The sequence below is a fragment of the Camarhynchus parvulus genome, chromosome 1, assembly GCF_901933205.1.
Source record: "Camarhynchus parvulus chromosome 1, STF_HiC, whole genome shotgun sequence".
Classification (NCBI taxonomy): Eukaryota; Metazoa; Chordata; class Aves; order Passeriformes; family Thraupidae; genus Camarhynchus; species Camarhynchus parvulus.
Window position 1 is genome coordinate 37,848,657 of NC_044571.1, and position 60,948 is coordinate 37,909,604.

The 60,948-nt window shown below is 39.9% G+C and overlaps 5 protein-coding genes across 12 annotated transcripts in view; 1 reads left to right on the forward strand and 4 right to left on the reverse strand.

Moving 5' to 3' along the window:
- LOC115906815 (protein-lysine methyltransferase METTL21E-like) overlaps positions 1 to 4,065 on the reverse strand; it is a 10,324-nt gene extending 6,259 nt beyond the window's left edge. The window contains exon 1 of the mRNA XM_030954312.1: positions 3,972 to 4,065. Within this exon, the coding sequence (XP_030810172.1) occupies positions 3,972 to 4,041 (70 nt within the window). The 5' untranslated portion in view covers positions 4,042 to 4,065. The remainder of the gene's footprint in view (positions 1 to 3,971) is intronic.
- A 4,308-nt stretch (positions 4,066 to 8,373) lies between these two features.
- On the reverse strand, positions 8,374 to 23,373 carry ERCC5 (ERCC excision repair 5, endonuclease). 3 transcript variants are annotated; one of them, XM_030945828.1, is made up of 16 exons: positions 23,240 to 23,373; positions 22,952 to 23,052; positions 22,139 to 22,314; positions 21,530 to 21,645; positions 21,340 to 21,432; positions 20,596 to 20,656; positions 19,534 to 19,677; positions 18,493 to 18,700; positions 17,088 to 18,230; positions 16,508 to 16,740; positions 16,015 to 16,134; positions 14,297 to 14,510; positions 12,327 to 12,471; positions 11,305 to 11,505; positions 10,342 to 10,426; positions 8,374 to 9,031 (listed from the first exon to the last, which is right to left on the reverse strand). In XM_030945828.1, the coding sequence occupies exons 2-16, from the start codon at positions 23,037 to 23,039 to the stop codon at positions 8,477 to 8,479; spliced, it is 3,582 nt and encodes a 1,193-aa protein (XP_030801688.1). In that variant the 5' UTR covers positions 23,040 to 23,052; positions 23,240 to 23,373; the 3' UTR covers positions 8,374 to 8,476. The 3 variants fall into 3 exon arrangements, with proteins under 3 accessions (XP_030801688.1, XP_030801706.1, XP_030801698.1); XM_030945846.1 differs by having other exon boundaries at positions 22,952 to 23,069; positions 23,240 to 23,359; XM_030945838.1 differs by having other exon boundaries at positions 22,952 to 23,366.
- Positions 23,374 to 24,683: 1,310 nt separating this feature from the next.
- BIVM (basic, immunoglobulin-like variable motif containing) lies at positions 24,684 to 39,248 on the reverse strand. Of its 2 annotated transcripts, XM_030945858.1 has the most exons (11): positions 39,142 to 39,248; positions 37,484 to 38,084; positions 36,455 to 36,581; positions 35,443 to 35,538; positions 35,251 to 35,355; positions 33,356 to 33,450; positions 32,054 to 32,186; positions 29,761 to 29,832; positions 28,820 to 28,903; positions 27,139 to 27,235; positions 24,684 to 26,179 (listed from the first exon to the last, which is right to left on the reverse strand). In XM_030945858.1, exons 2-11 carry the CDS (start codon positions 37,971 to 37,973, stop codon positions 25,889 to 25,891), a joined length of 1,590 nt encoding a protein of 529 aa, XP_030801718.1. In that variant the 5' UTR covers positions 37,974 to 38,084; positions 39,142 to 39,248; the 3' UTR covers positions 24,684 to 25,888. The 2 variants fall into 2 exon arrangements, with proteins under 2 accessions (XP_030801718.1, XP_030801727.1); XM_030945867.1 differs by lacking the exon at positions 29,761 to 29,832.
- Positions 39,249 to 42,416: 3,168 nt separating this feature from the next.
- Positions 42,417 to 51,487, forward strand: POGLUT2 (protein O-glucosyltransferase 2). 2 transcript variants are annotated; one of them, XM_030960283.1, is made up of 10 exons: positions 42,417 to 42,661; positions 44,098 to 44,303; positions 44,716 to 44,921; positions 45,664 to 45,741; positions 47,807 to 47,979; positions 48,921 to 49,158; positions 49,733 to 49,942; positions 50,297 to 50,386; positions 50,906 to 51,010; positions 51,238 to 51,487. In XM_030960283.1, exons 2-10 carry the CDS (start codon positions 44,222 to 44,224, stop codon positions 51,253 to 51,255), a joined length of 1,200 nt encoding a protein of 399 aa, XP_030816143.1. In that variant the 5' UTR covers positions 42,417 to 42,661; positions 44,098 to 44,221; the 3' UTR covers positions 51,256 to 51,487. The 2 variants fall into 2 exon arrangements, with proteins under 2 accessions (XP_030816143.1, XP_030816152.1); XM_030960292.1 differs by having other exon boundaries at positions 42,588 to 42,661; positions 44,132 to 44,303.
- Positions 51,488 to 52,494: 1,007 nt separating this feature from the next.
- Positions 52,495 to 57,639, reverse strand: TEX30 (testis expressed 30). Of its 4 annotated transcripts, none has more exons than XM_030952903.1 (5): positions 57,601 to 57,639; positions 56,290 to 56,520; positions 55,217 to 55,268; positions 53,924 to 54,135; positions 52,530 to 52,846 (listed from the first exon to the last, which is right to left on the reverse strand). In XM_030952903.1, exons 1-5 carry the CDS (start codon positions 57,616 to 57,618, stop codon positions 52,682 to 52,684), a joined length of 678 nt encoding a protein of 225 aa, XP_030808763.1. In that variant the 5' UTR covers positions 57,619 to 57,639; the 3' UTR covers positions 52,530 to 52,681. The 4 variants fall into 4 exon arrangements, with proteins under 4 accessions (XP_030808779.1, XP_030808772.1, XP_030808763.1 ...); XM_030952927.1 differs by having other exon boundaries at positions 57,489 to 57,612; XM_030952919.1 differs by lacking the exon at positions 55,217 to 55,268 and having other exon boundaries at positions 52,495 to 52,846; positions 56,340 to 56,520.
- Positions 57,640 to 60,948: the final 3,309 nt, after the last annotated feature.

A 60,948-nucleotide genomic window follows, 5' to 3' on the forward strand; every position in this document is an offset into this window, starting at 1 on the left:
TAGACTTGTCCTTACAAATATTTTAGTACCATGCATCAACAGCTATGAAGATGATTCCTCTATGACTTCTCAGTAATTGAGAAGTCAGTCCTCTGGAAGGGAGGACTACTTGTGCTGATATTGCTGATTGAGTAACGCTAGAGAGTTTCCAAGAGATTCCAAGAATTCATAACATCCAGGACTCTTCAGATCACCCCCCGCTCTGGACACACAGGAGTGGAGTCATCCAAACTAAATATTTAAAGATGTATTTTATTTATATAATGTGGAAATAATATAATAATACATATTGTTTATATTAAAAAAAATTATTGTCACTATCTATATACCCCAAAGTCAAGAGGATACCTGCAAAAAGATCAGTAAGGGAACAAACCTGCAACTAGTTCTATCACTGTAAGACATGACTGGAGAAGAGTGAGATTACTGCACTGATAGAAATTATCCAAATGTATCCCAATAAATCCATATGGGGATTTACAATGACTCACACCAAATTTTTCCTAAAACTACATAAAGGGCACAATAGTAAGGGACTTTGGAGTCTCAGAATTTTTACTGAGCTACTGACATGTCAGGATCAGAGCCCTAGTCCTACAAGCACTACAGATGACTCCATGGAAACATACACAATGCTGAATCACAATGTAGTCCCTAAATTTCAGGTAGCATCACTTTAGTATCTTTATTTCATTCCACTTATTTCTATTTTATTCCATTTCAGCCTAAGGGCTCTCACAGGAAGGTGCTAGGAGGGAAAGCTAATCGTGCTCTTGACTTCACAGAAGTCAGATGTAACCTACACCTTTCTAAGAATATAAAGCAAAGTACCTTTCCAGCATGTCTAAACTGCACAGTTAATTTTTCCTTACTTCATCCTTACCTACAAAAAGGAATATCATCACATAAGTGTAGGCATTCCACTACATTCATTACAAGCCCTGTCTGCTGAAGCGATGGCAGTGAAGGAGTGTATTATATAGATTAATCTGAGATACCATGACAGGGTAACAAAATGCTTGAAACTTTATACTTTGAAATGCAGAAATACAAAACTGCAACCCACAGGCAGATTCTTCTCAGCCAAGAGATGCACTTAGCCCAGAGCATGAGGACACAAGAAAAGAGAAGGGTTTGCTCACAGCATCCAGTCAATGTATTTACCCAGGTTTGAGAGCTGTGTTCTCAGTTTCAAATTTACAACACTGATATCCCAGCCCTATCCTAGTCAGAGATCATCTAAAAATCATTAAAAGGCTGAAAATAGAAGTACTGTAGTCATTTTATCTCATGAACACATAATGAATTCAAGTTTGCCAAGTACTTCCATTTTTACTTCATCATGTTTGTCTGTCATTGAAAACATCTCCATGTCTAGGCTCAGAAGCTATTTACTTTCTAAAAATAACTAAGTTAGGTTCCTTTGACTGCAAAGCAGACTCTGTTCTTAAATTAGATGGTCTAATATATATTATAAAAGGCAGATAACTTCCTGACAGATAGGAAGAGACCTTCAAAAACCCTGTCAGTATTCAGCTACCAATAATTCTTATTTCTAAAATATTCCTTTGCATAAAGGACCTGAACACCAACCCATGCAGTCATACCACTTTTTCTTATGTGGAAGTTGAGATTTATTATTTATTGTCAAAATGCAGCTACTGCAAAGACTGAAGAAATGAAAATAGGAAAGATGGGCACATGGCTGAGAGGGAAGAATAAGTTACTGACTTCCCTACAAAGGTCATATATGCTTTGATTATTTGAGTGTTGCCTCCAACTTCTGTTCTGTCCATACACAAGAAGTTTTCACTTGAGTTTAGCAATGTCTTAAGCCGAAATAGTGTGTCTACTTATTGAGGGGAAAGACAACAGGGAAGTGTTAAATTAATAAGATGAGCCAGCAGGAAACCAGGATTACAAGAATCATGCTAGAAGGATAAAAGCAAGGAAAAGTCCAACTATAAATCAGGCACTCAGTTGTGAAGAGGCAGACTTGGGGTCCATACTCAGGCCCCAGGATGTTTTTCACATTTTATAACAGTCTTTGAAGTCAGTGAAAAAGCATCAGTGCAGAAGAGAATGAGAAAGTATTTCTAGACGTAATCCAGGAAATATTAATGAGGTGCTACATCACTACTTCCTCCCAGCTGAATTATCTTAAATTGTAAGTTACAGGGTTAGGATGCTTTTCACTTGGCTCCATTCCAAGAATGTCCCATTTAAGGCACCACTCTGGACTCCACCAAGATGCTTGAAATGATGGCAAGAATTGTCATCAGTTAGGACATCTGTCAGGCAGGGCAAGCAGAAGGAGTGTATCCCTTCTAAAATGTCAGGATTTACGAGAAGGTTACTAGGTCAGCATTTTCTCAGATATTTATGGATTAAAAACTGAGCCATGGCCCAGTGAAGTGAGACGATGGACTGTCAAGGACAAGTACACCTGGCAAACTCATTCTTTTGTCTAGGAGATAAAATTATTCTGGGGTGAATTTACATAATGCAACTAGGGTAAAGTAATTTAGTTTCCCAAGAAATTAAGAGAGGAGTGGTAGCATCTGGTCACAGAAACATTTAGCCAAGGAGAGTTAAAACTAGAATGAGAAATTATGGGAGGAAAGAGAGACAACAATGCAGGTGTGGAGAGCTGATTGTTTAAAGCCACAAAAGGAATGATCAGGTGAGGACTGATCTGTAAACTGAGAGCTAGTAGCAATGGGAATCATGAACAAAAATAAGGAGTTTTAAACTGGAGAATGTATGACAAGTAAATTAATAAGCAAATGGGAAGACACCAAATATAAAGACCTGAGACTGTGAGGGTGGTGCAACACTAGAAGAGGTTTCCCAGAGAAATTATGGATGCTCCATCCATGGGAATATTCAAGGCCAGGATGGATGGGCTTTGAGCAATCTGGTCAAGTGTAAAGTGTCCCTGCCCATGACAGGGTGTTTAGAACTAGATGGTCTTTAAGGCCCTTTCCAACCCAAACCATTTTATGAGTCTATGATCCTATGACTGAAACTTGCAAAGAAACCGAACTGGAATAAGGATCCTGAGAAACAGATTTTGAGACTGGGAGCTGAAACAATGAAATAGGAACAGGGAAAGCAGTAAAGAAGAAGGATGAGAACAAGGAAGGCACAGGCTCAAAGTAATAGAGCAGGCAAATCTCCATGCATCAGGTTCAGCACCTTTCCACCTCCAGAATCTGGCACAGAATTTAGGCAAAGTCTGCAAAGATATCCAATTCCTGTCTCCTCATTCTCTTAGATTAATGTTTATAGACATGGAAGAGAACAACCTGGCTCTACACAGACCACAACTCAACCGAGATTTTACACAAAAATATTATGAAAAATAAAATATTTATTCAAATGTCCTCCTTTTGCACTCAGCTGTAGAACATAACTAGGCCCTATCGCAAAACATATGCATTTGTCCTAATACCTTGTCTACTCCTGATAACCACTAAAAAGGGGACTATTTATGAAGGTTTAGAATCCTCAAAGATGTGCAGCCATGAAAGTATTTAAGAGAAAACACTGCCAAGAGTCCCTGAAGGTATTTGAAGGCAGGGTCTGAGGCTGTCTAGACAGAAATCAGGCTTGTAATAACCAATTCTCCTAACTGACAGCCTGTAAACAAACCTGCCTGAAAAGCTTGATCATAGTCATAGCTTCATTCCTTGGAACGAGGCAAGTAACTAGAGGACAGATGCCAGGCACCAGCAGGAAGCTGCCAGGACAAGAGCATGCAGGTATAACACACTTGAAATACCTCGTGCATTGCTAGCATACTACAGCAGTGCTATTTGTTGCATTTTCTGTATCAATGCCATAAACACAGTTCTTTAGAAAATTATTAATTAGAAGATAGCTCATTGTCAGCAAGACACTTTGTTCCTTATACTTAATAATATTCTTAAGTGCAACAAGGAAACATAGTGAAATAAGAAACATTTTACCGTCTTGTCTTTTGAATTTTCTGACCCCTTGATTTTGTAGATGATTATTCTGTGATGACGTGAAATCCATACTATGCCACAAACCCTAGGACAGAGAAACATGAGTCTCTCAATAAAATTACTTTATTTCTTCTTTCACACATAAGCTTCATTTAAAAAAAAATTACATGTATTATGCTGAAGTTTACTTCTATTGATAGTAAAGACATGAAGACACATAAGTATCTTCAAAAGTACAAGACACAGCAAACTAGTTCAACTGTTATATTCTCACAGAGGAAAAAGAACATATTAAAAAAAAACAAACCAAAGTTTTTATTAATGTTTAGATCTATGTTATGAAATTTTCAAGTTAGAATCAAAATTAGGTTCAGTAGGCTTACAAAGGATGGAAAGTAAAGGTAGAAAAAAATTCCTGAAAGAGAAGAAAAATTGCACCAATATGATCTAATCTTGTTTGAATTAATTGGCTTGGCAGGGAAGGAAACAATCTAACAGTAAAAGCTGGAGATGAGAATAAGGGACCAGGATCTGCAAATAACGTGCTGAACAGAAAGAATATGTACCTATATGAGCAGGAGCATACTGGAGAAAAAACTAGTAGGAAAAGTGGGACAAAAGACAATATAATATTCAGCTGTCTGCAGACAACCAGTAGTCTCCAATTCTTGATATTTTACAATCAGAAAGAACACTGAGTTCACAGGGGAAAAAAACAAACCAAACCAAACCAAAACAACAACCAAAAAAACCCACCCCAAAACAAAAAACCCCACACAGTGCTTTGATTATTTTTGATACTTTGATATGATTTTTAAATGTCCACTTTTATGTGGAAATTTGATTTTTGCCAGGATGGTTACAGGTATCATATAGTTAATAATCTACACATGTCTAAACACCCAACAGGGATGCAATTAAATAAGGCAATGACTAAAAGAATATCTCTCCATAGTGGGACCAAACAATAAAAAGAAAGAAAAAAAAAAAGGACAATCAAAATAAAAATATATTCTGAATATCAAATCGTCCTCACAGTGCAAAGTCTTAGGTAGGTTTTTCTTTCAAAACTTCAGGATCAAGAGGACAGCATGGAACAGCCCTCTCTTGTTTGAGATGATGCACCTTACTTGTTATGAACTGAATTTTGTTAAATTTTATATCAGTAGAAAAAAACTGAGTTACAGCATCTATAAACCAGAGCTGCTGAGGCAGAGCTGCTGGGCAGGGTTACTTGTTATGTTAACTATAAGTCGTTAGAGTTAATAGTTCTCTTTGTATCACTTAAGGACCCTAGCCAGGGCAGGTAGATAGCCCTTCTTTTGTGTTGGTAAAACCCTGCCTAAGGCAAAACTGCATTTCTCCTTACCAGGCAGGGAGAATCTGGGGAGGAGGGAGGCATTACAATATGTAGATTTTGAGAACCAGTGTACCATGGGACGTATTGAACTTATAAAAACCCCAAAACCAACGAGCCAAATATAAAATTAAAGAATTAGAATGATTCGTGGACGTGAGGAATAGAGTGCTGGACCTGCAGAGATGTTGGGAGACCTTGGTGCCCCTCGCCCTGACTACAGAAGCTGCCTGGGACCGGGACCTGGAGCTGGGAAGCAGGGAAAAGCGAGAAACACCGGGGTCTCGTCCAGGCGTTCGTATGAGGATCGGACCCCTAGCTCTGCCCTTCGTGGACAAAGCTGCACATCCTCCTCCTCCTCTGAGCCACGCTGGGAAGAAGACGGAGACGGCCGCCTCGTCGAGCTTCCTAATCCTGAGCTGATCACTTTAATAAAGGCGTTAAAAGGAGAAAAGTCTCCTGCCCTGTTTTTATTTCATTACTCTCTTGACTTCACACCACAAAAGGCACACGGGTTTAATGTTTACTACTACAATACCAGCAGCCATTATCCTGTTCGAAGGTGAAAATAACTTAGGGGCTTTCTACATGTCACCATAGCACACAGAACAAAAATATTGCCATTATATTTATGTCTATACATGAACTTAGCAATAGCAACATCATTAGATAGGAAAGAGAAAAGAGACTCAGTGGGATTCAAAGTCTTTGTATGCATCCTCAGAATAGCAAGTGGCATAAGAAACTACAGGGATATTAAACAGAAAATGTTACACACATTCATCACCTCATTGTCTATATCAGAAGTATTAAAAATGACAGATTTCCTTCCCATTAGAAGGCAAAATAAAAGGTAAATTCACCCTACAGGACAAAGCTTTTGTATTTTGTGGTCCTCTACATTTTTTATGTCATTCTAAAAATATCCTGAGGTGCACTGAACAACACAGCAACCTAAAATAGTCCAACATGGGCATTCAGAAGTGCTACAAGCAACTAAACAGTGCTGAACAGCTCAGTTACACTTTTAAAAGCAAATTATATAAATTAATTTAGCATAAAAGGCAGAGACAAGCGAAACACCACTGGCATCTACCGCATTTCGGTCAACATTACCTGAATCTCTTGCAGATTTCCAAAGATGGTGCTCCAACAGCGAAGTCCTTATCTTGCCGGTGGCTTCCCCCCGTGACAGCCGCAGGCAAAGGCGTGTTCGGAAGCCTGTGTCACACATTGCCAACATCCCCACACCGGCAGCAATCACAAACCCCGACAGCTGCAGCCCGAGCACAAAGAGGGCCCCACGCAGCCCTTACGTAAGGGAGCAATTTTGTAACAGCAAGAGACACCCCCCTCTAGGGAGCTCCGACCACAAAGTAACCAACTCGGGAGCACTGTTTACAAAATAAATAGTGGCAGCGTGTTAGCAACTCCTCACTGCTACTAAAAAGCAACTGAAGAACACAAAGTCATTCTTCAGAGCCAAAAGGGTCTTCCAGGAGAAAAATTTACCAAGGGGAAGGGATGCTTTTGCAGCTGTGATATAGGAATGCATGCTCCCGTTGGAAGGCAGAACTGTAACAAGGTACACAACCCCCAAAATCCTAACCCCACGACACTGCTGTCACTCTGCATAAATACAAACATACTGCTCCATATCCAAGATGTCCATTCACTCAACAGATAACAAACACTGTCATGGAACCAAATACAGGTATCTAAGACTTCTCTTTTTTAGACTGCAATCAATTCAGGACAGGAGCCGTCTCTCACTTTACACATTTTTTAGAAAAAATTAGACTTCAGCCTCAACTGGGTTTTCTACGTGTCGCCAAAAAATAATAAATTATTGTACCAAAACACTAAACAAGCCCTACAGAGAAGTGAGAATCTCTGTACCATGGTTAGCAGAAGAAATTAAAGGGAGCTCTTCTATTTTTGTAAAAAACTCACCAGGACTTGATACACACTTTTAAAGTAAAATTCAGTAATGCTAATGAGTGATTTATAAAATACTGCTGCAAACTGGCTGGACAGACTGAGAATTTGCTTAAAATGTTGTAATATTTCCTAAAAGTAGTATCAAAAGGGATGATTTTCACCCAGTATAAACTGTACATGAAGTTACACTCTCTGCAACTGTAAGGGCCAAATCCCACCCAGTTCACCTCAGCCCCTCGCCCATTTAGGGGAGTATAATGTCTCATACAAAACTTTAACAGATGGTCTTGGATTTCAAATAATGAAACAATGAGAAATGCAGTAGAAACATCAAATGAAAACACACACACACACAAAAAGCAAAGACTAAAATGTAACATAAGAACAGAAGTAAGATGGGTAGAATTCTGTGCTTTCCCTCCTTAACACCCAGGAGCTGGAAATAAATTTTATATTCAGAGAAAAGAGGCATGTGAGAAGTCTGAGCTTCACATCACCCCATACAAATTAATCCAGTGTGAGTGCTGCAACCAGTAGACAACCTCTGAACATCACCTTTGCAAACAAATACTGTCTTTGGACACAGCCAAACTCCAAATGGAGTTTGTAACATGTAACTCCAAAACTAGAAACATGTCTTTTACATTCAGAATATGAACAATTACTGCACCATCAGATTACAGAGGGAGTTACTGTACTGTATGTTTTTCCTTGAGGTTTTTTGAGGGCTTGCATCACCTCTCTTCAATAAAAACTATTACTTTGGACATAAAACTTTCAAGACAGGCTTAGGGAAAAAGAAGAGCAAAACATTGAACCTATTTTACATCTTCCAACACCTAGAAAGAACCCAAGAAATTTTCAAAATTTCATTTAAATTTGAAGTTAAGGAAGCAACTGATTGCAGGTGGTTTTAACAGCTCTATCAATTCAATTAGAATGCAAATAAATTGACAACATGTTTTGGCTCAATTTTAAAATCTGAAGCCTGGAAACTTCGATCAAGTGAAATCTAGGTCTTTTCGACTAAGCGTGCTAAAATTAAGTGTGTTTTGTTTGGAATCACTTCTATTTAAGTTCTGGACAGAAAATGAATGACAAGAGGCAGTACAAATAAGGATAATTTATTATATTTTTAAAAAGAATTCATTAGAATATTTACAAAGCTCAAGTCAGAAAAATCAGTCCTTTTAAATAATTCTTTTATTTAAGACATTTTCTTTCTTATTCCTCTCTTGCTCCGCAATTTCTTTTTTCTGCCTTCAAACACAGGTTTGGCAGTCACCATGACTACATTTCCCAGATCTTCATCCTCACCACTTGAGCTACTGCACCCTTTTTTCTCTTTATGGTCTGCTGTCTCTGTTGCAGACATGTTTTTCCTCCTTTTGCTCTTGCCTAAATCTCTGCCTTTGGATTCCTCCACTGAGGAGTCACTAGAAGTTTCTGAAAGATGCAGATTTCCAACAAAACCACCTCCATATAAAAATTCTTTTCTGGAATCTGACTGTTTTCTTCTCTTTCCACTCTGTACTTTTGTTGCTGCAGCTTGATTTGCACAGCCTGTGGTACCTTCCCCTTTCCTTTTCCCAGGCTGTTTAAGTTCCATCTCCATGACAGCAGTGGCCTCCTGAATTTCATCATCTGCTTCCTCCTTTCCCTTTCTCTTCAGACAAGTCACAGCTCTGCGCAGTCTCTGGCTTTTAATAGCTTGTTTTTCATGCTGTTCTAATCTGAAGAATGAATCGATTCGAAGCTGAGTCTATCAAAAATAAAACAGAAACACAGTTGAATGTTTTTGTGGGAATTCAGTTGTTAGCTATATTATAAAGCATCTGAAACTAAAGCAGGACAAAGGAGTAATGAAATTAATACGCATGCACACAGATGTGAACAATAAGACACATCATTATAGTAATACCCATATTTTATAATAAATTAGGCAACAAGAACCTTTATAGAAATTAATAATTAGCAGACTCTAGTAAGATTTCATAAATATTGCACTGCTGGTGATTAGACATATGTTCCTATTGTCAAGCCTAACACAGAGAATCTCTGTAGTGCTCTTAAGTATGTCCTTACAAACACACCCTTAGCTTCCAGCTGTGAAAGCAGAATGTTTACTAAGTAAACGCTGTAAGTGCACTTTGCATTTCTGCCTCCAAGCGCAAGAACATGCAGGTGTTTGACTCAGGTTCATTGCACCACATGCTGCTACAATATAAAGACTGAAGAGTAGAACTAACAGTACTCACACAGTGTGGATTTGTGCTATTCAACCACAGCTAGGTTTTGGTATAGGCTAAGCCAGTCCTCTACTTTTTCCCTAACATTGCCTAAGAGAGACAGACTCTTCCAAAGGATATTCCAGTCAACCTGAAAGTATATGTATGTAACTATAGGGCTTTCGCTCCACTTAGTGACACAGAAACCTAGAACACTGGTTTAGACAACATATCTATCTTGTGTATGGCAAAAGGAAAAAAGAATCTGGCATTGGAGATCAATTGTACAGCCTACTTTGACAGCTACCACAGTGGGCATCACCATTCACTTTCAAGTGTCAATAAAGTTGAGAGAACATTTACTTGGAAATTAGAGTACTATTACTAATGGGCACTTGCTCAACACTTCAGTCTGCACTCTTCCTCAAAGGATGTGTACAGCATCAAATGGGCAGTATCACTCCACCAAATTCTCAGGGGCACTTTTATATATACTTTGTAAACTGCTTATGGAATACTGTCTTCTAGAAGTACTGAAGTTGCTTGAGGTACCTGTAGCTTGACTGTGTCCAGAAAAAACAGCAGCCTGGACTTGAGATAGGTGCTTGATAGGTAAGGAAACTTGAAACCAATGTCTGAAATTATGCACAATCCCCCACAACACACTCAAGTCATACAGAAATGAAGTCTAGAGAAGCAAGCTTAGTGACTTTAAAAAAATAAATACATAAAAAGATTAAAAATCAAAGCCCAGCTTCTGAGAAAGATATTTTACTTCAAAGCCTTTTTCAAATGCTTCTCTCACAATTTTCCAGATGCCCTTAAACTATAGGTAGATTTTCACCTGCTGCAAGTTCAGTTGTTTCATCACAGGCAAAAGGATTCCATCTATCTTTGTCCTAGTCCAGCCAAAGTGATCCTTGCAGAATGTGCAGAAAGTTAAGGAACTTTTCAAAATGGCTACTACTGGTATTTTGTAAACACATAAAATGAAAATTCCTGAAGTAAACAATGTCTGCAGGAAAGTTGCTCCACTTCAAAGCTTTTTCTACTACAAAATTAGACAAAAGACTTTTAGTTAAAACAACATATCACAGTCATGCTGCTGTATCTCCATTAGTTGCAGAACTTTCTCTCTAATATCAACATTTTCAAAAGCATGTCTCAGTGAAGACAGAACTTATTTTGGGTAAATGGTATTGCCATAGCACAAAATGCCTATAAATAAACCTTATTTTTACACTTGTACCTACTGGAAGTTTCATTTACTGTTTAAAACACTATTAGCTCTGCATTTATTGCCATCTACTTTTCAATAGTTTGTTGCAGCTCAGACTGTAACTGAAGCAAAAAGTAGACATTGGAAGAAATGCAGGGAATAACAAGGGATAAAGTGCAGACCAAAACACCATTTCTGTCGAGACTTCAAGACTTACTTGTGAAAAAAGGCAAACATACAGAGGGAGTGTGCAAACAATCCCAGTTAAAGAAGAGAAACAGGCACAGGACAGTTACAGAAAAATAACAGTTACAGAAATATAATACCACAACAAACTAGTCAGTTCAGCTACAAGATTCTCTTCGCATGCAAAGTGAGGCCGTCCACTCTCTCAGGAGGGCAGAGCAGCCCTGACTGCCACACATGCACGGCTGCATTCCCTTCTGTTGCAGAGCTGGTATCATTTTAGAGGAGTACATGCAGATAGGGCTTGGGGCCCCTCACAATAAAGAGATGTTAAAAACTTGACACTCCATTACTGACTCCTTACAAACTTTGAGTACTTTTACCCAACAAGTAAAAGGATATTCTCTGATCTGCTCTACATCAGGCTTTCCCCAGATGAATGAACCCCTTGACTCATCCACCACAGGCTTCAGGTATGCTTCTGCCACTGCTGGATTTGGGAAACCCGAATAAAGCTGTAGCTCCCGCAGTTTCTTCTTGACTTTGGTGTCATGTGGATTAGGCATCACTTTCTTATTCTTCTGAGCCTCATTCCACCACTCACTGAAAAACAGAGAAAATTATTCATCTGCCTCATAAAATAAAATTTGAAATATCAAGAGCCACCATGCTAATTTCAATAGCCTTAGTCTCCCTACTTCAATTACTACAAGAGATGATGTAGAAAATGTCCCAATGAAAGATGGCCAAAGGGACAAAAAATCTTAAAAGCAGAAAAGACAAAACATACACATTAAATGCAGCTATTGTAAGCCAAAGGAGCAAATATCACCTGGATTTCCCATAAGCTGCTAACCAGAAGGCTCCAACTTTAGCCTCACTTGCAAAGGATGTTCCACACACAATGATCATTTTTAGAGGTTTTTAGGTATGCAAGGAAAAGAAAGGAAAAAAAAAAGACTTCTAACCATCCTTGCTATTGCCAATACAGCTGCCTTAGCCCTCTTCGAATCTTGCTCTTGCCCACACCCTAACTGCCTGTCTCCTTCCAGGTCATTCATTCCTCAGTCAAGTCCCCTTTATGAGCAAGATACAGCAACCTCCCACCAAGCCAGGGAGAATGAATCTCTGCTCCACCATGGATCCAGCTCTCCAATAAACTCTGAGGCAGATGCACAATCCTACAGCTGTTCTGCTGTCTTTGTCTCACTGTGATTGCTATATCAACTTGTCACCTTATCTACCTGTGATTCCAAATAGTGATACAATGGAGTCATGTTTTACAGCCTACTTAGTCCCACTAATGATGGTCCCATTAATCAATGATGGTCATATATTTTGCTGCATACTTAAGCATCAGCAAAACATATTTACTAATAATCACAATATGGAGATCCAAAAAAGCAAATCATAATGAAGCATACGCAAATTTTAAGAGAGGTTCCAAGCCATGCCCAGGAAATTCATTTAAAATCTCCATCGCTGTTACAAAGCCAACATTTGGGATGCCCTCAGTGTAGTCACTTCCAAGCAAGTATGCCAAATTAATTAGCTTGTTTCTATCCAACCCTGAAAAAGAAAGTGTAAAGATTCAGTATTTATTATCTTACAAAATAAAAAATATTATCAGAAAGGCAAAAACTGAAAGGAACACAAAGGCATTAACTCCATAAAATTATATTTAATTCAACAGCAGAATTTGCTAAGTTATATTCTGGAGCAGTATCAATATACTCCTGTGCTAGCTCAACCACTAATAATTGTGTTAATTTGGCAAATATATCTTGCCAAAATGAAAATGTTACAATGGACATCAGGAGGAATTTTTTTCATGGAAATGACTGTTAAATGTTAGAATGGACTGTGCAGTGAGGTGGTGGAGTCACCATCCCTAGAAGTGTTCAAGAAACAACTGGATGTGGTACTCAGTGCCATGGTCTAGTTGACAAGGTGGTGATCAGATAAACATTGGACTTGATGATCTCAGAGATCCTTTTCTTTTTCTCAGAGATATTTTCCCAACCTAAATAATTCTGTGATTCTGTAATTTCAAAATTCGGGGTTGTTACAAGATTTTTGTTTTTACATTTATTATATCCAGTTACTCTTCTGTTCTCATCCAATGCTGACCTGAATTAAGTAATGCCAGAATCAAATATAAACATTCTGTTTGAATTCTAGTCCATAATACCAATGCCTCTGCTTCCTAGAAGAGTTCCTCAACTGTGAGTCTTTTGCTCTGTGCTGGTACAGTTACTAAGTAGATCAAAGAGCCCATGACACAGCCAGAAAGAAGGAAAAACTCAGCTGACCACTATTTGACAGGCTATAAGGTCTGAGGCAACCAGATTGATTTTCAGTGACCACCTTCAAGAGTTTGGATTTGAAAAAACATTTTTAAAAATTCCATGCAGAAAAGAAGGGATGTGAGTCTAAACACACAAAGCAAGACCATCATCATGCTAGTCACGATATCCGTCAGCTGTCCAGACAGAAGAATTTCTGCAATGCATGGGAAACAAGAAGCACAAGACTGCAGAGGAATGTGACATAAAGACTGATGATGACTATTTTTTCCAATGAATAAATAAATATTTGGCTTATATCACATTAAAACCATTTAAAAATAGCAGACATGCTTTTAAAGCAGTCCTTTCCAATTAAGCTACAGTAGCATACTTAAGTAGGGCAAAATTATTTAATTCAATTTGCTGGGAGAAAACAAAGCTACATTTTTCACCACATAAAAATGCTATGAAAATTTACAGGCTATTATTTCAAAGTCTGTAGCCTCTCAAATTGAAAATGTCAAAACTGATTTCAAAAGAGTTCTGCTCAAGACATAATAACAAGTTTAAATTGGCTCGTATTTTGCCTAATACTTTATGTGACACTAAAGCTTAGTAGTTCAACAAAATTGGCAACAATGTGATTAGACTAGCTCAAGAGCAATCAGACAGAAGAAAAAAATCTTAGTGTCAACTATAAGTTAAATGTTTTACACATATTCCAGATCTACTTTTAATATAGTACATCTCACTATGTCCAAAACGAACTTCTGTTTCCAAAAGACTAAAAATCTGATGACATCAGAATACCATTTTCCCACCACATCAGAAAAGTCATGCTAAAATTTACCCAGAAACTTGTATAATAGTTCATATCTCCAGCCTTGGTGATCATTACACTAACTCAGGATATCAAATGCAGGCGGCCTGCAAATTCAGGGGGGTCATCTGGCACTAAAATAGCAACCTAACTGAATGGCTTTAGAGACTCTCCAAACAACAGATATTGATTAACAGACACAAAATTCTGTAGAAAATACAAAGAGACGGATGACAGAGCTGTCTTATTAAAGACTCTGTTTAACAAATCAATACCTGAGGCTTACCTAGCTCATTCTGAAAATCAACATACTGATAATATTCTACGTATTTGTTCTGACTGAAGAAATTTTTATAAACATGGCGTGCACCAAACAACCAAACATCACTGTCATCAGTGATTGTCCCAGAGGTCTGATCAGTAAGGTCCAATACGGCACACTGTGCCTCGGCCTCCATCGGAGCTTCGATGTATGGAATGCCAAACAGACGGAGGAGCTCCTGGAGGATGGAAGGAAAACAGTTAATAATTCATCTAAAGAGTTCACTTCTAATTCACTTCTGCTTGACTCAGAACTGCTAGATTCACACTAGGGAGTTATTTAATATTTGACAACAAATCTCAAACTTCCGGTAAAAAGTGCCAAGCTCAGTTAAGTCAAGGGGGAATACCCACTCAACTCCTCTCAGGCAGACAGTGCCATGGAAGTCAAGCACTACTTGAGCACACTTTTACCACACAGTTTGAGAACCTGCCATCTTAATTACACAAGCATACTTAAGTATTGTTTTGCACAGCAAGGAGAAAACTCCATGCATTACAATTATGTGGGCTTCATGAAAGAAAGATGCAGGTTAAATATAAAAAGTAAAATAAAATTGAAATAAAAATTTTAAAAATATTTGGTCATCACTTCATCTAAGAAAGTAGTATGAAAGTATATGTGAAACATTCATATCAAGCAAGAAACAGTGGGAAGACTAATCATGCCTTGGATAGTATTTTGATATGCCTCTATTTTGATGCATTTTTGCTTTTATGGGATACATTACACAATGTCAGTTAAATATCCCACACACACTAGGTTTACAGGCTTGTGCTAGGTACACAGGTCTGGATTATGTTCTTCACTTAGATGGCTTTTGAGGCTTGACACAAGCCTCAAGACTTTACATTTTTACTGTAATTAAGAATAAAAGCACAAGATCAAAAGACTTACAACTATAAATGCGTGCATATGATTACATGGCACATAATACTACAAAAGCAATCTACTAGCCTTAAAAAAATCACCAGAAGAAACAAGTATGGCAAATATTTAACCCAGATGAAATATCATTTTAAAACTACTTAAACTGTTCCATTAAGAAAAAAAATGCAAGTATTTACATATTTCTCAGAATTAATTTGTGAGCATAAGTTTATTAGAGACACTATCACTAGTCTACTATATTTTGGGTTTGCTAACCAAAACACATTGTATAACCCAAACCTTGAAACACTGACACAGAAACATCAGGCTTATTCAGGTGTTACTGGTGAGATTCCTTCAAATTGCTTACTCAGAGCATAAACTATACAGACTTCTTGTAATTCTTTAACCTTTCAATCCATAGGCATAATCACAGTTTACCTAACACACAGCCTGCACCAATTCTTGCTGCTGAACGAACATAGCTTCCTAATATTTTTTGTTCATTTTGCACCTTTCACAAAAAGAGGCCAAGATCAAACTGGCTCAAGCTTTAAAAGTTGGTGCTTAAAAGATATACTGATTTATCTATAATTATACTATTATTTTATAATGTTATTACACTTACTTAAAATAGTAGGAATTCAAGACTACCTCAAAACTTTCAATATTTTAAAACAAGCAAACTGAAGAAAACGAGCTCCTAAGAGGGAAAAAAGATGACCTATAACTAAGCAAAATTACTAATAGCTTTTGAGTACATGACTGGGATGGAGGAAGGAAACATATCAAAATGACTCAACAAATACTACCTGGCTTTCCAAGAACATCTGTCCTGTTACAGAAGCAGCAACACGTTCCTGCTGCTGTTTTTGAGACTGAAGTGTAATTTGCTCAGCAGAAAGGTTCTTTTCTAATTCTTCTAGTTCTTCCTGAAAATATAAACCAATATTTTTATTATTTTAACAATTCAAGTATACCTAGGAAAGTAAAGCACAAAGTCTCCAACTACAATTATTCTAGTAGTATATGTTCCATCAATTCACTCTAGGAAGTTGTTACAGCTTCTCTAATGCAGCAAATTGTTAGACCAGAGATGATCTAGTCATCAATTTACCTTGAAGTCCTCCTTTGATTTTAGGGAGATTATAATTAACCACCTCTAAAGAAACATCAGTTCCATACAATTAGATAGCTATGTGAGAAAGCAATGAAACAATAAGAAGCTGTTCAATAGTTTTCCTTAACAACTATTTGGAGACAAAGCACTCCATTACAAGTTCAAAACAGGAAACAATGAGTTACCAAACTGATATCTTGCCACTCATCCACTGCAGCTTTACCATCAGCTTCTCCTTCAATATTCTGAGTGTTTCTCAACTGCACCTCATCAGATTCCTTCTGCAAGTCCACTGTGAAAGCATCAGGTCTGTCTGACTCCACTTCTGCAAGTGTTGGCTCATCACCCACCTTTTCATCATATTTAGTAGGAGACTCAGCCTCATTACTGACCTCAGCATCCACTTCAATAAAGCTTCCTATCAAAGGAAAACAGAGACTTGTACACATTTTTAACTTGGGCAGTGACTTTTTTTTTCTGTATGCAGCAAATAAATATAACAATTGTGAAATTACATAAACCAAGCAGCTGACTGGTTAACACACCAATTAAATTCAATGTACACAACATGCTTTCCTGACTCTCCATATTCTATACTCAAGTTTCAATGGTGAAATCTGACACCAGGTGGAAAAAACACAGCTCAGATTTTCTTCCTGCCTCCTATATATGTGGGAGGGGATGCATTTTTAAGCATTTCTTACTAAGAGAAAAGGTTACCTTCAACTATTTTCTTATCCTTTTACATAATCAAAAAACACATACCATCAGAATCACTGTCTTCAGACTGTGATATCCCTTCTCTTTCCACCTCAGGATCTCTTGCTTCTGGAAAAAGTCTAATATCCTCAGATACATTCTCCTCTGTTTGTGAAATTACTGCCTGTGTATTTTCAGAAACTTTCAAGTTTTTCTCATTTTTAGAAAGGTCTGTTGTTTCAGTGTGAATCAAAGCATCTATATTGGTTTGCTCAGGGGAACAGCTTGGCTTCTGCAAACATAAATTCATATCCTTCTCTCCCAGAGACTTTAAGTCCATTTTGGAACCATTTTTTTCTTTGTCCAAGTCTTCTTTATTTTTTCTAGTGTTGTTAATGTAAGAATAATTTTCAGCTCTGGATATACAGGTATCATTTGGTGAAATATGATTTTTGGAACCATTTTCTTCCCTGTCTACATCTTCTGTGTCCTTTATAGTATTGTCAATATAAGTTTCAGCTCTGGATATACTGGTGTCCTTGGGTGCAATATGCTTTTCCAAATCATTTTCTTCGTCTACATCTTCTTTGCCTTTTCTAGTATTTTCAATAGCAGAATAATTTTCATCTCTGAATATAACAGTGTCTTTGGGTGTAATACCACTTTTTTCCAACTCCTGACTCTTCTGTTTAAATTTAGCATCTTGCATAGTCACTTGGATTGATGAATGAATTGTAGCTATAGGAATGTTTTTTCCCTCAACTTTAGGAATCTGCTCTTCCTCATCTGAGCTACAAAGCAGAAAATCCTTCCCTTCTGGTCTTTCTGACAGCACTCCACCAGTTGTAGCAGTAACAACTTCCTCCCCTTTATCATCTTCACTAAGAGCTTGCTGAATTGCCCGCAGTGTTCTTGGAGACACGCTGCCTTCCTCTGACACAAACTGGTCCACACTCAATTGTCCTGTGTCCAGTTCTTCTTCTGAGCTGCTTTCCACCATGGCTGCCTGGATAGCAAGCAAAGTCCGAGGAGAGGGGGGTGCTGCCACCACACTGTCATCTTCCTCTGTCTGCTTCTTGTCAGATACAGACAGCTTTGCATTAGCAGGTGATTCATTGATTTTATTTAATTTAGGCAATTCATGCATTTTTGATGAGGGTCCTGCAGTAGTTTCCAAGTCTCTATTCATAGCCTCTTTTGCTTGAATACCTGAAAGAAAGTTTTGTGCGGAAAAATACTGCTTTATAAAAACATTCCACTTTACATAACAAACATCATTATATAAAGACTATTAAACCACTCTTCTACAGGTTTACAGATCACAGTTAATGATGTATAACAGTAATGCACATTTCATAGAAAGTACTGACTAGGTGCACCAATAAACAATATTCAGGTTTGTCTTAAACCTGCCAGTTTTAAGTGTGCACACTCCAAACAATAGGTTTTACAAAATTATGACCCAACATACCCTTTATCAGAATATAGTGAGAAGTCTCTTCAGAGACCACCCTCCTTGATTCCACTTCTTTCACAAAACCACCTTCATTTTCATATTGTGTTTGGATTTCACCCGAGTGCTGTTGATTCATTTCTTTTTGTACATTTTCTATGCACCGATTGAGGTTGCTTTTTTTAAGCAAACCCCTAAGCTGGTACTGGGAAAAGTCATTGGAGTCCTCAAAAAAACAAAACAACAAAACAAAACAAAACAAACAAATCAATTGAAATAAAACACCCCTTTTAAAGCAAATTCATTTCCCACATTTTGGAAGTGTGGGAATTCTTTCAAGAGTTCCTTTAAGCAGCTAACATTTGTCTTTCACTGGCTGCTGCACTCACAGGCAACAGCAATACTGTTCTGGCAACATACAACAACTCTGAAAGGTACCAGTAGTTCTGGGTGCTGGAGAACATGACATCTCAATTTTGGCTATCAGAGCTCATCCCCATCTTAAAAATAAAAGCAATTAAAAGAGAATCCACATGTGGATCATTTTTAAATGATGGTTCTTAGCTTACACTTGGACACAAGCCATCATTTGATCTCATGTATACTGCACTTTCAAAACCTCACTGTAGAAGTGGCACTACAGGACTCCCCATTCATGTCTGACCAACTTCAACACATCTGCCTAAGTTAAAAAAGCCTTTTCCCAGCTGCCAGCTCCTCTAACAACCTCAGGATTTGGAACCCAAGCTGTGCTCATCCTGCCTGGCTCATCCACACCGGCAGCATGTTATACAATCTTCGGCATAATGCTGATGAGGCACAAAACACAGCACAATTTCTAACATTTTTGCCAAACTGAATTAGCCCTGCTAATTTTAGTGGAAATCAAGAGATAAGGCTGTTAAGAGTAATTATCTTACTGGATTTTTTTCTCCTCATGTTAACATGTCTTATTAAACAGTCCAGGGAGTAAAGCTTTCCAGATGTAGTACTCTTTCTTCATTTGCATTAATGGCAACAGCTCCATTCCAATGTCTTGAAAGCTATTTTAAATATTACCTCTGGCATTGCTTCAAATAACGTTCTTCTTCGCTTTGTAAGTTCTTTAATATCAGTCAAGATCTCATGTTTTATTTCTGGAGGAAGCTTGTGGAAATCTTCTGATTCAATATCTATAGAATAAGGATTTTCACATAACTGTTCCTATAAAAATGGAAAACAAGAATACAAATTTTATATTACAGCACAACAAAAATAACAAAATATTTAGAGCATCATTCCAAGCAAGACAAAAAAAACCCAACCCCTCAAGAAGTTTGTTGCTACTTCCCCACATAGTGAAGAAAATATGAAAAAAAAGTAACTACTATGTAATAAAATAGCACTAAGTACTTCATTATTGATGTACAATATACCGAGAAACTTGGTTTTCTTGGTTTTATTATTTTTACAAAAAGATACTTAATATAAAACACAGAACCAGGTCATATAGCCTCAGCTACTCAGATTTTGTCCTTCTAAAGAGGTTCTCCTTCTGAATCAGAACAGCTTCAAAGAGAAACAATCTTTCCAAGAGTGTTTCTTTTTTTTTTCCTATAGGCAAAAGCAGACATAATTTTATCATTTATTATGCCTTCTTCTTAGGTTATGTATTTCTCTTCTCCTCTTCCAATCAAATCAGCACATCAGAAGCAAACACAGAATTGAAAACACAAGGACTTAAGTGCTTCAACTCCAGTTCACATTTAGAGAAGCATAGGAATTCTGTTAAATCTGCTGTTATTTATGTACATACATGTGTACAAATGCATTCACTTCTCCTGCATTGTTACAAAACCAATGTCTTCTCCATATGTTCAAAGGAAGTAGTAAAAAGTAAAAGAAAGGCTATCACAAGAATTTTCTGTTCTGCTGTATTCTAGTGGAGAAATCACATTTATATTTCCTCATTAATAGGAATACTTAGAGTACTGAAAATTAACTTGTTTTCTTATAAGTAATGCTATAATATGACCTATTTCTCCAAATAATTGGATTTTATAAGATTTTTGCTCATATTTTAAGCACAGCGCACGAATGAGAGGATTGTTCACACGAACAAGGTAACTATGTTGCACTTACTTGCAACATCTGTTTTTGGCTCATTCTCATTTGCCATTCCTTTTCTTCCTCCTCCTCTGAGCTAAAAATCACAAAGAGAAAACAAATATGTAGACACTTACCCAGGAAAACAGAGTTTCTATTTTAAGCAAAAAGACAGAAGTCATAAAGATCTGAGCAGAAAGTAAGAAGGCAAACTGATGTCAGTTAAAACTGGATGGAGACAACTGCTGCTGTTTAGATCATGACCATCATGACACAATTCTTACTGGGTCAGCATTTGAAGTATATAAAAGTACAGATGTGCAAAGAACAACCTACAGGGCAGCTTCACATTCTCACTTAGTGTTATTTAAGAAGATGCCACAGGTGTGACAAGTACAGACAAAGCCTGCCTCTGCTGAACATGTCAACACAAAACAGAATCAAGCTGCCACACACCCAAGCTTGAACAATCAGTCCCATTTAGTTGTATGGACAAGGCCATAGAGACTGAGGTAGAACTTTGATCCTCATACATGAATCCAGGGTAGAAATTTAATCTGTGGGCTGAAAGTTTCCTCTGTTACTTTCCCATAAATAGCTAGGAGGCTTCTATATCCAAAAAGAAACTGAAATAAAATATAAATTAAAGAAATATACTTTATATATTTATTACAGTGTCTCATAGGTTAAAGGTCTTTCATCAGCATCAAAAAATTGGGTTTATACTTTTACCCAAGTTTATTAAAATACATTTAAGCTATTTTTCTTAATTCTACCTACCTATGCTTCTCTTCATCCTCTAAAGTAGGCAATACATACATATCATCAATTCCTTGTCTTCGAACTTGTGTAATACTGGGCAAAGCTTCATTGCTTGGGAAAAAAAAAAGAAAAAATAGAACAGCAATTAACAGCTTCAGAAAGAGTTACTGTCACTTATAAACAAGGGAAAAATAATTTTTATTCTTGCCTTTTGCCTGTAATAGCAGTTTTGATAACATGTCTCTTCAAAAGTGTTTTCAAGAGTTTCTCTGTAGTTTTCCTGGAATCATTGATAGCAATTTCCTTTCTTTGTCTTCGCTTGGCCTATGAAAATAAGATTAACACCAACAAGAATTTGCTGGATGCTGAAGATGCACATCCAGTGAATCCCTGTTAAAATTCTGTGTGCTGAGCCTAAGAGCTACTTCTAACTCATTCTACACCAAGGGGGACAGAGCCATCACAGCCTCTAAATCTATGTCCATTTCCTCTGTGGGACTCAGGAGCAGCTTTCATCTTCTGGGTACAAATGCCTGCAGAGCTGCATTCAGGTCCATTCTGGAGCACATGCCCGGCTTGTGCCATCATCCACTTCTCTGCAACTGGCTCCCATGGAAATGAAACCTGCCTAGATTGAAGAGCTGCTGCATGCTCCAAGAGCTAACCCAGGCTGGGGCTGCAAAGGACACCCACAGAGCAGTGGACTTCAATCCTCCATCCCCACAGCTCAGAAACATAAACAGAACAACAGGAAGGAAATTGAAAATGACAGACATACAGCCTCTTTTACATTGCAGTAATTCACAAAGCTACTTACCAAGGTTTGTCTCTTCAGAAGAGGCGCTTCTCCATCAAAAACAAAGACGGGTCGAATCCGGAAAAACAGTAACTTGCAGAGCCGATGAAACAGAGTGAGCAGGTGAGCATTCCGTACAGAAATGCCACCACGATCTCTGGCTCCCTTTATTGCTTGGTTCAACCAAATACTGATATCTTAAAGACCCGTTGAGAGGAAAAAATGTTCTCTTTTACACATATACCACACTGGGAGTTCCTATAAAGTGCACAGATTTGACTGAATGGCATTTGCCCATGGCTCCAAGCTTGTCTTATCAAAACCAAGAATATCCAAATAGCTACAAACTTGGAAGAAAAAAAAATTATTGCCCATGTTGCCCTGCACAGAAAGCAGAGTGGAAGCAAAAGTGCAGCAAATACCTCCCCAGTTATTTTTACAGGTAAATGACAAGTAACTTCCTTCCACATCTTTCCAGCATTTAACCAAGGATGGGAAAGCTGATGCATAAGCATAAGACTTCTTCATCTTGTAGTCCTACTGAGAGCAGCACATTTATTTATAAAGTGCAAAATTCCATAGTCCAACACTTGTATAAGGAACCTATTCAAAAAGTCTATTTTTTAAAAGAGAAAAATAAAAGAGCTTAGTATTTCACATACTGTAAAGCAAAATTTCCACTTACCAAAATGTAGGCAATTCAAATGTAATAATAATAATGGTAATAATAGTAATAATAATAGTAATAATAATAAAATCTCATATAAATACGGGAAATAGTTAAAACAATCTCCCTTGCAACTTAGGTTCCCCAGCTTCACTTTTAAAGGATACCAACAGCAAGAATTTTCCCTTCCAGCGTTTCTGGGTTTATGGGTCTCCCGGTGCATTCAAGCAGCTTCCAAAGTCCTTGAACTCCCATTGTCCTTCCTTAGCTGCTTTGAGAGAAAATCTATGAGGCACAAAGGAATAACCCAAAGATTATGCGGCCCGCGACTGCTTTATTAAGTCAAACGGAAATAATGAGGCAGCCGCTTGGACCGGGATAGTCAGGGACAGCGGCAGGGGCAGGGACAGGAGCAGGGACATGGTCAGGGACAGCCGGGGGTCGCGATCCCTGACCTGCGGCGGGGAGCGGATCCCGGCGCAGGGACGAGGAAGGAAGGGACGCGGAAGGAAGGCACGCAGGCCCCACCATCCGCGGCCTCCGCCCGCCCCGAGCACAGGCCCCGCCCGGCGCAGCCCCGGGGCCGCCGGGAGCCGCCGTGCGCGGGGCGGAGCCGGCGCAGGCCCGGCCCGGCAGCGGCCGCCCACAGCCCGCCCCGCACACCGCAGCGGGCGGCTCCCAGCGCCCCTTGTCCAGCTGCGGCTCCTGAGGCCGGTGTCTGAAGGAGAGCCTAGTACCTAACAGCAGAGAATAACAGAATCAATTATGTTGGAAAAGATCTCTGAGATCATCGAGTCCAACCTGTGACCAAACGTCCCTTTCTCAACGGGACCATGATCTAAGTGGCACGTCCAGTCTAAACACTCAGGGACAGTAACTACACCAGCTCCCTTCTGATATCTGATCACCCTTTCTGTGAAGAAATTCCCTTATGTCCAGCCTAAACCTCACCTGGGCAGCTTGAGGCCATTTCCTCTCATCCTGTCACTTGTTACCTGGGAGAAGAGGCCGACCCCCACCTGGTTACACCTTCCTTTCAGGAGGTTGTAGAGTGGTAAGGTCACTCCTGAGTCTCCTCTTCTCCAGGCTAGACAACCCCAGCTCCCACAACTTGTGCTCCAGAGCCTTTACCAGCTCTATTGACCTTCTCTGGTTGGAGAATGGCAAAAGTCTCTTTTCCCAGAACAAAATCCCACAATGCAGACCAAAAGTAGTCCTATTTTTCCCGCTCCCAAACATTTCCCCTGCAGCTTTGTGCTCTCTCCACTCTGCCCCAACCACAGTCCCAGTGCACCCCACCCAGGGAATCCCTAGGGAAAGCTCCCTGCAGCACAACCCCAAGGACATGCACTTGGCTCCTGCCAATGCTAGAAGAATCTATATACTACATACTCTATGGATAAAGTGTGACAGTCTCCAGCCCAGGAGAAAAATAAATGTAAAACCAGAATTTCATCCCAACCTACTCAAGCAGAACAGCCAGCTACCATCAGAGGAGAGATCCTGTTTCTCAGTGCAACTGCCATTATCAAGCAAAAGTTAAGAGACACACATGGAACTCTGGCTCTAAGTCCTAAATCCCCTAAAGAACACAGCTCAAGTACTCCAAACAAACCTGAGGCCTCAGCCCAAACTCAGCCTGCAAAAAGAGGGGCTGAAAATAGCTCATCTGGAAAATAAAATTTCAAAACCTATGAATTTTGTTCAGTCATGAGGCTGCAGGCTTTAAGAAATTAAATAGCAGAAGTCACAGTGGCTGCACCAAGCACCACTTTTTATGACCCAAGGGACCTCACCTACTTTGCTAAGCAGTAGTTGATCTGTCGCTAACCTATGTTGCTGAAGACCTTCACTAAATGCAGGGCCGTCATTTCCAAGAAAAATGAAAAGCAAACAACAAGATAGAAAACAAATTTTATTGAATGAACAAAAGTCTAAAAGTCTCCCATTTTTGGTTAACAAAAGCAGCAACCTACAAAACCCCTGCATTCCATGACAAATCTTTTTATGTCAAAAAATTAATCCTTGAGCAGGTATGAACATTTGTACACAGAACAATACAACTGTTGAGATGTGTTTGGGCAAACAACTGGATTTATCAGGGAAAGAGAAAAAGAAAAAGAAAAAAAAAAGAATTCACCAGGGACACCTGAAAAAGCTTGAATTGTGTGCTGGCTGAGAGGTATATCATCGGGGCTGCCAGCAATTTTCAGCACTTGCATCCCCTTCACACAAAATGAAAAAAGCAGCAGACAAAGGACAGAGATTTAGACTGAACAAGGAAAAGAACTGCCAACAGAACCCAGTGTTCAGCTAGCTCATTTGGCTAATGCTAAATGCAGCTTTTAAGACTTAATTTCATAAGCTTGTGTTAAGTGAGTCCGTGCTCTCAGGAGGCTCCAGGGTAAGAATTCAGCCACTTTACCCACAGAGCAAAAATAATAGAGAAGTTCCATCCTCAAACAAGTGATTCCTCATGGTCAAAAACAGGCAACCAGATAAGGGAAAAGAAACTGAGACCTGCTTGACAAGATATGATTATCTGACTGACAGAAGTCAAATAGGAATTAAATGGAGAATGTACATTCTCTTTGTAAATCCAACAAGGTTTTCTAACCTATGTGATCATTTTTTTCATTTGCACTGGATATGGGCAGCCTTACTAAAATGAAGTGCTAAAAACAAAGGCAATGCTTACTTTTATCCATACACCATTTGCAGAATAATCCTTTTTTATAATACCATAATTTTTCATGCTTTGGAACAATAAATATATTCAATGAAGTCTGTTTATTACACTGACTGATTTCAACCTGCTCTTTTGTTTTCACAGATCAGGACATAGTACAATTATTTCAAAAGAAATGATTGATTTTGCTATCATATTCATGTTTGATTGCAAAATTACAACAATCTGTGCTTATCCATCACTTTATACATCAGATCTCATCTATTGCAACCATATCAACATATTTATTTAATAATTATGAAGCTGTATCTTATACCATAATTTCTATTCTTATGTGTTCTAGGACTAATAACTCCCTAATATGTTTTGATTAAAACTAACTTTAATATATCAACTCTATCGTCTAAAGTTAATTTTAATCATTTCCATCATAATCATTGTAACTCTGATACCCACTGTTCCTCCTCTCCCGAAGATTAGATTTTTTCCACATGGATTCTTGATGAAAGCTAGCACTGAAAGATCGACCCAGTCGCCCGTGTTGTTTCTTAGATATATTGTCTTCACTCTCAGATTTGGAAATTCCTTGCCCTTGTGTTTGGGACTGTTTATTCTGTCTAACATTCCCAAATGGAAAATTCCAAGGACCAAATCTTTGCCAGTTAAGTCTCTGAAAGGCAATGATGCAATGAAGATTTCCTCCAACCTAATCAAAGAAAAAAAGGTTCTTTGTTAAATGCACACCACAGGCACATTTCTAACATATACAGATACTTGACATCAACATTTTGGCAAGTAACACGATACTTTCAAAAAGAAAGCAAAGAAGAAGTGCCAAAACATACAACCAAGGAAAAAGAATAAAAAACAACAAAACACCACAAAATCATATACAGAAATACACAACTTGCATCAATCAGTTCTGATTACTTCCCAGATTCAATTGCTACTTTCTTATTCATCTTTTTAATCTTTTTAAGCTATCCATTATATCCTTCATGGGCCAGTATCACTCATCTTCTGCTAGTCTTTTTTACTTTCTAGCTATCTTCTCAGCAATTATCTGTTCTGGTCCATTCTGATCTTGCTGACAGTCTTCCATAGGGTCTTCACATCTGAAATAATCTCTACAGTCTATTATTTCTCACAGAGTTTCAACGTGCAAATCACAAACACAACCTCCACCCATGAGATACAAGCCCTATCTATAGGAAAGAAAGCCACATGCATTGACAGTAACTCCACTAAAGGGAGACACACACATTCACTTATGCCTGATCCTACTCAATTGTACTTTCTTTCCCACTTAAACGTCATTGGAGGGTCATACCCCAAAGGCTATGTAATTTGTCGGTTGAACATTTCTATACTTGCTGCAGCTACATTTTAAATCAACACAGTTAAATATTCTGACCAAATACATTCTGTATACATAGATATCCTGGTTCATCCTGGCATATACCAAGCTACTGATGCTTTATATCTCGTCCAGCAAGTAAATCTAAATGACTTTGGTATGCAAGAACCCACATTATACTTTTGTCTTCAGCAATACTTCGTAACAGAACAAATTCCTTTAGTGAAGTTATCTTATACTGCTGAAGTATGAGTAAGTTTGCAAAAACTTGCCATCAGTTTCCTCTCATCTTAGTGAGTTTACCTTACCTTCTTTGTTTTTCGATGTTGCAATCCTCTCTCTAGGTGTCGAATATCTAGATATTCTGGATTTTGAGTGTTTAGGTCAGTGACAATATCTGTCCACCTACAGAACACAATCATTACTACTCAGCTGATATTTATGAAACCTCAGCAGCACAAAGACTCATGTACACATGCACTCAAATACAGACCTGTAGTTTTACTCTTATCAGTGATTTAAAGACAAATGAATATGTAAAGTTACAAAAGCCTCAATATCAAAGACATCAAGCTGAATGTAAAAGTGTCACTTTTAATCAAAGCATTCACAGTGATTATTCCTGCTCTTGGGAAACACCTTCCAAAATGAATAAGAGCATCATGAGTCATAGTTACATTCCTTACACTTAGCAATTCATCAGTTTGGAAAAGAAAGAAGCAAAATGTGGTTTAGGCAAGGAGAAACATTAGCCTTTTTTAAATTTAAACATCTCCTACCCTTTTGTATTATTTTACTCAGTTCCTTGGTTTCTTTTGCACACTAAATGTGCTTTTACCAGACAGCTCTCATCATAACTCACTCCTACATTTTATTTAATTCTAAACGATCAATTCAATTACTCCCCATTCACTCAGCTTTTCAAAGATTCCTAATTCCTTCCAGCCCAACTGAAACAAATACTTTCACATTCCAGACCTCTTTAAACTTACATCACCTTTTCATTTCTATCAATGTCTAACTACCTTTTCTCTTTAACACCACCCTCCAAGTTGAGAAAATGCATTTCTACTCCAACCTTTGCCCCCTTTCCTTAAGCACAGAACATTCTGCCAGCTCTCACTGGGAGTGCAGGAGGAAGAATGTCTCCACAATCAAAATTAGTATTACAAAGGGTTTTATTATGTATTCAGAAACTTCTTCCTGTGCCACTTGTAGCTAATATACCACATGACAAAGTTCTATCCTTGGGACTTACAATATGCCATTTCTCAGTAATCATATGCATACTGTGATTTTAATTTTGTTGCACTTAATCTCATAGTCCAAAATACCCAGGTATTTGCAGTTATTGACAAAATTGTCACATCGCTGACAAAAAAAAATTATTAAATAGAACTAATCCATGATATTTCTACACAGCACCCTCTAGTTCTCCTAGTCTATACGTCCAGTTTAGACACCAACTTTGTTTGAGTCAAACCTCATCTTAAATGTACTGTTTGAATGCTCAGATAAGCAAAAACACAACAGAGTACAGGCTGCACCTGCACCTGAGTTAGGAGAATATTCTGTGCACAATCTCAGCAGCAGCAGAATATTCTGTGCACATCCCAGACACAGCCTGTGGATGTCCTCAGCTCCAGTGCAAACTCCTCCAAGGGCCATGCAGTCTGAAAGTCACAACTGGCACAACGACAGCTGAAACTGCCTTTTCTTCCTGACTAATATGAGCTGTGTCACACTCAAACAAGAGATGTGGGCTCTCAGCAGCCCACATATGTTCTGACAGGTGATATAAAACTGAAGAGCCAACCTTGAGGTCAAAACACAAAGCTTCTCACTAAAGCAGCATCTGTTTCTATTAGATACATATATATATGCATGTATATATTCATTCAAAAGAACTAAAAAGTCACTCAGTGACTCTGAGAATTACAAACTGTTTTGGGAGAAAACATTCTTTTCCATTCTTACCAAGTAACATACCTTTTACAATGTATTGTTGGATGCTTTCTGCTGGGCTCTCCAATTAAGATCCAATATTCTACTTCTTGCTGCAAGACACGACCTCTGTTCAATAGAAGATAGAATCCTAGTAAGATTTATTGTGCATACTAAAAAGAAAAAGATAGTGACAGTCTCTTGTTCTTTTTAGGAGTTTCTAACATTTAAAATTGTTTCCTCAGCCAAACTAAAAACCAGCTCCTGTGCTATAGAGCTCGCAATTGCATACGGGGAATGTTTTGTTTCACAAGGCCTGAAAGCAAACCTTGGGGATGCTACTGCACATTATTTGAAAGGAAGACAGATTTTCACTAAAAGCAGTTTTATTTGGATGAAAGACAGTCTGGTACATGATGAAAATATAAATATATAGAAAACAACAGAAATAAGAATTGTGGAAAGCCACATAAATGTGGTACAAACAGCTTCCTCCCTATCTGTGATGTCTTAACAGACATGAAAGAGTCCTGTCCACTATTTTTAAACTATACCTTGGCTGACAGTTGTTACTAAGAGCTATAGGGTAATCTGTAAGAACAAAACTTCAAACGCTTCCTTCTAAACATCCAACACCAGATACTAAAATCCAAACCCTTGAATTATTACTACTTTGCAATCAACTTCCAAGAAGCTCAAAGCTTGTAGTAACCTTGTCAAGGAAAATTTCTGACAGGTATTAGGGCAAAACTGACGAGATACACAGGACTGCTCTGTGACTTCCTGTGTATAATTATTTCATGAAAAACTACATCAGTTGCAACTGTGACAAAACCTGACATTTTTCTGCCTAGGGTATTAGACAGCATATGGCCTTATTGCTAGGAAAAATTGGTGTACTTACAAAAAATTCCCTGCAAAATAACATTGTATTCCATCAGTGCAAAGATGGGAAACCAAGACACAGGATAGATTGATTGACTTACCTAAAGTCACACTGGAAGTCTGTGGTTGAACTGGGAACTAAACCCAGGTCTCCCGAGTCCAAATCCAGCAACCTAAGATCATACAGGAAGTCTGTGGGTGACCTATGAACTGTCTCTAAGCTGAGCCTAGCAACCTATCCACCCACTTCTTTTGGGACATAAAATGTTTCTTAGCTGGATTTTTAAATAAAAACTTTACTTTGTAAGTAGAGTGCAAAAACAGGTAAACAAGAACTGCTCCAGCATCTATTGATAGTCCTTCTGAAAACAAAACTTTTTTTTTCCTTAGTAGGATCAGAAAATTCAAAGAAAAAAAGATGCTTATCTGGTCTGACCTCCAGCCTAGAGTAAGGCTATAAAAGCTTCTTGAACTTATTATTTCATGCTACATTGTTAGAAGAGAACTCTTGTTAAGAAAGAAAGCTAATATCAACTTAAAAATAACATCACTAGTGACTAAGAATCCATTTCAGCCATGGGTAAAGAATGAAAGTTGTTCTCACTCACTAAACAACATAAATTAGTTAAAAGGCATGTTATGTTTCCACACACTGGACCATATTATTTTTCAGACTGTATTTTTGATCTAGTAAACTTTTTTTTTTACTTTGGTTTTCTAGTGCAGATTCTTTCTAACTGATTAAGTAAGAGATTAACATTTTGATAAACTCAAGTAGACTGATGTGTTGGATTTCTATCTGGGCAATATTTTTTACACCCTTCTCACAAACCTGGCAAGCCAGTGAACTCAATCTCAATAAAAAACTGTGTTCTTTTGTTCATATACTAAAAGCTTTAATTAACCCTATCATAATCTTCACATTGGGAACCAATTAGATTTGAATGATTATGCTTTACCAACCAATCAATGACCATTTTGAACTCCAAAAGTAGAGCTAGTATTCTCTATTCCTTGATGTGACCCTACCACAAAGTGAGACTGCTCAGTAAGCAAATAGGCAGAAGTTCACGTTGTACTAGTGACCTACACTTTTCATTGTTTAACATTCCCTAATACTGGTATCTGCTAATTTTCTCAGGGATTGACTACTTATGCTGTATGATAATTCTAATAAATACTGACCAATGGCTGAACACAAAGAAAATCCAACAGAATCCTTTAATACATACCATGTTTGCAACCCCTCTGAGAGAGGAAAAACAGCTTAATATGACTTGGTGAATGAAGTAAAGCAAACTACTCTCCTCAAGAGAGTGCACAGAGTGCTCTACAACACATAGCACTCTACATCAAGCATCAAGGTAAATGCCTTACTAAAGCTAATACCTATCTCAACAATAGCATTTTCAAGGTTAAAATTTGTGGATTTAATGCAAGACTCTCCCCAGATTCTGTACGAATATCAATGCTATTGACTTTTTTTTTAAATCTGTATTTAATTGAAAACTATATCAACTACTGCATTATATTATCCTAGTAGAGTCATTCTGACAAATCTGAAATAACTGTACAGGGAACTGTATTTTTATTCTAAAATAACTGGCATATTAAGCTTCTAGAAGTACTCCAGCATTTCAAGCATTGTTAAAAAAGCCAAACCTAATGTCTTAGCCCAAAGATCTCTTCTAGCTTTTCTCCCCCCATTCCCTCCCAATTCCTGGTAACAAATTCTTCACATATCTTTAATTTTCTATGCTTTACATGCCAGTAGTTGGAGTTTACCATCACCATTATTAGTCAGTATTAATGCAACAAAAGTATGTAACCTGCGATATCTACACAACCCCTGCTATTGCCATACTCAAGCACTGGTTTCTAAATGTAAATTTCCTCACATCCACCTCATGAAGGATTAATATCACTGTAGACTTTTTGCTTCTAGTTTATAAATTGCAACATACACACACTTTCTTTGTTTTCCTTTCCAAGCTCTCTAGGAACAGACTCTCCCCATAATTACCTGGCTTTTTATTGTTTAGCCTTAAAAAACCCCACCTGGCCTTTTTTCAGCCCATATGTTTTTATTTTGCAGATTAGTTACCTTCACTTGTCCTTCAATAAAATAACTATCTTCTCTCTACATGGCTAGAAGGTCTTAAAAAATTTCTTAATACCATTTAGAGTTTTCTGTTTTAAGTTCTCTCAATGTAGTCTGTTTAGTTATGTTACATTTTAAGTCAGTCCCTTCAAATCACAATGTAGTGTTTTTGTAGCTCAGACAGATGCCTATATGACACAAACTGAATCATTATTTATGGAGAAAAATTGTCTCAATTTGCAGTAAGTTTTTGTGTTTCTTCCACTAAAATAAGCATAAACACAGTATCTTACCTATAGGCTTTACTAGCTTTTACTGGGGTTGCTTCAAATCCAATTGGGCAAAAATAATGGTTTTGGCAATGGTAGATGTAGGCCATTGATTCGTCTTTCAGTCCACGTGTTAGCTTCGCTAGGGCCCCTGCAGCTACACAGAAAGATCAGGTTACAGGCCAGGCTGCTTTGGATTCAGTGTAACACTGTCAGCAGAAAAAAAATACCTATTTGACAACAAAGTAGTTATACTGCTTTCTAAGTGGGAGGACATGACCTGACAGGCACGCACAAAATACACTTTTGATATTGAACTTATTACTTTTTTTACCAGGCAGGAAATTAAACACTATCTGCTGCATATTCTGTTCCAGGGAAATGCAATATAATGTATGTTTAGATCAACATCAAACTTGAAAAAAGAACCAGAAGTATCTCTTAACCCAGGAATTGCACACTGCAACAGAATGCAGTCCCAGCTGCTCTAGGTCAGATGTGGCACCCATTGATGATAATACTGAAACCACTGAAAACACTCAAACATTTTGGTATCATGAGCCTCTTGGAGCTTCCAAGTCTTAGGAACACACAGAGGCATGCAATGGCTTATAATGTGACCACAGTGCTCAGTTTCAGGAAAAGACTAGAAGAGGCACTGAAACATGACAATTTTCAAGTGGGATGTCAAGGAAAAAAATCCATTTTAATATATCTAAAACTTTTCAGTGTGATTTTGTGCTTTCAAAGAACCCTTCAGTTAGAAGGCAATTACCCAGGCTATACCAAAGGCTAGTAAACAGCACATGAAAGTAAAATTTTTTAAATAGCACACCTAAGAAGTATACAAAAATGCAGCTTCATAAGCTAATTGAGAATAATCACCTAACTTTAGTGGGGGGTGTTAGCTACAGCCAGGCAGAACAGGTAAGTTCATTACCTTTAAAACTGGGCTTTTTAAAAGCATAAAACATTAAGTAAGGACAAATTCTTTTTGTTCTCCCAGTGGATGACAGCAAAGAAATCTTCCCACACACCAACACAGAACTGGAAATGCAGTTGTTTTCCTGGATATCTTAAAACTCCAATTCTGTGACAGCAGAATCACAGCACAGAATGTATTTTATCATAATAAAAGTATAAATTAAATTTTTACCTAAATAAGAGAAAAAGTAAAACCAGAAAAATCAGCCAACTTGGAGCTGTTTGATACCTTACATTGGACTGAAAGCACTACTTACAGACTTTGTCCTGTCAAATGCTACACACTGCAGGATTTTTCTATTTATACACTGTAAGATGAATACTTTAGGATTAGCCACGTACCAGTTTCTCCAGCTGTCTTGTTCTTCCCATGAGGTTTATACAGAACATATGAGCATCCCTTGATATGGAAGTGATCATTTATTTGCCTAAACCATCTGAAACAATAAGCTTAAAGATTGTAGTAACTCAAGAGTTATTAAATGTAATTTCATTTCTCACACTTTTCCTGTGCTTTGACAGTTTAGGAAAAAAGTCTTGGTGTGCTACTAAATACCTACCTCACTGATATTTAAATTGTAGACGACCACAGCACCCAATACAAATCTTAACATATCCTAGACAGAGAAGTAAATACACAGAGCCTTTTCCTTCATTTTGCTTTTCCAGACTTGACATAGATACATAATAACCAAAGATCTGGATATGAAATGTTGGTCCTATTGCATTTAGCCCAGTCACCTCTAACGTTCAATTATTCAGCCTTTAGAAAGACACACAAATTGTGAGGTGCCAAACTTCAACCGTGATTTGTAGGGTACATAAATGAAATCTAAGACACCAGAAGGGACCCTTCAAGTGAGACTTTCTGCTTATCCTGTTGGGTTTCTCTCACCTAAACTCTACAAAAGCTGAGCATTACAGGAACCTTATACTGCAACTCCTCACGGCAGCAATAAGTGAGGGCAGGGCAGCAATTTTTCCACATTAGAAGATTCAAATTCACATGTTTGAAGATAATACCTCAATCAAAAGCTATGTTGGGTAATGGGGCTGGCTCCCAGCCTTCCTGTTTCCCAATCTGCTAAGCACTTTAAAATTATTGGACAAGGCAGGAAAAAAGAAAGAAAACAGAATTATGGGTAACTTCTCTGCTGCATAGAGAATACTCAAAGTGGAAAGCAAATAAGAATTATAAGTTTAACTTTTGCCTGTATAGACTGTTGACATGAAGAGAAAGAACATTATATCAGTTTGGTCTGTAAGAGTTGTTATACCATAGAGCTGCTATACCCTGACATACTCCTGAAGAGATACAAATCCTGGATCTGCATTTCCTAAAGCAGATAAGGAAATTTTCATGACGTTTTCCAATGATCTAGCCAGTATGCTAGATGGAGAATAGACTGCTGCCACATTTTCATATCCAGCACAACCCTGATCTGCCAAATACTATATATTACCCTAAAAAATTAACTAAATCAAATACAACTCATGAAGCAAGCAAGAATACTACAAAACTTTCTAATCTCACCAAAAAGTAACACACCAAAGCCCTGTCAAAATGCTCAGCACTCTAGTACAGGATGCTTCTTGGCTCTGTTTAATCCTAGAATGTCTTACTAATTTAATTCCAAAACAAACCAAACTACAAAGAATTTAGGTCCAACTTTTAAGTATCAGGAAACAGCAGAGCAGAAGTGATAAAAAATTTCAAAGTGTTCTGTGACTCCAGCCCCATGTTTTTGTTCCTGAACAGCTCCAATGCAGCAAGGATTCAGCACTACCTCATTTTCAGTTCTTAAATTACAATAAGCTAATAGTGTATCAATTGTCTTTTCAGGCCATTTCAGTGATATTAACAAGCATTTAACATGCATTTTCAAAAACAGGAAAATAAGTGTAAAGAGAAAGTTTTCTAACCAGGAGACTAGACTCATTAGAGTATTATATAACCATTACACAACTTGAACCAAAAACCAAATAGACTTTCACATTGATCTGACCTGTGTAACAACACCATTCAAAACAGACAGTGCAAACAACTCTTTGAGAAGTTTCTTTGTCAGAGCACTCAGGTATGCTTCATTATTCTAAAACTTAAGAGGATTAACATGTCAGCCCCTTTGTTTTTAAATAAATGAACTATTACCACTTTTAAATGAACTATTACCACAATTACTATTACTATTTTTAAAGGTTCTATCTCTTAGCTGCATCAAAAGAACCAAACATACCTCATTAGAGTTGTGTTTCCAGTGAAGGGACCAAACCTAATCTCCTCAAATGGGGGCTGAAAACCCAGTATATGCAAGGCTTCTTCTTGAGTGATGGGGGGTAAACTTAAAAAAAAAAAAAAAAGCATTGTAATTAGAAACATGGTTTCAACACTCTAGAGGCAAAGCAAAGCAGTCTGTGTGTGACTTTACCTTCCAGCTCCCAGTGTACTATATAAGAAATTCCAGCAAGACACTAAGGATGAAATTCCACAGGAAGTCTTGTATTGAGGTCGGCTAACACAATACCTTAAACAAAAAACCTCAAACATATTAGTAACACAATCTTGACTCACATATATGACAAACCTGAACTACTTTTTTGTGTGCTATGTCACTAAAGTGCCATGTTATATTGAATGTTTTTATGTCATCTGTATTAAAACAAAAAAGCAAAAAATCCAAACAATTGTACCTTAAAAACAAAAATTAAGAAATATGTTAATCCATTTCTTTGCCAGATGCCACTATCTTATTTCATATAAATCAGTCAAATTTCTAACAGCCCCATGGGAGTTTTGTACAAATGATTCTGTAGAAAAATATGATTCTGTACTAATATAATAAATGGTTTTATCCAGTCCCTTCTAACACGTGCACTTGTGGCAAACCACATCTCTACCAATTTACTAATGAATGTCATTCTGGGCCACAGATTCCCTAGCTTAACTCCAACTTTCTGGTGTCACAGACAAAGTTAGAACCAGACAGATGCATTAAACTAATTGAATTAGTGATCTATATTAATACAATAATGGTTGTATAGAAATTACAGATTCTGATCAAGTATATCCCAGTAAACAGTAAAATCAGAAGTAAAACGTATCAGCGTTATCAAGGTTACTTTTTGCCTGACCATGCTATGGAACTTGTATTTTGTTTTGCAATGAATCCCCATGTAAGTTTTTCCCTTTGCTGAAAGTAACAGGAATGTTTAGAAAGAAAAATGTTTTAACAATTTCAACAGATGGGAAGGAAGCTCTAATTTTTCTTCTAGAATGCATGAGACAGTGTGTATATGCTTAACATCTCTACTAAAAAAAAATTACAAAGACACTATTAAGAAGTTTGAAACCAGGTAACTACCAACAGTGTTTACTGAGAAACTACATGGTTAGTGTATTTCATAAAATCCTAACTTCATAAATGAATCCATAAATACTACCATCTCCGAAGGTCCAACACTTTTCTCTCCTTCACATCTTCAAGAGCTGACCGCTGAGGACATTCCCTGTATTGTTTGCTTTTTTTGTCCACAGATTTTTTCTTTGTCCCTTGTTTCTTCATGTTGCCTGCAAACCAAATTTCAGAATCAAATGAATGTCTAGTTTGCTATTGGCAGCTTTCTTCTTAAGTACTTTTAGTAATAGCATACAGTAGACACCAGTTGTGCTAGTAAGCGTAAACTGGGACTAAATATTAACTGAAAGGAGAAAGCTCAGATACTACATAATCTAAATTGTCAACAGGTTTGTAAAACTGCCATTAGCTCTGTAAACAACATGGTGTTTAGATCACGAACAGAATTAATGATGACCTGCCCAACTGTTTAGAGAGATAAGTCAATCTGATTATTCTAATGCATTAAATCACCCATCCCAGAAATAGACTCAGACCAACGTGGACCTCCCATCTCCTAACACTATGTAGGAACAGAACATAATGAAATGCTTGTTCTTCACTGCCACCATTGCAACCATCTACAGTTTCTGACAAAAACCTATATGCAAACCATTAATAATAATATACACCCAAGGTCTTTTCCTTTTTATAAGCCACTGTGACAGTAGAAAATGGAGAGTTGGACCACGTGCTAAAGCAGAAATCTCTTTGTCCTCTTTTGAAGCCATACATCCAGATGCATAATATACTAGGTCCTATTAAAACAAAAGAAAAAAACCCACTCCAACAACACAGTGGGAGGGCCAGGGGGCCCAGAAACCACCCCAGAAACCACCCCAAATACGACACAGTTAAGCAGAAGTCAGCCTCGCTTTGGATCCACTCCCCCTGGCAGTTACACTTGATTTTTACTCCTTTTCTCTCTCCTATCCTGATAAGCAGGTTCCTTGAAATGAAGTACAGGCTCTTTTATAGCACTTCCTCACAGGACATGTGTGCTGCCCAGCTCCCTTCACAAACAAGCTGGAAACACGAAGCCTTTTCCTTTCACATCAAAACATCACCACCTCACCTGCTTTGCTCTTCAGATTTGAGTTCCCACCATTGAACTCAGATTTGTCTATTTCCCATGCCAGTGGAAGCTTTCCAAGTTTGCCAGGCAGGCTTTCCAAGTTAGCATCCTCATTGTAGATAATCTCTGAAGCACCAGTTTGAACACTGAGTAAGTTAGGTGTGTTATTCCCAACATTTAAGGCAGCACTACTTGATAGGCAGGCACTAACTGAAGCACTTGGACTTTTACAAATAGATGTGACTCTGTTTAAAAAAGCATAGTCTGAGCAGATGGTATAAAACTTCTCTCTTGTATGAGTCACAGGACATCCCCATGGATAATGCCCATCTTCCCTAGACACCAAGGATGCAGTGGAGGCGTTTGACATGCAGTATGGCTTCACGGGATCGTGAAGAGAAGCTTCTGGGGATTCTTTCCCAGGTCTGTTTTCAGTGTTGCCATTATTTCCAGAACCATTTTCTTTTTCATCTTCTGAAATAGTAGGCATTGAATGATACTAAGAGTATTGCACAGTGAAGAATATTTTTTCTTTATGTTTTAATTACAACAGGGTTTTCATCATTGCCTCCATTGCCTCTGCAAGGTATCAATGAGGTGCCTGAAAAAAAAATGTTAAGTTAGTACAGGTATCTCATCCATCATAAAATATACACAAAAGCTTATCTTTGAACTCATAGCCAATAAAAGCTGAAATACCCTTTGAGACACCACAGCCCAACATGGTGTATTTCCCTAAGCCTCTCTAGAACTCTACAATCAGCACTTTTTATCATTTGTGAGGTGCCAACAGCATACACCGCAGTGATATCATGATGAGCACATAATAAGTAATTATACCTAGAAACCAGGACACGAATAAAAAAAATCAAAAGCTTTCTACATGTTCCCGCTTGTGGTTGCTCTCTTCTATCCCTTACAGTCACAATACACTGTGAAATACAGAATAATTTATACAAATTTACAAATCATCATAGAGCAATTTAAGGTCATAATTTAAGGTCTTAATTCTGCTGAATCCTGCAAACTTTTGCTGCAAGTGAAGTTCAAGAATACAATTACAGTAACTATAACCTTATCGATTGTAAATTGACAACATCACCCTCAATCTGTTCCAGTGCTTTCCTCCTATAGCTGTTAAAGGTTCCCTTTTATTTTTACGTGCCTCTTAGTTTTCAAGACGTGAGAAAGCAGGTTTTGTTTATGGCAGTTAAGAATTACCAAAAGCAAATTTAGACGGCTGGCTTGCTTGCTTTAAACGATCATTTTTAAAGGGCAAGCTGACAGCGTGTGTGTTATCTGTCATCTCAGCAGCTCGCAGTCTGCAGACACGCGCCGCAGATGGGAACCTGGCGCGAGGGAGGCAGGAATTCCGCTCCACAGCCTCCTCCTGCAACGCTGGCTTCGGGCCGCTGCCCGGCACCTGCAGCGCCCCGGGAGCGCCTCGGGCCCCCGGGGCCGGCCGGGTTCCGCCTGGCGGAGCGCAGGGACACATCCAAGCACCCGCCCCACCCCCGCGCTGCCGCCAGTCGGCTCCGGAGTGAACAGCCGCGGGCTGGGGGAAGGGGCCCCCCGGGACCGTGGGCTCGCTCCCCTCCTGGGCGCCTGCGAGGGGCAGCGGCGGCGGAGGCGGCGGGGCTGCCCCCGGCCCGTGTTACCTGCGCGGAGCGGGGCTCGCCGGCGTCGCCTCCCCCGGCCGCGGCGGAGCGGGGACGCGGGCGCGCCGGAAGCAGACACAGCCGCGCGCTCACCTGCGCGCCCCCGCCGCCCCCCGCCTCCTCCGCCGCCGGCCCGCACCAACTCCCGCCGCCGCACGGGGACGAGCGGAGGCGCAGGGCTGCCCGGCGGTCACGGCCGCGCTCCCGCTGAGGGCCCTCACGGTGCCTCGGAGGAAGCAGTGGCGGGCGCCTCCCGGCTGGGCCGCGACTGCGTCTCGGCGCAGTGAGTGGCGCCTCTTCGGTCGCCCTCCCCCCCATAGGCGCCCTCATGGTCTCGCCCGCTGGTGCCCCGCGGGCGGGCGGGGGAGGGAGGGGAGGAGCGGGTCGGGGATGGCGGGGGCGGGAAGCGCTGCCTGTGTGGGGGCTCGGCGCTGAATAGTCAGAAACAGACTGAGATGGGCCTGCTCAGCCTCGAGAAGAGACGGCTGAGAGGGGATCTCATCGATGTCTGTAAGTATTGAAGGGAGGGTGCCAAAAGGATGGAGCCAGGTTCTGCTCGGTGGTGCCGAGCAATAGGACTAGAGGCAGAGATCGATGCGCAGGAAATTCGACCTGAATGTGAGGAAGAACTTATTTACTGTGCAAGTTACCAAGCATTGGAACAGATTATCCAGACAGGTGCTGGAGTCTCCCTCACTGGAGACACTGAAGAGCCGTCTGGATGCAGTCCTGTGCAATGTGTTCTGGGCTGCCCCTGCCTGGGCAGGGAGCTTGGACCAGATTACCTTATATTTGCACCAGGGTTGGTTCCCCTGACAGTAGTAAGAACATGTGTAACAACAATGCTTCTGCAAAACGGTGTGAAAGAACGAAAGTTTATTTCAGGTAACACTGTCTGGAACTTCTGACAATATTTGTCATCTCATCCTTCACTGCAGTCAACATGAACAAACACAGGACACTGAAGATGCAACTGGAGTTGTTCTGCTACTGCCACAAATATGTAAAATTAATTTATTTTTAAATATTCTGATTGATTTTATAAAAAGTCGTTATGAAATTTTAAATAAAATATCAAAAAGTTATATGATGTCCTGCTGACAGAAGATTCACTCCTGGCAATTACGACACTGTGCCTCAGTCCAGAGCCTCTACTCCCAGCAGTACTTTCTGTGAGAGGTACTGCAATTAATGGAAAAAACCAGAATCTAATATCTCCTGAATTGCTAGTGTTATTTGATGGTTCTCAGTGGTTAGGCAGAGCTGAATTGCCAAAGTGCTCAAGCAATTGAGGGTGCAGCCATGTTTGGCATCCCCTGGACATAAGAAGCCCTAGACCACATTCCGTAGTTTATATGGTTTATCCTGAGGCAACCTGCCCCTTGTAAAGGAGAGCATCCCTTATGCCTTTGCCAGCTGGAAGCCTGTTGAGCCTTAGTCGGCCAATAGCCTTTGATATAATTAAATAATTCTGCCTCCAAAGCGTTTTTAGCTGAGCCAAATTATAGGCATTAGGATAGCAGCGATGTTGGCTTTGCCAGCCAAGATTAAAATTAGGTTGCATGATTTATCTTATAACTTGTTTGGGTGCTGACAAGTAGTGCCAAATCTCTGCACTCTGCATGCACTCTGCATGGATTCCCTGAGCAGCACTCATGTGGGGGAAAAAAGCTGGAGGAGAGAACATCAGGAGGGTGGAAGTGTGTCACCTTTACTTCATCACTGCTGTGCTTTTTTTTACATGTCAGTGCCATCCTGCTAAGAGGAGGAAGTATGATCTGTGAATTCTACAGCTATCAAATTTCTTTTTAATTCAAAATATCTTTAAAGTTCTCTCCCACTAGAGGAGACTGGCTTCTCTCATGCAGCAAAATATGAGCTTGGAAGGAGTGTGATTTCTGCCTGTAAAACACATCAGGAGAGTAAAGACAGGGAAAGGAGAGGAGCTGGAGGAGGAAGTATGATCTGTGAATTCTACAGCTATCAAATTTCTTTTTAATTCAAAATATCTTTAAAGTTCTCTCCCACTAGAGGAGACTGGCTTCTCTCATGCAGCAAAATATGAGCTTGGAAGGAGTGTGTTTTCTGCCTGTAAAACACATCAGGAGAGTAAAGACAGGGAAAGGAGAGGAGCTGAAGAGTCATGGATATACAATAGAGTCTGTGTGAATTTTTAGACTGGAGATTGTAAGTCTTCTAAGTGCTGAATGTCCTGAAAAACTCATGACAGTTTGAACATAACAGGGCAAAAACTATGTCTTTAGAAGCTGGAGCTTGGTAATATTTAAGGCATTTTGTAATGACATTGTTGGTTAGAAAAGACTCTCTTCATCAACCCAAGTTGTCATTTCTCAGCTTGAAATTTTCTTCAAACAAGTGCTTTTTGTGTGCTTTTCTCTAAGCATATTTGCAATATTTCGAAATGTAAAATACAAAATCTTTTTGAAATTCATGAATCCTTGATGATGAATTTCAATTTTCTATATTGTTTGCCTTAACAAGAGAAAAGCAGTAAGGACCCAAGTTGAAAGTATCTTAGAGGTCTTTTCCAACCTAAATGATTTTGTATGTAGTTAAAACAGCATTAGTGTTTGGGACTAGCTCTCTGCAGCTGGAGGCTGGATTATTTGACAAAGGGCCATGGAATCACCAAACACCTGCACTGGGTGATTGCCCTGGTGGAGGCGGGTGAGGTGCCCCCTCACCTCTGCTCTAGACAATCCCAGACCTGCACTACCGGCAGCCATACATCACAGAGTCACAAAACTGTTAAGGGAGGAAGGGACCTCGGGAGATCATCTAATCCAACCACCCAGCCAAGGCAGGGTCACCTGGAGCAGGTGGCATGGGAACACGGTGGGTTTGGAATGTCTCCAGAGAGGAAGACACCACGGCCTCCATGGGCAAGCCTTTTCAAGAGCTTTGCCACCCTCAGCACAAAGAAACTCTTCACCTTCATCTGCTCAGGGGAAGATTTTGAAAACACATTTTCCGGATCGTAAACTCCGTTTCCCACCCTAAAGTTTGGGAACGGAGTAAAGGGAGGCTGGGGGGAAGAACTTCAGCTCATGGCAGGGGTTAACCAGCGGCTCAGAGATGTCCGGGTGCGTAGGTCAGGGCCGCGGGCCGTCAGAGGCAGCTGTCCCATGCTTTCCATGCGCTACGTCCCAGTAATTCGCGGGGGCTCAGCCGGCGCCTCCCAGCGGGCCGGCGCCTCCCGGCAGCGCCGCCCCGCCATGCCGCGGCCCCGCCCCATGCAGCCGCGCCGGGGGCCGGACTGCCCGGCGGTGGGCCGAGGGCAGGGGCCGGTGCCCGCGGTGTTCGTCTCTCGGGACAGCGCTGCCGATGCGTGCGCTGTGGCCGCTGTGCCTCGCCCTGGGAGCCGCGGCGGCGGCGGCCGCGGGCGGGGCGGGCGGCCGAGCGCCGAGCGCAGCGCCGTGTGGGGGCCCGGGCTGCGCGCCGCGGCCGCGCTGCCCGCGCGGTACTTCTATGTGCAGGCCGTGGACGCCCGAGGGCTGAGGTGAGGGCGGCGGCGGCGGCGGCTTTTCGGGGAGATTCTGGGCAGGGTCAAACCAAGAGGCTGGCGATTTGCTCGTAGAAAGTGCAGGCTAAAAGCTCCCTCTACGTGACTCTGCATATCACTTGGCAAGAGCGAATTAATCCTTTCAAGGAGTATCAAATAACGACGCGAGGGGATGAGCTAAGAAGATGAAAACGTTCAGCAGCAAAGCATACATGTTGGGAAAATTAATGATTTATTTTTCTTTGTCAAAACTTTAGCAGTGACTAATACATTTAGTTTGTTAGGCTCAGGCATCCTGCTTGTTTCCACTGTTTGGGAATATTAGTATTTCTCCTACGTGCTGAGGCACAAGATCAGTAGAATCATTTAGGAATTACTCCATAGGCCAAGGTAAATTTCTTAGGAATGAAATAGGACGAGGAGCAATGGCCATAAACTAAAATACGGGAAATTTCATCTCACCGTGAGGAGAAACTTTCCCTGAGGGTCCCAGGGAGGCTGTGGAGTCTCCCTCTCTGGAGACGTGTCCCCCGGACACGTCCCTGTGTCCCCTGCTGCAGGGTGACCTTGCTTTGGCAGGGGGATTGGAATAGATGATCTCCGGTGGTCCTTTCCAATCCTAACAACTGTGTGATTCTATGATTTTCAGAGGATACTCACTGCTTTCCATTTATTTAGGAAAACTGGTCATGGAACCTAGATAGGAGCTGAGAATGCTCCATCAAGGTCATCCAGATCAGATGCACCGTGGCTTGTGTGAGTATGGAAGCTGCCAATTCAGCTTAACTTGGATAGTAAATATTTCTTGCATTTAATTGAACTGGCAGCTCTTGAGTATGTCTGGACAAGTTTTAGGAAAGGTGAAGTAAGGAGTTACAGCCCAACAGCCTGGTCACTGGAAGAAAGGTGGAAGTTGACAGCATTTTGACTGCACCAACTTTGTTAATACCTCAATGATATGTGATATGATTACTCAGATTATTTTATTCATTAATTTTTTTTACTCATGATTACTCAGATTATTTTATTTGGTTTTATGGAGGTTTTTCTGTTTTGGTGTATATTTAATTATACCAAAATATCTCATTTACACATTGAATTGCATGATCCCTCTATAATTTCTTTTCCCTGTTTTTTTCACATCTAAACTACCATAATGGTTAAATGTGTAACTTGGTTCTTTACTTCCTTAAAAAATACCTGGAAAATAAGGTAATCTGAAAACATTTTGCTTCTGAATGTAAAATAATAGACTTATTAACCTGTTAAAGTGAACATTCGGATGTGCTTGTAGAGGCCTAACATGGCTCAGAGGAAATTGTGGCTAACATGGCTCACTGGAAATCTGTTGACTTGCAAAGGAATGGACCAGACTAAGAAATCTGTTGTTATGTTTCCTATGTGTATTAAGCTCCCACTTATTCTCTGGGTAGGTTCACTTCATCACCAGGTGAAAATGCATTCCAGGTGAAGATCACTGCTCCTGAAGAACAGTTCACTCGTGTTGGTGTGCAGGTATTGGACAGGAAAGATGGTTCCTTCCTTGTGAGGTACAGGATGTATGCGAGCTACAAAAGCCTGAGGATAGAAGTCAAAACAGGAGATAAGCATGTTGCAAAGTCTCCATATATTTTAGAAGGTAAGAGGCACAACTACACACAGGTTTCCTGTCAGGGCTGACAAAGTATGTCCCAGAATGTCTTCTGCTAGAAGCACAGGATTCTTTGGGACCTCGTACTTCTCTAGACTATCAAATCCCACTGGAATTATGGATTCATTATATGCATCCTACACATAGTATTCAAAATAATAAAAGGAAGCAAATGCTGTGAAGCTGTTGCCTGATAAATATAGGTGGAAGGATCACACATAAGCTGATATAGGTTGACATGACTCCATTAGAGTTAAAAAAAAATTCAGACATACCCATTTAGAGTTGCTGCAGTTTTGGCCCTAAGCAATGAATGTTCAGTGCTTGACCCTGTTCTGTGATCTCAACAGCTCAATATTATGACTTATTAAAAGTAAAATAATAATTTTGTTCCCAACAGGACCTATTTACCATGAAAACTGTGACTGTCCTCAGGAGGAAAGCAGTGCATGGCTGGAAGAGATGAACTGCCCTCAAACCATTCCACAGATTCAGAGAGACTTAGCAAATTTCCCCATTGTTGACCCAGATAAGATTGCAAAAGAAATTCCGCAGAGGTTTGGACAAAGACAGAGTTTGTGTCACTACACCGTCAAAGACAATGAGGTATGGAATCTGGTTGATCTGAAGTCCATATGGAAATTTGGTGGCAAGCCATGAGCAGTTTGGTTGTTCTGAGTTGTAAAAGCTTCTTGTAGTGTATTCTTTAAGAACAAGACTTTGCTTGCTTCTCTGTCCTTGAAGACTTTGCAGTTTGTGTATGAGCTCAGCAATGTCTGTCCTACTTTTGTAAGTGTTTTTTTGTCCATGTTACAGCTGAAACACAGTGAAAGCAAATTACTTTCCAGGCAATCAATGCGAGTACTGGGCACACATCCAAGTCTCCTAAATGCTAATTCAGTTTCCTGTTCTCTGAGCAATACTGCTGTGAGGTGTCACAATAATCTAATTTGAAGTACATCAATAAATTATATCATGCATAATTCTGAGATACCACTTTTAGCTGAACTGAGCATCAGAGCTGCAATTCTTTGTAACAGAGAATTGTATATACTGTACTTATTTCAGTGGAGTTTTATATGGAAATCAGAAGAATAGAACACCACAGAGACAGGCAACAGTTTCTGCTTTCATGAAACAGACCTCAAACATCTGCAAAAGCAAGCAAACCTTGTAATTTTTTTCATCACTTTTCTGTGATGAGATTTCTACTGCTTTACAGCTGATTCATAAATCTATACAGCCATATAGTTTGTCTGAGTAGTTACTATGTCACTAAAAGAGCTCTGAATTGTGCCAGCCATTCTCTGAAATTAAATCACCCAATAAAACCTTTGTTTATTTTCAGGTTTATATAAAGACATATGGGGAACATGTTGGCTTCAGAATTTTCATGGATGCCATACTGCTTTCTTTGACCAGAAAAGTGAGTACATCTGTACAGCCACTTACTCTGCATGTCCTAATTTATAGAAGCCTGGACTTAAATACATGTCAGCGTATTTGTTGCTGTTTCTGTTAAAAAACTCTTGCTCGTTGATTAATTATGGAAAAGTCATGGATTTTCCTTGTTTGGAGCTGTCATGTTCTAGAATGCCATCTGATTGAGTATCACAAAAGTTAATTGAATAAGCAGGCTTTTATAGATGAGTTTGATAAGCCAGGACAGGGTGTCTTGGTTTGGTTTTTTTTTTCCTGTAGAATAAATAAATCATCCTGTGGCATCTAACAGAAAATTCTGTCTCTGCAGGTACATTGCTGCACAAAGCTGAACAAAAGTTAACATAACATGTTAAAGAAATATCAAGTAACCTTTCCACTATCCTCAGGATTAGTAATGGATCAGTTATGCTACTCTGGCTGCCTTTGGGTGTCATGCTTTAAGGATTGCACTATTGCTAACATTGCTGAACTAACATTGCACAGGAAAATGGGAAAAATTACTAAATGTACAAATTAACAATTATTTAACTGGAGGTGGTTTCATCTAACACTGTCTATGGGAGGACACGATGTCTAATGGAAGACATGAATGCAGAATACAATTATTTAGAAGATTGTTCTCTGGAAGATGGAAGTAAACTGTTCTTAGTGTCAGTAGTGTTGGACAAGAAATAATGGAGTTAAATTGCATCTAAGGACTTTAGTCTAAAAGTTGAAAAAGGATTGCTAACTCCAAAACCAGAAACTGTTTACTGATCTAGAAAACACAGTTCATATTATTCCCATTAAATACCATTGAATAAGAACTTTTATTAGGATAGTGTCACTGAGTGACAGTAGATAGTTGGTTGGAGAAGAAGGTTCAGGCTGCTGATGGATTCTGCTGCTGAGGATGTGTAGAAAATACAACTTGTAGGGTTTATGCCCATTACAACCATTAGATGGCACCATAGTAATGAAGTTCAGTGCTGAGCATTAGCCTGTGTAGAAAATACCCTTCGAAAGGAATAGAGTATCTGCCACCATTTGGAAATGTTTGATATTTGGCAAATTATTAATTTCTTTTGTTTTGAAAGAGGCAACTGAGAACAATGTATTGGAGATGCATTTTTTAGAAATGAAATGAAGAGCGTGAACTGCGATACGACATTAGTTCTGCACTGACCTTTTATGTGCCTTCAGGGTTCTGTAAAACGCAGCCATATGTCATGTTTTGCCTTTTGCTCTCCAAACTGAACTGTCCCACCATTTTCAATGTTTCCTCACAAGGCAGCTGGTCCTTTCTTTGGAAAACTACAAAGCTGCCTCTCTTTGTACCTTTTCTTACTTCACTTGGAAATACCCAAACCAAACTCAATACAGGGGTGCATCACAGTTTCATAAAGCAGCAAAATTATGCCCTCTGTCTCGCTTCCTGGCCATCAACAGTATTTTTCTTGTCTTTTGGCTGTGACAGTGAGTTTGGGTATGGGTCCATGCCACCAAATATTTTAAATAAGTGATGATGTTATGCTTAATAATTAACTGAAGCACTGACTAAATGCAGTCTTCCCATCATGGCTGTTTATTTCTGTTTCTTCTCTTCTGTTGGATTTAGGCATCCTGCAGATATAGGGTGAATTAGATCACTGATGTGACAGAAAACTGATTTACCAGCCAGCATCAGTTTTCCATACAGTAACAAGATGATCCAGCTTACCTTGGAACTGTACAGTTGCTGACTAGGTCCCAGTGCTAGCCTGATCAAAAGATTGTGTGGCTGATCGTGTAAAGTATAACAGGAAACCATCCTCTAAAAAGGGGGCTTCTATGCCTTATGTGACTTTGTGCAAATATTTTTTTTTTAAATACCATTTTGTAGGCTTTAATCTGTGGTCTCAGTACTTCTAACAGGTTTCTAAATGTCAATGATTTATTACAGGTACTTTAAGTATATTAGACACCTGGCAATTTTTCCTCTTAGTGAGGTTTTTGTTTTCAAAATGCAAGATGCCAGCAGAATACTGTTTGTGCTAAACTGCATTTGTGCCTACTTTGCTTCTCTTTAGGTGAAAATGCCAGATGTAGAATTTTTTGTTAATTTGGGCGACTGGCCTCTGGAGAAAAGGAAGCCCCCACAGAACTTGCACCCGATCTTCTCGTGGTGTGGGTCCAGTGAGTCAAAAGACATTGTCATGCCAACATACGACTTAACAGACTCCGTTTTGGAGACCATGGGACGGTAAGAAATGGCTTAAACTTTTCACAAAATTCACAATGAATGATCTTCCATAGAGATCTGTATGGTAACAGTATATTAACTATTTTCATTTACCCATTGAGACACTGGCAACCCAGGTAGGCAGTGACTGTGTAATCAATATATTATTATACTTCACTGTTTCATTTCAAAAATCTAAATTTATCTAAATGGTCAAATCACTAAAACCAGCAGTTAAGAGTGTTTCAAGGCTAGGCATTTGATTTGTTTGCTTTGTTTCTCCCACCATGAACTTGTTGACAACTGGCCAGGCGTCTTTCTTTCCTGATTTTGTTAGAATTTGTTTTTTGCCTACCTTTCAAATCCCAACATAGCTATTGGGAATTTTCAAACTAGGAGCTACCATCTCCCACTTTGCTTACTGACCATAACTAGCCTTAGCAACTGCTCTTTTCTGTCTTGAAACACTACAAAGACAGCTTGCTTCTAAGAAATCTTTGAAATCCGTATTGAATTTAACATTTCACTGCATTTAGTTCAGGTTCCTTTTTTTTGTCAAAAGTTTTTCTAATTTGCTATCCCTTGCCCTCCCAGTTTATGTGTTTAATTTCTTAACATTTTTAAGGATGTGCAATATATTTTACTAAGCAAGTTACAGTACCTTGCATCACCTTCTTTGGCAACTGTATCCACTTTTACCTATTTTTTTCCCCGTGGTATTGTTTCCACATGCCATGGATGATGATGTTGAATGATGCTCTCATGCCACACACCCATGAACTTAACATTCATTATCTGTTTCTGTTGCTGCAAAATGACTGATACAGTAACACATGACGGTGTGCTCATGACTTGCCTTCATCTTTGCTCTCTGCCTATGGGTACTGTGAACTCTTTTAAGTAACTGCACTTTAAAAAGTTTCCAGTAGGCTTCACTATTAAACCACTTCTTTCTGGTGCAGAGTCAGCCTGGATATGATGTCAGTCCAAGCAAACACTGGCCCATCGTGGGAAGACAAGAACACTACAGCCTTCTGGAGAGGACGTGACAGCCGCAAAGAGAGGCTTGAGCTTGTAAAACTCAGCAGGAAATATCCAGAGATCATAGATGCTGCTTTCACAAACTTTTTTTTCTTTAAACATGATGAAAGCCTCTATGGCCCTATTGTTAAGCACATTTCATTTTTTGATTTTTTTAAGGTAAGTCACTAACCCTTTTTCATAGAACTCACTTCTCACTGTTTCCCATTATCAAATGACTTAGTATGTATTATTGAAAATAAAGTGATTTTTAGTTTTTCAGGACACCACCAGTAGCAAGCATGACTAGACATCCCTCCAGTGGGATTAACTGCTAAGTAGCTCTTACCCTCAGGATAGTAATGTCTGATTTACATCTAAAGGTTCTGTAGAACCTCGTGTAATCTATATATCTTCAAGTTCCTTTTTATTTCTTTTTCCTGATTCAGCGATCAGGACTACTAACATAACTAACATAGTGGGAAAATCAGTGGATGAAGTGGCACATCTACCCTCACATCCAAGGATGAGCATCTAAGAATTCCTGGAGAACTTAACTGATGAAGCTCTGTGTACCCTGCACTGTGATGAATTCCAAACTAGATAATAAAAGCTTCTTAGACATTGATGCTTGCCTAGCCAGTCCTACCTGTCTCAATATCGGCAAGTCAGTAACACCAGTGCCCTCAGAATATAACCTAACCAAGCCAGGGATCTTGTGGTTTTTAATAACTTCTGGTCCTTTTCTTTCCAGTATAAATATCAAATTAATGTTGATGGCACAGTGGCAGCATACAGATTGCCTTATCTACTAGCAGGAAACAGTGTGGTGCTAAAGCAAGACTCCATCTACTATGAGCACTTTTATAATGAGCTGCAGCCATGGAAACATTACATCCCATTTAAAAGTGACCTGAGTGATCTGCTAGAAAAACTACAATGGGCAAAAGATCATGATGAAGAGGTAAAATACACATTTAGAAGTATGCAGTAATGTTTCTAGAAGAGAATAAAATTTTAATTTAAAACAAAGCAAAAAAAACACTAGAAGAACTTGAAATTTATTTTCATCAACTCTACAAAGAAGAAAAACACTCAAAAATGCATAATATTGTCCCTAATTCGAAATCAAATTGAACTTCAGGAAAAAAAAGAGTATTTTCCTAACAATGCCTTAACTTTTAACAATAATGTTTTATTTGAGTTATCCTAAACTGTCAACTTCATTTGTAACTCCACAACCAACAGTAGCACCCTGAAACAAATACTAGTTCTGGGCAATAAAAAAAATAAACCAAACTTTCATTTTCTTTGACAGGCAAAAAATATTGCAAAATCTGGACAAGAATTTGCAAGAAACAATCTCATGGGAGACCACATTTTTTGTTACTATTTCAAACTTTTCCAGGTCAGTATATTTTTAATGGCTACTGGAACAGAAATAGAAATCACACAGCAAGAATTTAGGGCAACAGAGCTGCTGGAAATTGGCCAGTCTGGTACCTGATGCCATGAAGCAAGCAGCAGCAATTAAAAACTTCATTTGGTTTTTACAAACATTTTATTCAATTATATGCTATGAAACCCCTTAAGACTATGCTGGCTGTTTGAGAGGCAGTGGGATCCCATAAATCTTTATCTAATCTGCCAGAATATGTAGCCCACAATGATCAAAGAATTCCACATCAGACGCACACCCTGTGAACCACAGCTGAAAATATCTGTGCATTAGCACCAAGATACCGAACTCCAGGGAGGCACCCGAAGGGGCTCCCATCTGCAGCTGAGTGTTCCCTCACCCTGTCTGTGACAGTCTGCAGGAAGAGCTTTTACAGAATTGCTCAGCTGATTTGGTACAATATTGGCAACTAGATGTACAATCTAAAAAATGTATGGATTAATGATACCTTCCTTTTTTTAAAACTAGGAATATGCCAGCTTGCAAGTGAGTGAACCAAAAATCAGAGATGGAATGGAGAAGGTGCAGCAGCCCGATGATGACCTTTTCCCATGCACTTGCCACCGAAAAAAGGTACAGTCCATGCAGGGTTAACTGTAAAGTGCTGCGTATCTTCAGTTCCTGCTGAGCCCTGCTGGAGCAGGGCTGCTCAGTGTCCCACAGTATCAGTTATCAGGCCAGGCCATTAACACCTATCGAACTTAGAAACACTTCTTGATGTATTTGCAGGACTAGAGGACTAGACAGTGAAAAATAGGCTTCCAGTTAACTGAAACATGTTTCTTCTTTTTTGACTGCAGGCCAAAGATGAACTCTGACAGAAGTAAATAATTTTTTTCAGTATTGACCCAAATTCAGACTGTCTTCTTAAAGAAAGAAGAAAAATCTGGGTTAGTATGCCCGTGGATATTTTAAAGTTTACCATTTCATGATCTATGTATGGAAGAAAACAAAGCACCCCTGATTTCCTTTTTATCATGCAGTGGTGACAGAGCCTTATTCAAACACATTTTTATAATTTTTTTTTAAATAAAAACCATGTTTGTATCAGTTATGTGTTCCTGTCCTGTGTTACCTTGGAAATGCAGATACTTTTTACATGCTTGTGTAGAGTAAGTCTTTTCACAAACGTGAAACTGTTCTGCAAAGAAGGGCAGATGAGAATTGTACACCTTCCTCCCACTCTGTCTGTCTGTCTATCTATCTATCTATCTATCCATCCACCCAAAGGCTTCTTTTTTCAGACCATAACTGTGCCCCTTCTGAGAGAATCTCAAAGGCAATGCTGTAGGGTTCATAATAAATCTTGTTAACCTGAAGGAAACCCACAATTCCAATATTGCTGTAGGCTCAGTTATACCAACATGTTACTCACAGCCCATAATGACAAAGGCTGCAGCTGCCAGTACACACAAAGTGTCTCATCCATTCTCCAGTGTCAGAGCTCAGACAGGGACCCGAGTTCCTCCTGTCACAATGGATGGAGAACTGGTTCCTGCTCCAGGAGTTCCTCCATCACTAAACACAATTTGTCTATCAGTTTTTATTTATCAGAGGGCCTCTGTGATCAGTCTTTTACACAAAGGACATTGGTGAAGGGGGACTCCTCAAAACTGAACCATGTTCTTTGTTCCACACACCCAGCTGTGCCTGCATTACCTCCTCCTCCTCCCCACAGAGGCAGAATCTGGCTCCCTACGGTGGAAGACACTGTGATCAACCAGAGATTCCTCTTCCTGCCTCACAGGTTTGGAAGCACCTGGGAAGGCCAGCACACAGCACCAAGGCAAAATAGTACACCAGGCTCACCAGCCTCACAGAATGTGATGGCAGAACCCTAAAATCAGTAGGTTTTAATTGCAAGTGAGTACAGCATCAGTAATATACTCAGATATTGAGGAAGCCTAAAGATACGCTGTCGAAGTAGATTTTTTCCCGTATATTACTTCAAATATTAGTAAAAAAGCATTACTTAATCTTCTGCATTCCCAAGTGTTGTATATGGATATTTGCATAGAAACACAGAGAACAATGCTGCCATGATGTATTTTCTGTCCTTCAGGAAGTTCTTTATTGTTTTGTATTTTTTTTCATTCTTACAAAGCTTTATTTGTGTTTTCACTTAGACCTCTGAAAACATCAGTTTTTAAAAAAATATGCTTCTAAAAAATAACAAACCCCTTATTTGCCACATTTAGGAAAAACTAAATGAAGATACTTCTTGAACACTGCAAATTATTTGTGCTACAGTTGAACATTCTCTCTAAGCCAAGAAAAAACTTGTGCATTTACTTCTTCCATGACATCATCTGCCGTTCGTCCTTTGACTGCCATCCCATGGTTTGCTTTATCAATCCAATGGATTTTGTTAGGGGCTTTCATTTTGCTCACCACACCTTCTAGCAATTGCTAGGGAGAAAACAAGAATGCAAATATTAGAGAATCGGCTGCTACAAACTCTGGAACTCCTAGATATCTCTTGCTTTGCCTGTGTAATGCAAAATAAGCAGCTCCTAAAAAAAAAAAAAGATGGATCTCTGTGCACATGAAAAACACCTTGCTAGGAAAATGGGATGTATTCTCTATTCAGGATATGAATAGTGGGATCTGCTCAAAGCTTCACCCTCAAACAGAGAATAGCAGAAAATTAAACTTCAAAGGAATCCATTTTCACTGCCAGAGGGTAGTGCTGGCAATAAAATGATAGAATTGCAGTCAGATTTGTCTGCAGAGGCTGAGTGGCAATGCAATTCCTTAAGACTAGCTTTGACACTGTTGAAATTTCTCAGCAAACAGATCTAAGAACCAGCTCAAAAGTCAAAGATTCCCCCATAAAGAGGGCACTCCAAGGATCTGCTGGTCACTGGCCTGACTTATTTTGGCAACAAATCCTCACAAAAGCACTATGACTCCTTAGAAACTGTCCAAGCATGGAAAATGCCAATTGCACATAGCCCCAAATTCACACTGGCCTGTTCAAGAACAGCAGACACCTGTTTGCAAGGAAACATGGCAGAAAAGCACTCTTTCCCTCCATCTGTACACCTGCTATTCATCTCTACAAAACTATCACTTTCTATCACAGAAGCCTGACTTGGGGGTAGAACTGCTTTGCTAGAAGAATTTGCCATGAAAATGTGACCAATGTGACATTGTGTGGTGGCACTACACAGGTTTTGTAACTTGAAATGGTTGAAACAAAATAGCAAATAATTCACTCCTTCCATAGACCACTTTTAATTTATGCAATCCTATCGAAACCACTTAAATCAGGGGTATTTCAGTGACCCAAAGATGAGCTTGCTAAAGTGGAAGATCAAGCATGGTCCATTACATTTTAAGCAGCAAAAGGAAGCCCTGCCAGGCTTCCTTCAGAAGACACTTATCTAGGCAAGGCTTTTAATCAGGTGAAATACAGGCATCACTGAGGCTCATTGCTGCTCCTCCAGACTGCCCTTTCATAGCAGGATTTACAAGGGTACTCACTTTTTCACACATCTCATCTGCTGATCCCGAGACAAACAGCACTGGACATGTGATCAGTAATAAATCTTCATCCCGGAGCTTGGATTGCAGTTTTGGTCGATGCAATGGGTAAGATAAACACATGAGACCTTGAATGAAGCCATCATCATCATCATCACCCTGGCTCAGCTGACGTATCACAGAGGCAGCAGCTCGTGAGCCCATGGAACGGCCTTTCTCCCATGCAGAAATACAGGAAAAAAAGTATTATCTGCTGTCACCTCATCTACATTCTGGTTTAGTAAACAACTCCCCAAACCAATCCAACTGAGTGTATTTCAGTGTCACAAAATGCTAGGGATGTTCTCCTTCATGAAAAACATTAATCCTAATTTCAACATTTTCTGCTAAGATATTTGTCTAGTTGTAACATTTACACCCCTGTTTAAAAAAGAAGGGGAAAAGAAAGAAAATATAAATGGATAGGGATCCCTTGCAATACTGGAAAAAACAACACCCCATCCTGGGGACAAGGGAAGAGAAGGATTGGTCCTACGCTCCAGAGCCTGGAAATCTGAGACAGCCATGATAGTGTCCTGTATCATTATTTTCATGCAACCTCAATTTGCTCAAATTCAAAACAAAATTCTCTGCTTGATTTCACTTGGCTCACAAAACAAGCCCAGCCAGTGTTATGCACACCTTGAACTTCAGCCTAAAAGTAAAAGTAGAAGGGAGGGAAAAAAGTGTGAACTTGGAACATGAGGTCAGTCAGTAACAGCAAGGGAATATCAAAGTATCTCCTCAAAGAGGAGGCATATGAGCTGACAATGCACAGAAATTGAGCGCTACAAGTTGCTAGTTCTTATAGCAGCACAGACTTGGTTCACTCAAGAGAAAACTTAGAATTCCCCCTATCAAGATATTCCTAACCACCCCCATCTATTCCCCTTTCCACGTAACATAGCAGACTTTTTTTATCTGCCACTAGGTTTTAATTACCAAAACCTGTTTTAGGAAAACTGTTTTCTATTTATCAGTAACCAGCATTCTTCAAGACCTTCAGTTAAAAAGTACACATGGATAATCAGAAAAGTCATGCCCTGCAAATTCTAAGTGACAAGGAAGTTTTTTCCCAAAGTACCTGGAAAATACAATCTATTGCTCTTTCTTTCCTCTTCTGCAGTAAGATCTATGGCATCATAAGGAGGGTTCATTTGCTTGTCACCAAAGTGGGACAGATTTGGAATACTTACAGATTGCTATTACTAGAGACAGTACAAGAGAGAAAATTATTGATAATAAAAACAATACCTGCAAGGAAAACACCAGAAAGTTTATAATCATCACAAAGTTTTAAGTATTCCTAAAGAAATAAGAGAAAGAGAAGCATTACAAGTCGGAATTAAGACAGCTGGGAAGCTGGGAATCTCTTCTGTTTGTAGCTACTACACAGAAAATGGGAAGCTCTTTCAGCACTGAAGATTAAAGAACAGGTACATACATACAGGTGCTCTCTTGGGTTTTATCACATAAATGGTTTCATAACATTTTGCAGGAACAACATAATCAATTTCACATTAGCTCTCAGCAAGTCTAAAATATCAGATGCCCTATAAAGTTACCAAAACATAATGGATTACTCTGTATCAACTCAGTTATAGTAACAGACCCCATGCACACTCTTGGCCCATCAAAAGGAAAAGCAGGTTTGCAAAAATGCCCTTCATTGAGGTTATGGATTTCCAATTACAAGTTTGTGACATGACCAGTTAAGTCCAACAGAAAAGATAAAATTCAGCAACATTTTTTCATGTTTTAGGAGATAACTGTCATCTTAGCAGCTGCCTTAAAATTATCCTTACATAGCAGCATATTAACATAAACACACTAACAACATTATGCTTCTTCCATAAAAACTGGAGATGCCCATGAAAGACAGTAAAGTCTGACTCCAAATTAATGTACATATAATCACAATGACATCATACAAAATTCCTTTAGAACTGGACATTGTTCCCCTATGAAAATGCCCCCTGCTCAATGCAAGAAGATCACCCATCCTAAATTCTTCATCCAGCTTGTTTCCACCCTAAATTCTTCCACTCTTTGCAAGCTGTAAGTTTTCCCATGAAACACCCTTGCTCTTTGTCAGGCTTTTCTTTTTCCCTGAACTCAAACCCGCACACTTGTGGCAGCTGTTCCAGCTGTTGCCCATCTAAGACCTGCTTCTGCTGTTTCTGTTCACACACAGTGTTCCATTTACCTAAACATTGGTTCTAATTTTCCCACTGTTGCTTGGCTAATCTCTGGCTGTAATTTAAGAAACCTGGAAGACAGCACCCGTGGATCTAAGCTTTGGTCTGAGAATTTTTTTCACTCCTTACCACAACTGCTTTGAAAGCCTTAGTCCTGTAGGCTACATTAAGGCCTTTACAAGTAAACCGCAGGCACAGAACTCCATGGGATGCAAGATAGGCTGCCAAGGACACCAAGTGAGGGAAATTCATGTCTCCTCCAGCTCCATGAGTAAGAATCACTCCATATGTTGGTTTCTTCTCTGGGACAGAAAAGATAGCATCAAGGTATTTGTTTCCAAAAGGTATTTTCACTTTAACCTAGAAATGAAACAAACCCCAATATTATTATTAAAAAAAACAAAACAAAACAAAAAGCCCCCAAAGAAACCAAGAGTGTTCCCAGTCTATACACCTACACATTATTATGAAAAAAAAAACCAGAAAATTTAGAAATAAACCAAAATTGCAAGCCTGTTTTTATTTCTTCTGTTTAAGAGTACTAAATGAGTGACTGCACCTCTGGTTCAAAGATTTTCCGTACAATAATGGGCAAGTCATTTTATGGCTCCATATCTTATGTTCTGCATTAGGGAATGAAGCTTCCAAGCACAAACTGAAATGGTTCTGACCCTCTCTCTATATCTACGTCTAGCTTTTCCAGACCTAACTAGCTGCCTAGACCATAATATGTGACATTAAGACACAGCCTAGCAAACATTTTGAAACCACAGAGTGATTTCAATCACCAGTGAGTGAAGCAGCAGCCTGCAGAGAGGCGAGGAATGAACCTTCCCCAGGGACAAGGGGCAGCACCGGTTCAGCCAAAGCTCCAGGGGGACACAGGCCCTCCATCAGCACAGCCACAGACACAAGACCTGCTCATGTTCTACGGAATGAACGGCCACTGGGCAACACAAACATCCCTGTGGCGGCTTCTGAGAGCAAGAAGGCCACCCTGGGGCTGGGATAAACTCAGTGTCCCGAGGGCGTTCCATGGCAGCGCTCCGCAGAGGAGCTGCACAGGCCGGAGGAGGCGCTCAGCGGCCCTGCCGAACCGCTGCCTCCGGATTAGCCCTGCCGAGCTAGCAGGGCTAGCGGCCCTAGCGGCCCTGCTAGCTACGGCCCCCGGAGCCGCCGGAGCGGCCCTGCCGAGCTGCTGCCCCTGCAGCCCTCGGAGCGGGTGGCAATGCCAGACAAGGAAGGGGATGGCGGAGGACACGCGGGACAGCCAGAGGCCTGCACACAGTAGTTTTCCAGTGGGAAGGCAGAGGCGGCAGCGAACGCACCCTGCCCCTTTGCCCAGCTCCAGGGCTCCCTCCGAGGGAAGGGCAGCTGCCCCGGGCCCCAGGAGCCCGCACATCCCAAGGGCGGCAGGCGCAGGCCCAGCGGCGGCCATACCTCCGCCCGCCCGCTCATCCCGGCGTGACGTCACCGGAGTGACAGCTCCCCGCACCAGTCCCGCCCCCGGGCCGGCGGCCGGGGCGCTGATTGGTCAGGACCGGCGCGGCCCCGCCCCCCGGTGAAGGGAGAGGCAGCGGCCTGCGCGACGGAGCGGGAGTTGCGGATGGTCGCGGGTTTGGCCGTGTTATATACATCAAACAGCCAGAAATAAATAAAGCCCCACGTAAATTGTTTTTATTCACCCGTGTGAACAAAAACTACACGGACTGCTAGGTGGTAATTCAGCACAAATAAATTGCATAGGGATTGCTCGGAAAGTCAGGTTTTTACTGACTTCAAGGAGTACAGATGAGATGCTTTTGGTGAGTTACAGAATAACAGAATCATTTAGGTTGGAAACGACCCCTGAGACCATCGAGGCCAACCTATGACTGAACACCACCATGTCAGCAAGACCACAGCACTGAGTGCCACATCCAGTCATATCTTCAACACCTTCCAGGGATTGCAACTCCACCACCTTCCTTGGGCAGTCCATGCAATGTTTAGAAGCCCATTCCCTGAAGAAATTCATCCTGACGTCCATCCTGAACCTCCCCTGGCGCAGCTTGAGGCCATTTTCTCCTGTCCTGTTGCTGGTTGCTTGGGAGAAGAGACCAGCCCCCACCTGGCTACAGCCTCCTTTCAGGGGGGTGTAGAGAATGATAAGGTCACCCTGAGCCCTCCTTTTCTCCCCTCCATCTCCCTCAGCTGCTCCTCATGAGACTTGTGCTCCAAACCCTTCACCAGCTCCATTGCCCACTTCTGGACTTGTTCAAGCACTTCAATGTCGGGGCAGAAGTGAGGACCCAGAATGGGACTCAGGATTCAGGGTGTGGACTCGGCAGAGCCAAGCACAGAGAGAAAGGTTAGATGTCCAGAGTGACAGCAGGCAATTTTTTTTGGCAGCTGTCAGCACACTTGATCTGTGTGACACCGGCAAACGGGGAGAGACACTCAGTGGCTGGTTTTCTAGGTACACATCTGTCCCCGGGGCCGTGCTCTGTTGTACAGTAAATGACCTACTGTGTTCAAAACACACCCTTAATCTGGTGGGAGACAGCACCAACAATATACAACAGTGCTTGCAGTATTGCAATAATTTTTTTTATTGTAGGCCAATAAAAAATTACAAAATCCTCTATTACAAGGTATTTAGCCAGAGCTCATGTTTTCTTCCAGTATCAGTGTATGAAGCTCACTCATATCAATTAAGGTGCCCTATTACTTAGTTGATTGAAGATGTCATCACCCAGCAGAACTTTGTTTTTCATATGTTCACCTGATGGAAAATAAGCTCACTCTGGCTCGTGCTCTGAGTGTCTTGTCTCAGTGTCAGCCTACCAGCTGGACATTGTCAAACATTGGGATTGAAATATTGCAGCCCTCTGAGAAGTGAACCTGGCAGGGCAGCTCAGGTTCTGAGCTGCTGTCTGAGTGACCATCCTGCTGCCTCACAGGCCAATTCCCAGTCCAGGCATTATTGTAATAAGTGTGAAAGACAGAAGTGAAGAACCTGGGAGATTTACAGGGAGATTTATTCATCTGGATTTCTACCTTGCCTAAAAGATGTCAAGCTAAAATGGGACGCAGAAGCATTAAGCTGAGTGGAAGTCAGGCACAGACTGTGTGAGTTGTGCACCTTTCACTGGGCTGAACTATAAATGGTGTCCAGGCAGCTGCTCCTGGAGCCGTAGCTCACATCTGGGGAGTCCAGCAGAATAGGGAAATGTCAGATTAATTTGTCTTGATTGGAGATCACGCTATTCTAATTAGTAGTTCACACCAGCTAAGCCTTTGTAAATAAGATACTTGGCAAAAGTGGACTGAGAAGATTTGTTGTCCCAAAGTAGTTACAACCTCAACCTAGAAAACAGGTATGCAAGAAGGTGGTTAAGAAAATCTTCCTTCATATTAATTTCTGTGTTTTCTCATTACTGCTTTCATTTCTATATGTAATGGTGCTCTGGTATAGTTTATATTTTTGGTGCTGTTTTGCTCCTTTCTTGGTCTGCTTTTTGCATTCTCTTTCTTTTTAATTTTTCCTCCCTCTTCAGTCCACCTGCTGTATTTGTCCTGCTGTACTCACATACTGTGTCCAGAGTAGTCCTTAAGGAACATATATCCCATTAAATCTACCCATGTGTAACTCCTTCCCACTGGAAAACTGCTTATGCTTTCTGCATTACAGCAAGCTGCTACCAGTTTACTTCCTATTTTTCTCTGTTCATTTTCCTGACTCCAATCTCCTTTCAACACTTGAAACTCTAATGTGCATAAGCACAGAGTTTGAGGTAGGGTAGCTAATACCCAGCAGAGCTGAGAACATCACAAATGCCAGACTGGATGGGGCCCTGAGCAGCCTGGTCTAGTGGAAAGTGTCCCTCTTCATGGTAGAAGGGCTGGAACTGGGTGACCCTTAAGGTTCCTCCCAACCCTAACCATTCTGTGGTTCTGTGATGAAGAGAATGTGTGAGGAAGGAGAGACTCTGTCATTCTGTAATCCTCTGGTCTGTGGCAATAGGGTTGTACCAGTGCATTTTTGCCACACTTTCCCTGCTGTAACTTTCTTTCTGGAAGATAATGACCCCAAGTATTGCTAGTATGTCAGAGGCAATTGAATTATAAATACATATATTAGATTCCAACTCATGGGCAAATTCTTTATGATGGATAAATTCTGGGTTTTATTGAGTTCTGCATGTCTAATAAAATGCATTAATTAACATGCAAATGATTTTTTTTAAATTTGGCATCATAAAGCAATTCTCATATCAAACTATTCCAAATTAGGTCTTTCTGGGTTTAGGAGGACATTTAGATAGATTCTTGTTGATTTTCAAGTGTGCTGAGTAACTGTTCTGAAATCCAGTTGTATTCCTTTCCAGGAGTATTGAAAAGCCTTTTTTTTACACACTTAAATATTAATTAATACTGTAAGTTAAAGCTTCCCCAAAAAACCAATTATGGGTCTTTTCTGACCTTCTGAATCAATGTTTTTAATTTAACATCTAAGGTAAGGAAACATGGTTTCTTAGGAGCATGGCATCGTTTCATAACTTTAACCTTACATTGCTCCTGGAAATAGAAGTTGATTCTGGAAATGACATAGTACATAATAATCTAAGTCTGTCACCAAATATGAAAATCATCTGGGGTATGTGATTTGCCATTTCTCAATGGGAATATATGTCGAGCGTTACAATAACCTATGCACTGCTGTAAGCACCTCTGACAGATTTGATATGCCAAAGGCAGCTGGGTTTGAAGAAACAGTGGCTGTTTACCAAAGAATGACATTATCCC

Bases quoted from the DNA above. Each gene is read 5' to 3' on its own strand.
- ERCC5 (XM_030945828.1), bottom strand. From the start codon at position 23,039: ATGGGAGTTCAAGGACTTTGGAAGCTGCTTGAATGCACCGGGAGACCC. The intron at 19,678-20,595 runs GTAAGTGCAACA...CCATTTTTATAG, and splicing joins GCCAAAAACAGATGTTGCAA to GAACAGTTATGTGAAAATCC. The intron at 9,032-10,341 runs GTGAAAATCTAC...TATTTTTGATAG, and splicing joins AACAACTGAACTTGCAGCAG to ACTCAGCTTCGAATCGATTC.
- BIVM (XM_030945858.1), bottom strand. From the start codon at position 37,973: ATGCCTACTATTTCAGAAGATGAAAAAGAAAATGGTTCTGGAAATAAT. The intron at 27,236-28,819 runs GTATGTTACTTG...TGTGTTCTGTAG, and splicing joins CCAACAATACATTGTAAAAG to GTGGACAGATATTGTCACTG. The intron at 26,180-27,138 runs GTAAGGTAAACT...TTCTTTGATTAG, and splicing joins AACATCGAAAAACAAAGAAG to GTTGGAGGAAATCTTCATTG.
- POGLUT2 (XM_030960283.1), top strand. From the start codon at position 44,222: ATGTATGCGAGCTACAAAAGCCTGAGGATAGAAGTCAAAACAGGAGAT. The intron at 44,922-45,663 runs GTATGGAATCTG...GTTTATTTTCAG, and splicing joins ACACCGTCAAAGACAATGAG to GTTTATATAAAGACATATGG. The intron at 49,159-49,732 runs GTAAGTCACTAA...TTTTCTTTCCAG, and splicing joins CATTTTTTGATTTTTTTAAG to TATAAATATCAAATTAATGT.
- TEX30 (XM_030952903.1), bottom strand. The intron at 55,269-56,289 runs GTAAGGAGTGAA...TTATTTCTTTAG, and splicing joins AGGCTTTCAAAGCAGTTGTG to GAATACTTAAAACTTTGTGA. The intron at 54,136-55,216 runs GTATTGTTTTTA...CATGGGAGAAAG, and splicing joins TTCTGGTGTTTTCCTTGCAG to GCCGTTCCATGGGCTCACGA.